Consider the following 72,089-nt stretch of genomic DNA (forward strand, 5'->3'; position numbering starts at 1 on the left):
TGAAACCCCTCTCACCCCTCACCTTACTTTGCTTGGCTGGAACACCCTTATTCAACCTGAATAAAGCTGAAATAACTAAAAAGAAAAATTTTTTTAACCTTAAAACAAAAAGAAGAATCCCTGTTAATTATGAATGGGCATAAGTAGATATTCTTTACAAACCTTTAACATCAAATTTCTGAGTGAGGCTGATTCCTAATACTTCTAGAAAATTCTTTGCCAAATATGAATTCATAAAGAAGTGATAACAGTGTTCTAAAAAATATATTACATTTCTTAAAAACTCTTCAGCATGGCTTTTTAAAATTTCCTTTTCTTTGAAGTGTGTTTACCTTAAAAAGTGGAATAAAGGGCACTGTGTTCAGAAGAAACCTTAGTCCTTTGGTGCTAAACTTCCAAACTACTTTGTGGCCATTGAATACAGCATGGGTTCCTAGACAGAGATAGAGAACTCCTGACTTTAAAAGCTCTGTTATTTACCTTAAAAAGATCTGTCCTCTAGAGGCCAGGCACAGTGGCTCACGCCTGTAATCCCAGCACTTTGGGAGGCCAAGGCAGGCAGATCATTTGAGGTCAGGAGTTCGAGACCAGCCTGGCCAAAATGGTGAAACCCCGTCTCTACAAAAAATACATAAAAAATTAGCCGAGTGTGATGACACACAGCTGTAATCTCAGCTACTCAGGAGGCTGAGGCAGGAGAATCACTCGAACCCAGGAGGCAAAGTTTGCAGTGGGCCAAGATCATGCCACTGCTCTCCAGCCTGGGTGACAGAGTGAGTCTCTGTCTCAAAAAAAAAAAAAAAAAAAAAAAAGAAGATAAATGAAAGAAAGAAAAAAAAAAGAATTCATCCTCTAGAGTGTTTTCATAAGTTTCATAAGTTTAATCAACAGTAAAATGCAGGTCAGCATGGCATGGCAGTCAAAGGTACGTGGGGGCTGAGTGCAGTGGCTCGTGCCTATAATTCCAGCACTTTAGAAGGCTAAGGCAGGAGTGCTCAAGGTCAGGAGTTCAAGGCCAGCCTGGACAACATAGCGAGGCCCCATGTCTACAAAAAAATTATTAAAAAAAAAATTAGCTAGGTGTGGTGGCACACAACTACTCGGGAGGCTGAGGCAACAGGGTATCTTGAGCCCAGAAGTTTGAGGCTACAGTGAGCCAAGATTGCTCTGCACTCCAGCCTGGGCAACACAGCGAGACCCTGTCTCTAAGAAAAAGAAAACAAGAAAAGAAAAAGATACATGGTCTGAAGTCAGACTCCTGGGGTCAAGTTCTGGCTTTGCCAATTCCTGTGTCCTTCAACAAGATAACTTCTTTGTGTCTTGTTTTGATCATTTGTAAAATGAAGTTTTGCTGATACCAAACACATAGAGATATGGAATGATTAAATAACTTACAACACATGTAAAGGGCTTAGAACAGTGCCTAATATGGGCCAAGTATGAATAAACGTCAGCTAGCAGTAATATATAGCTTGGTCATATGGTATATACTTGATAAATAGTGTTAACTCCAAGAAGGAGCTTGTCTGTGGTTAAGCTTAAGGAATTTGAAAGAATACAACAGATAGATGAAACATTGAAAACACCGAGAATGTGAGGATGGGAAGCGTATCTTTAGGTGGCATGTGCTAGCAGTGTTAATCTGCTTTCTGAGCGATAAGCCTGACCCTCCAGAGGAGGGAACTCACATCCCAAACACCAGATTGCCCTCTGCTTTGAGGATTTTGGTTAACCAGAGGATGTTAATTTTGCAAGTCATTTTATAGTTTAACTTTTCCAGATGTCATGCTGTCATGCAGCAACTTTTCTTTTTTTTTTTTTTGAGACAGAGTCTCACTCTCTTGTCCAGGCTGAAGTGCAATGGTGTGATCTCGGCTTACTGCAACCTCCGCTTCCCAGGTTTAAGTGATTCTCCTGCCTCAGCCTCCTGAGTAGCTGGGATTACAGGTGCCCACCACCACGTTCCGCTAATTTTTGTATTTTTAGTAGAGACGGGGTTTTACCATGTTGGCCAGGCTGGTCTTGAATTCCTGGCCTTAAGTGATCTGCCCACCTCAGCCTCCCAAAGTGCTGGGATTACAGGGATGAGCCATTGTGCCCGGCTGCAACATATCTTTTCAATGACGATTCTAAAACACAGATCTTAAGCAGGTCATGGTATCCAGCCAGGTGTGTTCTTAAAAGAGTTCTCATTGCCATGTGTTTAACTTCCCCATATGCTTCTGGAGGCCTTGATAACTCATACCTGACAAACTCATTCCAATCACTCTACATAAAAAGCTTTATTATTAATTAATGGCTATTATTAATATCATAATATTTAAAGTTGCTAAATCGGTATCTAAATCAGCATCAGGGTGTTTTACTTAATCACAAAGACAGCTGGGTGCAGTGATTCACGCCTATAATGTCAGCACTTTGGGAGGCCAAGATGGGTGGATCACTTGAGGTCCGGAGTTCGAGACCAGTCTGACCAACATGGTGAAACCTCATATCTATTTTAAAAAATACAAAATTAGCCAGGTATGGTGGCACAAGCCTGTAATCCCAGCTACTTGGGAGGCTGAGGCAGAAGAATCACTTGAACCCAGGAGGCAGAGGTTTCAGTGAGCTGAGATTGTACCATTGCATTTCAGCCTGGGCAACAAGAGCAAAACTCTGTCTCAAAAAATAATAATTAATCACAAAGACACTTTTCATGGGGACTTTAACACATATTTACATACCCACATTCATAGAGGTATTCACAATAGCCAAAAGGTGGAAGTAACCCAAGTGTCCATCAACAGATGAATGAATAAACAAAATGTGATATATACATACAATGGAATATTATTCAGCCTTACAAAGGAAGGAAATTCTGACATATGCCGAAACACGGATGAATTTTGAAGACATTATGCTAAGTGAAAAAAATCAGTCACAAAAAGAAAAATACTGCATGATTCCACTTGCATGAGGTACCTAGAGCAGTCAAATTCATAGACACAGAAAGTGGAATGGTGGTGACCAGGGGCTGGGGGGAGGGAAGAATGAAGAGTTAGTGTTTAATGGGTACAGAGTTTCAGGTTGGGAAGATAAAAACTTTTTTTTTTATTATTATACTTTAAGTTCTGGGGTACATGTGCAGAACGTGCAGGTTTGTTACATAGGTATACATGTGCCATGGTGGTTTGCTGCACCCATCAACCTGTCATCTACATTAGGTATTTCTCCTAATGCTATCCCTCCCCTGCCCCCACCACCCCGAACAGGCCCCAGAGTGTGATGTTCCCCTCCCTGTGTCCATGTGTTCTCATTGTTCAACTCCCACTTATGAGTGAGAGGGAAGATGAAAACTTTCAAAATATAATAGTGGCAACAATTGCACACAACAATATGAGTGTATTTAATGCCACTGAAGTGTACATTTAAAAATGGCTTAAATGATAATTTTATATTATGTATATTTCACCACAATAAAAAATATATATTACTAAAATCCTGTAACACATACAAAGGAAAGGGAGGAGGAGTAGGTAGTTATCAATGAAGCTGGACTCAGAAACATTTCATCGAGACAGTTCCAAGCAACAGAAACCCTAGGAAATTGGCAAACACACACACACACACACACACACACAAGAAACACAGAAAATAAAGATTCCTCTTTATTTTAGCTACAGAGATCCACTTCAGTATAAAAACAGAGTAAGAGCTAATCATCTCAAAAAGTTAAAGGGAAAAATACTCAAACTCTAGTCTGAAGCTGGACTCAGTTCATCTAGATAATTCCAAGCAAGAGAAACCCTAAGAAACTGACAAAAAAAAAAAAAAAGAAAAAAAAGAAAAAAGAAACCAAAAAACACAGAAAATAAAAAAGAAAGATTCCTTTTTAACTAAACAGACTTCACTTCAGTATAGAAACAGTAAAAGTTAATCATCTCAAAAACTTAAAAAGAAAAATACTCAAACTCTATTCTAAGTCTTGGCCATTCAACACACAAGTTTTATCTGATAACTGATTTTTTCTTTTTTTTTTTTTTGAGACAAAGTCTCATTCATGTCCTCCAGGCTGGAGTGCAATGGCGCAATCTCGGCTCCGCCTGAAACCTCCGCCTCCCAGGTTCAAGCAATTCTCCTGCCGCAGCCTCCCGAGTAGTTGGGATTACAGGTACCTGCCACCATGCCCGGCTAATTTTTGTATTTTTAGTAGAGATGGGGTTTCACCATCTTGGCCAGGCTGGTCTCAAACTCCTGACCTCAGGTGATCCACCCTCCTCGGCCTCCCAAAGTGCTGGGATTACAGGTGTGAGCCACCGCACCCGGCCAATAACTGATATTTTAAGTAGAACAGCAACAGGAATGGAATGTAGCAAAAATTACAGATCTGAAACTACCATCACAAAATGAAACTTGGATCCTTCATAATCTTTACGGTCAAGGCAAAGTCAAATAAATTTCAGTTAGGTTAATCCCATCAAGATCTAATATTGTTATCCTTTTTTAAGTGAAAATACATTTAATTAGATCATAGGAATGAAAAGAAAGTCTGGTTCTTCCACTTCAATATCCGTTTCTTGGATCTTATGGACGTGACATGAATATGGAAAGGACTATTTGCTTCTGGTACTTTATTTTGTCTCTCCCTTTACCCTTCCTTGCCGCCATATTTACTGGAATTTTATAGAATCTTGACACCAAAGATCCTGCAAGGGGAGAAAAGCTCTTCAGAAATAAAGATCAGTGCCGGGCGCAGTGGCTCATGCCTGTAATCCCAGCACTTTGGGAGGCCGAGGGTGGGTGGATCACAAGGTCTAGGAGCTCGAGACCAGCCTGGCCAATATGGTGATACCCCGTCTCTACTAAAAATACAATAATTAGCCGGGCATGGTGGCTCGCACCTGTAGTTCCAGCTACTCGGGAGGCTGAGGCAGAAGAATCGCTTGAACCCAGGAGGTGGAGGTTGCAGTGAGCCGATATGGTGCCAGCCTGGGTGACAGAGCGAGACTCCATCTCAAAAAAAAAAAAAAAAAAAAAAAAAGGAAGCAGGTGGCATATGAATATTTGGTATTGCTGGCAGTGAGTTTGCATATCAACAGAAAACAGAAATTTTCCAATCACACAAATCGTATATTGTAATCGCATGAAAAATAGCTTTTTCAATATCTCTTAGTGAGAAACACTTTTCAAAAGGCCTAAGAATTAGAGAGCCTCAAGGCCAACACACCTCTTCAATAATCCATTGTGTGGTGATTATTCCACAAAATGGTTTGGGAAATACATAAATGTATGTTTATTTTCCTAAAAGGCATATTAAATAGTTTACTCTAACCAATCAGGTTTTAAACCTCTGCTATAAATTAAGAATAAATTCTCGAATTGATTAAATTTTTCCCATTTTGGAAAATGAAATTGGGTATTTATTTCTGCCACATCTGCCATCAGCAAGAAAGGCACGAAATAAAATAAACATTGGCACCAAAAAAGGCTTACTTCTTCCCCATATTTTCTATTGGAAAAATAAGGTTTGTTTTCCAGTAAGATATTTCATTTTTTAAAAAAATCTGCTTCTACTCAAGGCTGGAGTTCTATTTATTTTTAAATGAAGCCCACGAAACCTCCCAAGTGCAACTCAGATTTACATCTGGCTAATCCTGCAAATATGACCAGCCAAATTCATGCTGTTTATTTTATTTTTTTGAGACAGAGTCTCGCTCTGCTGCCCAGGCTGAAGTGCAGTGGCCTGATCTTGGCTCACTGCAACCTCCACCTCTTGGGTTCAAGCGATTCTCTGCCTCAGCCTCCCAAGTAGCTGGAATTACAGGTGCCCACCACCATGCCCAGCTAATTTTTGTATTTTTAGTAGAGACAGGGATTTACCATCTTGGCCAGGCTAATCTCAAACTCCTGACCTCAGGATCCACCCGCCTCAGCCTCCCAAAGTGCTGGGATTACAGGCATGAGCCACCGCGCCCAGCCCATGCTGTTTATTTCTAATGAGTTCTGTGATTTTTGGATAACACATGTGAAAGATAGCAAATTAACTACTGCTAGTCAGCAGCATGCAAGCAAAAACTGTCTTGGGAAGCCAGTGTGAGCAAATCCTGCAAGTCAATTTCTAATCACACTTGCCAGAAACTTGGGGGGGAGATAGGTGATAAACCCTGCCAAGAAAATCAGTAGTAGAACTTGTTTCCCTTTCCTTTTTCCATGGACTATTTCAACACTCAACCAACAAATACAGCCCAACCTTTCCTTTCCATAATTTCAGAGACTGCAAGGAAGGCGCTGGTCTCGTTGATAGTCTTAGAAAAATTAAAAAGCCTCACATTGCAAAATGTAGTATCAGTCTCTCGAGTTCATTTCCTGGAGCTATAGCCATTTACAGGAAAGAGAATGAAGGAGGTGAAAGAGGGTGTCATTTGTATGCTTTAAAAAATGCATATTCTGCCCAAGACACCTACAAGTGAGTAGATAAACCATATTCAAATCCCCTTACCTAGACAAAAAACAGCCAGAAACACTGCAGAAAGAGTCAGCAGTAGCTCAAAACAACAAACAAAAAAAGCTAGAGATGGCAGAAAAAAACTCCCCCAAACCACGTCGCTAATGGCTTAAGAACCAGAGTTTGCAAAGCACTTACTTGTTTGAAGGGTAAGACCCCCGAGTGCATTCTTGCAGGATATTTTCATCTTAGCTTCCCAACTGAATCCCAAACCAAACACAAGTCTTTGCCAGTGGTTTCGGACCATGACTACAATTAGAATCACCTGAAGCACCTTTAAATCTTGCTGTTGCTGGGATGACCGCCCCCCAACCCCACCCACAACCCAATTGAAACCAGAATTTTCTTGTTTCAGGTTTGGCCCCAGGCCAGGGCACCTGTGTCTTTCAAAGCCCTCTGGAGTGATTCGACTGTGCTGCCAGCAGTTGAGGACCACAACTTTATAAGTATGCTTTTTAAAAAAGAAGGTGATTTCCCTATCAAATACACCCAGATCCCTATTTTCACTCTCTCTGTCCTGCTCCAGAAAATCATGATCACCACTTCCATTCCCTGCTCTCCTACACGCTTCCTAATGCAGCAGCAGTCTGTGTGTGCTGCCCTCCACAACTAGAAATGGAAGGTGGCTTAGCACAGACCCTAGAAGGCAATAGAAGGCTGGACTCCATCTTGGTGACCCAAGTATGTAAGCACATCATCTCAGGATATGCTGTGATGTTAAACACAAAGACAAATGCAAAATAGGGTGTGTAAAGAGCATAAAATTTTGGTTTCCTTTAGACCAGTGATTCTCTTAACTCTACCATGCATTGGAATCACCTGGAAGGCTTGTTAAACCACTACACTCCCAGAATGACTGATTCAGTCAGCTGTAGGCTCTAATGACTTCCGTCTCTTGCAAGTTCGCAAGTGATGCTGATTCTGCTGGTCTTAGGACCAAATTTTGAGAACCACTGCTCTAGACTGAACTTCTGGCATCTTCAAACATTTGAAATGCCAAACAAATTTGGTTTTGTTAGTATCTCTCTATATAATTATATTCCAATTATAATTGGAATACTGAACACTAGTTGGATATTTGATATGAAGGACTTAGCTACTGTTTGAGGATGTTTTTTGTTTGGGCTGGCGGGGAGCTCTTGGTAATTTTGTTGTTGTTGTTGCTGTTGTTCTTTGTTTTGTTTTTTGAGACAGGGTCTTGCTCTGTCGTCCAGGCCAGAGTGCAGTGGCATAATCACAACTAACTACGGCCTCAAATTCCTGAGCTCAAGTGATCCTGCCTCAGCCCACCAAGTGGCTGGAACTACAGGCATGTGCCACCATGCCTGGCTAAAAAAAATGTAAATTTTATATGTGTATATATATATATATATATATATATATATATATATATATGTATTTTTTTTTTTTTTTTTTTTTTTGTAGAGATGGAGTTCTCGCTGTGTTGTCCAGGCTGGTTCTCAGATTCCTGGGCTCATGCGATCTTTCCACTTTGGCCTCCTAAAGTGCTGGGATTTCAGTGAGCTACCACATCCAGCCTTAACTACTGTTTTAAGAACAAAAGTGATATTATAGTTATATTTTAAACAAAAATAAGGAGTTCTGGCCCAGCGTGGTGGCTCACACCTGTGATCCCAAGCACTTTGGGAGGCTAAGGCTGGCGGGTCAACTGAGGTCAGGAGTTCAAGACCAGCATGGCCAACATGGCGAAATCCTGACTCTACTAAAAAATACAAAAATTAGCAGGGCCTGGTGGTGCGCACTTGTAATCCCAGCTACTTGGGAGGTTGAGGCCAGAGAATCACTGAAACCTGGGAGGTGGAGGTTGCAGTGAGCTGAGATTGCACCACTGCACTCCAGCCTGGGCAACAGAGCGAGACTCTGTCTTAAAAAAAAAAAAAAGAAAGAAAGAAAGAAATGAAAAGAAAAGAAATTCTTCTTTTTAAGAGATACATATTGGGGAAAAAAAGTTTAAAACATTGGAGACAGAATTGACATTAGCCAAGTGCCCCAGCCTCCCTCCTCAGAGGGTAAGCCTTATCCGGAAGTTAGGGCTTACAACTCCATGCATGTTTTATATCAGTAACAGTGTACATGTATGAATACTTAAAAATAATACCAAAAAAGACAGAAAAATAGCATAGATAAGGAATCAATCAATCAATCAATCCAAAAAAGGAGAAGGAGGAAGGCAGCGGTGGCCATCAAGAAGTCCGGGGCAGCCCAGGGAAGGGCAGGCAGCAGGCTGTAGCCATGAAGGGAATCAGGGTGGTCCTTTACCTGGAAATCTTCCCCATCCAGGAAGTCTCCTACCGGAACATGCTGGGTGTTAACACATCTGTAGTCACCTGAGGGTACGAGGAGAGAAAGGGAAACTGAGTCAAAAGCTGTAAAAGTAAACTGACGGCGAACACAGTAGGGTAAGGTTTCACTACACATTTCTGTGTACTTTGAAGGTTCCTAGAAGATCTGGAAAGTCGAGTGTTTTCTACGCTTAAGACTGTCACTGCCCTTGACTGTTCTAGAGCCACGCCAGGGACTCAGTGCAGAATGCTACGTCGTCCTCACACCTGCAGTAAAGCTGGAAGCATTCAGTGAGGCACGATTTGGGCACCAACTCTGTTACTCCTAAGGCATTGCAAGAGAGTCATTAAGCCTTTCTAGGCTTAGATTTCTGTATCTGGAAAATTTATAGGATTCTCCGGAGTGACTCCCAAAATTAATGGAACATTACTACCCTTGGAAAATTACTAGTCCTTGGATGTAATGAGAAGAAAAGAAAATAAGCTAACGTAAATATATAAGCTAGATGCTATTTATTTTATTTTAATTTATTTTTATTTTATTTTATTTTATTTTTGAGATGGGAGTTTCACTCTTGTTGCCCAGGCTGGAGTGCAATGGCGCTATCTCAGCTCACCACAACCTCCACCTCCCAGGTTCAGGCGACTCTCCTGCCTCACCCTCCTGAGTAGCTGGGATTACAAGCATGTGCCACCACGCCCGGCTAATTTTGTATTTTTAGTAGAGACAGGGTTGCTCCATGTTGGTCAGGCTGGTCTTGAACTCCCGACCTCAGGTGATCCACCCACCTCTGCCTCCCAAAGTGTTAGGATTACAGGCATGAGCCACCGTGCCCAGCCCTAGATGTTTATTTTATATTGTTTACTTCATTTAACCTTTGAAACGATTTTGTAAAGCTAGCATCAACAGCAACAGAAGGCTACAAAGAGACTGGGGCCAAGTGTGTGCAGTAACTTGCCTAAGGTCACAGAGCTAGTAGCAGCAGAGCCACAGATCAAAATCTGGACCTGGCTGACCCCCAAGAGGTTTTTCCCACTATATCATGGGCCCTCTACTGAGTGCCATCCTGTTGCTGGTAGAGTCACACCAAAGCCACAGTAAATTTTAACTCCAGGACTTAAAAAGTACAAGATTCTATCATACATCAAGTTTGTTTTCTGTGTCCAGGCTTATCTTTTAAAGAAATCTGGCATTTGGGCTGGGCACCGTGGCTCACACCTGTAATCCCAGCACTTTGGGAGGCCAAGGTGGGTGGATCACAAGGTCAGGAGTTGAAGAGCCAGCCTCGCCAACACAGTGAAACCCCATCTCTACTAAAAATACAAAAATTAGCTGGGCGTGGAGGCGTGCACCTGTAATTCCAGCTACTTGGGAGGCTGAAGCAGGAGAATCGCTTGAACCCAGGAGGTGGAGTTTGCAGTGAGCCGAGATAGCGCCATTGCACTCCAGCCTGGGTGACAGGGTGAGACTCTGTCTCAAAAAAAAAAAAAAAAGAAAGAAAGAAAGAAAAAAAAGAAATCTGGCATTTTGTGGAAATGTATTTGATGATAAAATAATTGCCCAGAAGAATACCCAACAAAATCAGCTTATAGTATTTCCTTTTACTTAAAAATTTATCTTTCTCTGATATTGCTCTTAAACACACACACACACATACACACACACACACATATACATATATATATATTTTATAGCAGGGGGTTATGTCTTTTTTTTTTTGCAGCAGGGTCCCACCCTGTCACCCAGGCTGGAGGGCAGTGGCATGATCATGGATCACTGCAGCCTGGACCTCAGCAGGTTATGCCTTGATACAAGAAGGACGCTTGCAAGATTTGCTCTCCTTTAAAATTCTTAGAGGCTACACCCGAAAGCACCTGATTCCAAAAGCAAGTATCCTGGCAAGTCATGAAAGATTTGACTATTTCACATAAGAGTGGCTATTTTTTAAAGGAGAAATTTAATTGTCTAGAGGTTAGAAATATACTACACTCCTATTAGGCCAAGGTGATGAAGCAGCTTCAGTAGGTGAAGACATTGCATGAAGCAACTGTCTGGCTCTCTGGGGCTCAAGGTCATTTTTCTCTCCATATAGGGATTCGTCTAATTGGTGAAACACATTCATCCAGTGGGTCAGGTAGCAAGACAACCTATTAGATAGATCAGTGGTCTGATCTAGGACACAGCTGCTGAGCTCTGTGGCTTAAAATAATTCAGCATAATCAACCCCTCCCCCATTAAGTACAATTAATTTTATGAAACGGAGAAAATAAGCATGGATAAATAAAATGGCTGACACACACCATGCACAGCAGAAAATGCCAACTGTGCTCTGTACACCAGTTCCCACTGACCTCAAGGTGCTAATGAGGGAGTTCTGCAAAGACTGCATTAAAAAGCGTCCTACACTTAGCCAGCCCTAACCCCACTCCAAACTTTTCTCCCACACCACAGCAGGAGGGCCTTGCTAATTGGAATCTGCAGAACACGTGGCCTGAAATTTGTTGTGGCAGCACACACCTCCAGTGCATCCTGAACCACACACACACACACACACACACACACAACACTCAGATTTCTTAGTGTTTTTTTTTTTAATCTAAATGTGACAATAAATATAATCTTTAAAATTAAAATACATGTTTGTGTGATTGTGCCAAAAATAAAGCCAGGTGGAGGTGGTTTTTGTAAGCATCCATCTCCCCACAAGACTGGTGGTAATGACCAGAGATGGTAACAACAAAGATGCGTGGTGAAAAGAGACCCTCTAATCACATTAGCTGGTAGTTGTAAGGGAAGATGGTTGCTTTGAATTTCCCTTTATACACAGCAACTTCAAAAAAAAGTCCGTATTTTCTTAGAACATCTTTATGTAGAAAAGCCTGCATGCCTTTGAAACCTCAACACAAAACAAACAAGAGTCTTTACAAGTCCCGTCTGACCACCCAGGGAGAATCAAATAGTATTTTTTTCTCCAGTAGGCCACCCCAGGATACCACAAATAAAAATGAAAAGGAGGAATTCGTCATGTAACGGGGTGTATTTTGCTAGTGTAGTCATTACACTCTTTTAATCTAAATATTATGGTATATTTTTCACTGGCAAAGCCCAAGAAGATGTAATTATTCATTTATTGAACAGAAAATGTTCTGAAATAGCTGAAATTAGGTTAAAATCTAGGAAAGAGCAGAAAGTGAAGAAGAAAGAGTTTTTTCTCAGAATCCCAAGAATTGAGAGGGGTTTTTTAAAGGTGCTCATGTTCAGAATGGTAGGTTGGGAAGCCAGGGCCCTGAATTCCTTAGCATAGAAACCCAGAGATGAAAATGCTCAAGGGCTGAGGCTGCAGGAGACATCTGGGGAGGGGAGTTTCCTCAGCATCATATGGAAGAGCTTAGGAGCATGAAAGGATGTTGGAATCATAAGAAGGTCTTAGAGTCATAAACATCCTGAAATATACTCCTCTGATCATGTCACCACTCTGCACAAAATCTCCATTTGGGCCAAATAAAGACCCGACCCTGTAGCCAGACAATAAAAAGCCTTCTCGAATCCCAAGCTGTCATCCCAGGCTCGGTTTCCACTGCTGCCATTTAAGGGACACTGTGCTCCAGCGCCACCGAAGTCCGTGCTGTTTCTCAGGTACACAGGGCACTTCCACCTTGTTGTGCCTGGGCACTGATGGTCTTCTTCACCTGAAATATCCTGGGCCAAGTGCAGTGGCTCACGCCTGTAATCCCAGCACTTTGGGAGGCTGAGGCAGGAGGATCACTTGAGCTAGGAGTTTGAGACCAGCCTGGACAACATGGCAAAACTCCATCTCTACAAAAAATACAAAAATTAGCTGGGTGTGGTGGTGCACGCCTGTGATCCCAGGTACTCAGGAGGCTGAGGCGGGAGGATAGCTTGAGTCCAGGAGGCGGAGGTTGCAGTGAGCTGAGATCGCAGCACTGCACTCCAGCCTGGGGGACAGAGCAAGACCCTGTCTCAAAAAAAGAGGGGAGGGGAGTGAAGGGGAGGGGAAGGGAGGAATCCTGCAATCCTCATCTCTCTACTGACTCGATTTTTTTTTTTTTTTTTTTTGAGACGGAGTTTCGCTCTTGTTGCCCAGACTGGAGTGCAATGGCACGATCTCGGCTCACAGCAACCTCCGCCTCCCGGGTTCAAGTCATTCTCCTGCCTTAGCCTCTGGAGTAGCTGGGATTACAGGCATGTGCCACCACGCCTGACTAATTTTGTATTTTTAGTAGAGATGGGGTTTCACCATGTTAGTCAGGCTGGTCTCGAACTCCGGACCTCAGGTGATTCGCCTGCCTCAGCCTCCCAAAGTGCTGGGATTACAGGCGTGAGCCACCGCGCCGGGCCTACTGACTCGATTTTTTAAGACAAAAGGATGAAAGGGGGTTGACAGACATCCTCTTGATCACAACTCTGCCACAATACAGCTGGGTGGCTTTGGGCCAGTTACTTAATCTCCTTTCCTGCCTCAGTTTCTTCATCTGCTAAATGGGGATAGTAAAGTGAAGACCATACACTACTGCAAACATTAAATGAAATGAGGATGCTAATCAACTGATGATGTTAATAAATGTCAGTTTGCTCTACTCAAACATAAATGCCACCTTCCTTCTGAAGCCTTCCTTAACATCTGCAGCCAAATTTCTTGAATTTCTTGAAATTCCCATCACACACATTAACCGCAGCTGTGTTTGGTACTTGGTCATTCTCTTCTCACATTTTTGCCATGTTTCTATGTCAGCAAGCCTACCAGACTGTGTGCTTTTGGAGGGCAGAACCCATGTTTAATTCATGTTTGTATTCTTTCCAATTGTCTTGCACAAACTGTAATCAAACAGTAAGAATCTTAGGATTCTAGAATTAACAGGACCCTTTCAATATCCTAGACAAAACTCACCATTCTGTAGATGAAGAAAACTGAGTCCAAGTGAGCTGAAGAAAATAATCACACTACTAGTAAGTAATAGAAATGAGTGGACGGATTGATGGGTGGAGAGGTGGATGGATGGATGGATGGATGGATGGATGGATGGATGGATAAATGGACGAACGGATGAATGAATGGACAGATGGATGCACAGATGCATGGTTGGATGGATGAACAACAGCAACAAAAAATAGGAATAGACCAACCAGCAGTCAGTTACAACATCCAAAACTTAACAGCAATTCAAACCCTAGGGCATAGTGAACTGACTCACCGTATAAAGGCCACCTTACTACACATGCTTTATTCATGTACTAAAAATCTTTCGATGCTATTTAAAAAAAAATTCCTTATAAAATTCAGATCCAGAAAATCCACCATGCAAAAGGATTTCAACCTCCTCAGTGCCAGGATCTCTTCATTAATTTAAAATATAATTGTATTCAAAACTTCGAAACAGCAGCTCACCTTCACCCTAGGTAGCTTATTCATGCCACAGGTGTTACTGAATGGCAATACCATGTGCCAATCACATATTTGTCCCCCCTCCTCGCCCCCCAGGAAGCCCACAGACGGACCATTCCTGTGAAGAGCTCCCGGCTCAATGTCATCTCTTGCTCTTCTCCTCCAGTCTGCCACCTCCATCTGTCCCTACATTTACTCAGTAAAGTGCAGTACAGCATGAGAAATCCCATCACAGAGATAATGAGAGAAATTATGGAAAGGCAGATTGCAAAGCACTTGGCAAACACTTACATTTGGAAGTTTTGGATATAGGAGCACATTTCCCTTTACTCTCTAAGGTTCAGGAAATGTTGCAAACCTCTCAGATGGAGGGAGGCTCCAAGCTAGGACCTGGAGCATAGAAAGAATTTCCCAGAATGTCTTCTTCCTACAGAGCCACATGACTGACAGGGAACAGCGCCAGGACACATTCTATAGCTGTGTGGCACCATGTTCTAAAATGCCCCCTTCTCTCCATACCTCTTAGAACTTTTAAAGTGACTGAAACGGCCGGGCATGGTGGTTCACACCTGAAATCCCAGCACTTTGGGAGGCAGAGGCAGGGGGACCACCTGAGGTCAGGAGTTCGAGACGAGCCTGCCCAACATGGTGAAGCGCCGTCTCTACTAAAAATGCAAAAATTAGCCAGGCGTGGTGGCGGGCGCCTGTAATCCCAGCTACTTGGGAGGCTGAGGCAGGAGAATCGCTTGAACCTCAAAGGCAGAGGTTGCAGTGAACCAAGACCGTGCCATTGCACTCCAACCTGGGCAACAAGAGAAAAACCCCATCTCAAAAAATAAATAAATACATAAAAAAATAAAGTTACTGAAAACGTGATCTGGGTAATAGACCAAACGGCAAATGTAGGCTGTAGGATTGTTGGGACTGGAGATGGCTAGAGATGGACTATGGAAAGCAAGTTCCCAGCAGTTGAAGATAATACATACAAAACAAATCGCCATAGCACTATGCTAATAACTGTCCTATCCCCAGTGAGATTCCACAGACTTTTCATGATCCTCCGTGAGCTTAGAGGGAATACGAGGAGGCCTTCCCCTGTTGCACAGGATCTATCTAGATGACTGTGACGATGGTTCAAGTGTCCCTTCTTCAGAAAGTTGTCCCTGGCCGCCCCCTCTAAAACAGCTCTTGCAGCAACTTCTCTATCTCCATGCTATGCTTTATTTCTTTATAGCATTTATTGTTACCCGACATTAAATTTTATCTTTTTTTATTATTATTATTGCCACTGTCTCTTGCCAAAATGTATGCTTCCTTAGGGCCCTGACGCTGTTTTCTTGACTTCTATAATTCCCAGGACCTGGAACTGTATCTGACATAAAATAGGTGGTAAATGATTATCTATTAAGTAAATAATTGATATCCTCTTCCCAGATCAGAACCCTACTAATATAGACCCATTGTTACTAAGTTACTACAGGCAATGGTTTCTCTACCTCTACCCCAATACAACAATATTAGATTTAAAGTAACACTCAAGGCCAGGCGCGGTGGCTCACACCTGTAATCCTAGCACTTTGGGAGGCTGAGGTGGGTGTATCACCTGAGGTCAGGAGTTCGAGACCGGCCTGGCCAACGTGGCAAAAACACGTCTCTACTAAACATACAAAAAAAAAATTAGCTGGGCAGCCAGGCGCGGGCTCACTCCTGTAATCTTAGTACTTTGGGAGGCCGAGGCAGGTGGATCATGAGGTCAGGAGTTCAAGACCAGCCTGGCCAACATGGTGAAACCCCGTCTCTACTAAAAACTATAAAAAGTAGCCGGGCGTGGTGGTGGACGCTTGTAATCCCAGCTACTCGGGAGGCTGAGGCAAGAGAATCACTAGAACCCTGGGGCCAGAGGTTGCTGTGAGCCGGGACGGCACCACTGCACTCCAGCCTGGATGACAGAGTGAGACTCCGTCTCAAAAACAAATAAAAATAAAAATAAAGTAGGCTGGGTGTGGTGGCTCACGCCTGTAATCCCAGCACTTTGGGAGGCCAAGGCGGGTGGATCACTGGGGGTCAGGAGTTTGAGACCAGCCTGGCCAACATGGTGAAACCCTGTCTCTACTAAAAATACAAAAAATTACCCAGTTATGGTGGCAGGCGCCTGTAATTTCAGCTACTCAGGAGGCTGAGGCAGGAGAATTGCTTGAACCCAGGAGGTGGAGGTTGCAGTGAGCCAAGATCGCGCCATTGCACTCCAGCCTGGTGACAGAGCGAGACTCTGTCTAAAAAATAATAATAAATGTTTAAAAAATTAAAAATTAAAAAATAAAAATAAAGTAACACCCAAGCTGAACCTGGCCCCTCTCTCCACTAATACCTGAAATAACTCAGGAACGAAACTAGAGAAGAAAAGAGGTGTTCTGAATAACTATGGTGGGGCAGCAGGGGTACAGTGGCAGTATCCTGGGCAAGCCGGATTGTGAGCCACGTGAACCACAAAGCAAAGCCAGAGGAGGGACACCATGGACTATGGACACTGAACAAGCTCAGATGCAAAGGGCACAACCCACTGCTGAGAACAAATGGACCCGGGACTGAGGCCTATGGACATGAGGAAGCTTCAAAGAGTGACAGTTTCCACCTGTGGCCCCACTGCCATCCAGAAGGTAGGACAAAGTCAAAATCACCCTGATAAAGATTAGACTGGAGAAAGAGACGAAATTCAGGTTGGAGGCCTTCACTTTAGAAGAAGATGTGCATGGAAAGTGTGTGCTGGTTAATAGACAGAATAAAAACTTCTCACTGAATGGAGCTCTAAGAAGCAAAAAGCAAAAAATGTTTTTACAACAAAGGTAACCAAAAATCACATAATTTTTGCATGAAAAATCTTTTTTAGTCCAGGTACAGTGGCTCATGCCTATAATCCCAGCACTTTGAGAGGCCAAGGTGGGAGGATTGCTAAAGGCCAGGGGTTCAAGACCAGCCTAGGCAACATGGTGAGACCCCATCTTTTTTTTTTTTTTTTTGAGACAGAGTCTCACTCTATTGCCTGGGCTGGAGTGCAGTGTCATGATCTCAGATCATTGCAACCACCGCCTCCCAGGTTTAAGGGATCCTCATGCCTCAGCCTCCCAAGTAGCTGGGATTACAGGCATGTGCCACCATGCGTGGCTAATTTTTATATTTTTTGTAGAGATGGGGATCTGCCCACCTCAGCCTTCCAAAGTGCTGGGATTACAGGCATGAGCCACTGCACCCGGCTGACCCTGTCTCTTTAAAAAAAAAAAAAAAGAAAAAAGAAAGAAAAGAAAAAAAGAAAACTCCTAAAAAAGTATTATCATTTCTTCCTATTATAAATCATCTTTTCTGCAAAAACTAAAATTAGGTTAACTATGAATTTAGCAACATACAGGTTTTACAATCCTAAATTACTGTAACTTTTCGCAGGCACATTTGTGCAGAGTGGAATTTCAGTTTGGCTGCAAAATACTATTTGAAAGAAATACTTCATTTTCTTTGCCACTTCAAGATTCCCTCAACAATATAACTATTGCATACTGGTTCCATTCTCTATCTTTTCCCCCAAACTGAGAAATTTTCTCAACAAAGAGGTCTTAAATAAACACATTTTAAGCAATAACACACTGCAATACTTCTTAAGGTTACATTCATCCTACAGACAAGATGTTCTATTTATTTGCTATCCCACTTTCTGTGTAAGAAAATGCAACAGGTATATTTGAAAATGTGTAACCTTTCCCCCTCTGGACATAAGTAAGCCTCAACTTTACTCATATATGAAAACGCTTTCTGTTTTTGAGATAGAAGCTTGCTATGGTGCCCAGGCTGGACTCAAATTCCCGGGCTCAAGTGATCCTTCTGCCTCTGTCTCCTAAGTAGTTGGGATTACAGGCATGTACTTTCACCTTCCCTAAATGGTCTTCAGCTATGGGAAGGAAATGGGATCTTTACAGCCTAGAAGAGAAACAGGTTCTAAACAAGTAGTTGAGGAAGGAAGAAAGGAAAAGTGGGAGGAAAGGAAGTGGGGAATGAGGGAGGAAGGGAAGGGGAAGGGACTGAAATAAAAGATTAGTCAGAGTAAGCCGGGTGTGGCGGTGCATGCCTGTAATCCCAGCACTTTGGGAGGCAGAGGTTGGTGGATCACGAAGTCGGGCGATCAAGACCATCCTGGCCAACATGTTGAAACCCCATCTCTACTAAAAATACAAAAAAATTAGCTAGGTGTGGTGGCACTTGCCTGTAATCCCAGCTACTCAGCAGGCTGAGGCAGGAGAATTGCTTGAACCAGGGAGTCAGAGGTTGCAGTGAGCGAGATGGCGCCACTGCACTGCAGCCTGGTGACAGAGGGAGACTCCATCTCAAAAAAAATAAATAAATAAACTAGTCAGAGTGGCCGACAGCAAAGTTGAGACAGAATTCCGCCACCATTTCATCATAGAGTACAAATGACCCTTTGCACTGTAATCAGAGTGAACGTCTCAGACACCTTCAAATCATAAACCAGTTTCCTAGCAGAGGGCCATGACACTACTGGAACATAATTTGAGCCATTTTTCCTTTTTCTTAATGAATACAGTAGCATCCCCCAAAATATGTCCTTGATCCCCCCATCTATCCCCTCCCCATGTACGAGTTCTCTTCCTATCTGTCAAGGAAAACAAACTCCTGTGCCTTATGTGCTACTCCCAGTTTCAATCCTTCATTCATCAACAGCAACAAGGACATTTATGAGGGCTCGTCAACATGTGGCCCTACGCTAGACATTGTACAGACTGAAGTTAACAGACTCAGGCTCGCCTTTGAGGAGCTTCCCAAAGAGATTATTGTTTGGTTTTATAAATTTGACCACCAGAAAAACTCAGGGTCCGTGCCCTATTCACAGCAGGTCTGTGGCTTTGGGTACAAAGAGCAGAGCATTTTATAAACCCCTATAAATCAAAGTGAGCCTTCACACACTCAAGCACAGTCTGTCGGTGCAAGCAATAAATGGATTTCTAAACCATGAAACCAACTGTTTTTGAGGAATGTCCTCCTTTCTGCTTTTTCCAATGCATTGGAGTTGTTTTTGCAACCCTGAAATAGCACGGTCTTATTTAGGACACAGACAACCAGAGCTCAATAAATATCTGAACCATGTCTTGCTGACACACATGAAGCAATTATGTCCCAGGATAATTATGCCGTACACATCACTTCATCCAGGAAAATGTCCAGGTGCAAGAAATAGGAAACGAAAAAATAAAAACGAAGCACTATGATTTCTGTCTTTCCAGGGTGCGGGGAAGGGTGTCTTCCTTTCAGTAAATGAATATGTAAAAAGTTAATTTTTCTTCAAAACATGTCTATATCCTCATCTTAAAATACAATAAGCTCTGAATTATTGTAGACCAGAAAATAAAAATATCTGGGGTTTTCTTGTAGGGAAGTTCAAATGGTAGAAGAATATTTGATATTTTCAGTTTTCCTGAAGATCAGAAGGACTTTCAGAATAATGCATTTTTTCCTTCAACAAAGGGCATCTGCAAGGCTTAATCTGCTGAAAAGAATCATTCTGACAGTCTTAATGTATTCTTTTGAGGAAAGCCCTGTTCAGAGAATTCCACAGGAAAAAAAAAAAAATCAGTACCCCAGGAAAGCACCAATCTAAACCATTCTAGCTCCCTGTAAGTAGATGAAACAAAAGTATTTTCAACATATCCTAGATATTAGATTGAGAAGAAAATAGGAGTGATAATCCTTAATATTACATATTTTCACATGTCCTCGATAAGCTATTATTAAAACAAATATTTGAAAGATTTCCCAGTCTTTCAAAGAACATCTCCCAGGAAAGCCACTTTCACAATTCTGCTGTAAGACAAAAATATCCCTAAGGTAGGAAATATTAAATTGCATCAATGTTAAGAACAATAACCCCAATAACAAGAATAATTATAGTATAATATTATTATAACAAGGTACCTTTCATCCAAGACTTAGAATGTTTTGCAAACATTCTCTCATGCTGGGATAATACTGCTAGGGAATTAGAATATAAGGAATTTTAATGACTTGTCTCAGGTCACTGGTCAGCTTGAGTGGTGCACCAAGATGCAGATACCTGATTGTGGTCTGCTGATCTAACAAACTGACCACATCACTTTCGATTAATAATTTGAAGAGTTCTATTTCAGGACAATTTTCAAGGAAACCCATATTAGCTCTTCCATTAAATTCTGATTACGTTCCATCTGTTTCCATTACTCCCTTCTCTACCCACCCATAGCACAGTTAAGAAATAGTATAATTGGGGAAAGCTCCCAAAGTGATCTCCCTGCATGGAATATATCTCTTTCCCTCTCTCCTACATTCCTCTGGCACAAGACAGTAAGCAAAGCTTCCTCAGACATTGGTTTTGTGATATCCTTCCCCAGGGCTGGAAGCAAGATGGTTCCCCACTGCCTATCAGAATATTTAAAGTTCTCGATCACCAATCTCATGCTTGTGTCATTTCCTCCACACATTCCTGGCACACGAACATTTCCTGTTCTCATTGTTCCCCTGGTGTGTCTGTTCATGCTACAGTTGTCTTTTTCTAAAACGCCTCCATAATTTCTACTTGCCTGGGATCCCTAAACACGTACTTGGTGCATCCCAGCCACCCTAGCCACATTGCCAGCTGCAAGGACATCAACTTCTCTTTAACACTTTTAGAAATGAAGAAAGCACTGCTCTGAAAAACAGTGCTCTGTCGAGCATTTTAATCGTGAGAAACCTCTTATTTGAGCTGGATTCTTGTGTGCTCACTTGTACATCTACCCAACAAGCCCCATGCCACATCTTAAATTGATGTAGAACAAATAGACTTGTTCTGTAACAAAATGTCTTTGCAGTGTTTGAAAATAACTATTTTGTTTGTCCTTAATCTTTTCGGCTCTAAGCTCATATGCCAAGGCCCTTCAACTATTCCTCAAGAGACCTGGTTTCTAGACCCTTTGCCTTCCAAAGAAATACCTCTAATTCAGTGCTACTTAACTATTATTCATGTCATGCACACAGAGTAAATAATACCATTTGTACAGCATATCGGGGAAATAAACAAGGGTTTTAGGCAGGCCGGACCAGATTGAGGACTCTAGGTCTGAGCCCTAGCCTACGGTTGTAGGGATTGATGTTTAGCTGTTAAATCATGCCTGATACCCAAATAGGAAGTTCCATGATAACTTTATTAAAATCTGGCACCCAAAAGTGAACACATTCTGCACAGATCATCTTAAACCCAATTTACTTCAGCGAACTTCCCCCCAAAACTAAAGCCAACACTCATTTTTCCTCTTCCTGACTACAAAGCACGTATCTGCTTGAACTGATGACATTTGATTATATATATATTTTTTTCTTCTTCTTCTCCTTCTGCTTCTCCTTCTCCTTCTTCTTCTTTTGAGACGGAGTCTCGCTCTGTCACCCAGGCTGGAGTGCAGTGGCATGATCTTGGCTCACTGCAAGCTCCGCCTCCCGGGTTCACACCATTCTCCTGCTTCAGCCTCCTGAGTAGCTGGGACTACAGGCGCCCGCCACCACGCCCGGCTAATTTTTTTTTGTATTTTTATAGAGACTGGGTTTCACCGTGTTAGCCAGGACGGTCTCGATCTCCTGACCTCGTGATCCGCCCGTCTCCGCCTCCCAAAGTGCTGGGATTACAGGCGTGAGCCACCGCGCCCAGCCCTCGATGATATATATTTTAAGATTTTCCCTTGAGAGGCCGAGGCGGGCGGATCACGAGGTCAGGAGATCAAGACCACAGTGAAACCCCGTTTCTATTAAAAAATACAAAAAAATTAGCCAGGCATGGTGGCGGGTGCCTGTAGTCCCAGCTACTCGGAGAGGCTGAGGCAGGAGAATGGCGTGAACCTGGGAGGCGGAGCTTGCAGTGAGCCGAGATTGCGTCACTGCACTCCAGCCTGGGCAACAGAGCGAGACTCCGTCTCAAAAAAAAAAAAAAAAAAAAAAAAAAAAAAGATTTTCTTAAGTAGTTATCTTAATTCATGTGTGTCAGACTCAGTTTTCTCAAAAATGACTACAACTTAGTTAGGAGCCATGTTTCTTTGCAATTATCATTATGCCTAAAAGAACATAGTGCAGGTTGGGCACATGGTAAAGCCTCACAGAAACATCTGCACAACTGAATTATGCAGCCTCTCTACAGGAAAGCCATGGCTTAGAGGCTATAGTCTAGTTTAAAAGATATAAACCTCACCTGAAGAGGAAGTTTATTGCACTGTCTGTTTATTCACACAGAGTCTAAACAATGACACAGACTTTCAGACTGGAAAACTTAGTACAAATAAATGCTTCCAGACAGGTCTGGATTGGGAAGGAGGGCCATGGAATTCCTTCTGCTATCTGGGTTATTGAGCCCAGACACTCATCACTCAAGTTATAAACACTACTAAATGATGTTGCATAGTTTTATTTAAAGCTATGTTTGATTTCAGATTCGATTTTAACATTTAATAAATTTCCCATCAGTATATGGGAAGACTGGAGAGTATTTTGATTTAAGCGTTATTTCAAAAATGAAACTCAAGCTATGTTAGTTAAAATGGGCTCTAGTTATAATTCAGTCTCACAGTAAGGTCAGGACTCTTGGATTCCCCTAATCCTTCTCCTCTAGGGCTGAAATGCCTGGGAATTCAGTGAATTTACATATTCTTTCCTGACCACAAAGCTGTCACAGGGCCCTAGCCAAACTCTCTCACTCCTCCAGATTCAAGCTGACTTATCTCTGCAACACTCAGCTCAGAATTCACCTGGGAGAGAGTCAGCCTTAAGGGAGCAACTCCACCACTGAAAAAGCAGTGGCACCCTCCTTTCCAGGAGGTGAGATCTTACTCATTTTCCTCCTCTCCCACATCTCTTGGTGCAAGCCGGTAAATGTGAAGCTTTAATAGATTAATGAAAAGTCGGCACTGATCCCTCTGGACTCCATCCATTTTTAAGTGAGCTATGAGAACTTGGACACATTACAGATCCTGGAAGAGTGAAATATGAGGAGAGAAAAGGAAGTTTGACACATGCAGAGAAACTGATCTCTGGGGCGAGGGAGAAGCTAAGAGAGAGGAAATTTTGGGACAGGAGGCATAATACAAACTTAATTGATGGATCATACACTACTGAAGAATAAAGACTGGCTTCTCCATTAAAATTTGAAAGCTGAGCAGCTAATACGAACTTGGGATTTCATGCAAAAACAATCACACAGCTATGGACAGGCTAAACAAGGACTTCAGTGCTACCTTAATTCATCTGACATTCACTCTACCTGCCCTGTCTATGCGAGGTAGTTAAAGAGGGAAAAGCGATTTTACATGGAAAATAAAAGATAAGGTAAAAAAATAATAATTCCACTACAAAACAGACTAAGTTTGTCCTTCTTACCTTTATGAATCCCAAGCAGAAAAAAGTGGTAATTCTGGAGTGACCCTAGGACAAGGACAGAGATGACCTGGGGCAAATTTTCTAAGCAGATCTTCAGGGAAAAAATAAATCCCAACTCTAATTCTATCCCTGAAACTGGCATTTCCATGCAAATCCATTCTGTTCATTAGAAGCCAATATTATTCTGAAGTGCCACAAATCCATGAGTTTGGCCAGTACTGAGGAATCTATTAATTTTAATTCTACAGTAATTCCTTTAAAAGTCTGAAGGGTTGGTGGTACGAGGACAAGAAAAACTAATTGTTTAACCCACATTTATATAGCAACAAATAACTGGTAAACAAAAATCTCCATTCTAGTGTACATTAATATCCATTTTTTAAAAAATCAAATAAGACCATTTGAGAAAAGGAAAATTATGTTAGATTAACATCTGATTCTATGCTGGGCACTTAGTAGGTGTTCAACAAATTATCACTGAATGAAAAACCAATTTCTTTAAAACACCAGAACTTACTAAATAAAAACAATGTATTAAAGATTACCTTCTCATGGGTAAGGAATGCAGGAAAGAAAAATGAAAATGCTATTACTGCTTAAATCTCCCACAAGAGCAGGACCAAAGGAAATGAAAGTCTAAAACAAGTACTAAAAACATTTCGTGAGTCACAATATTTATGCTACATCTCTTTCAAATTAACCAATTCTGTAATCATCCCTGAGAAATGAACATGGCTCAGAAAGATAAAAGAACATTGTTGAGCTCAACCAAAATTATTGTGACACTAAAGTTCTTTTGAGACAGTGTGCAGGTAGATGAAAGTATTATAAGATAATATTACAAGAAATGTTTTTAACAGGGCGGCAGAGTTTTTGAGTGCACACAATTCTCAGATTTTCTCCACTCGGTACCATGACTAGGATAAGCTCTGTCTCCTTGTCTTTCCACAATCTGTTTTTGCTGACTATTGTCTATGGGCACGGTTTATAATTTTTCATTATTTTCTGGAGACTTCCTATTTCACAACCATATCTTTGTGCCAATATCATTTTACATTTACAAATAAAGTCTATTCTAAATGACTTAGCTACAAATCCGTGGTAATGTCTCAGTTTAGGTAAGCAGTTTTTAGCTTTCTCAAGATCCTCTACTTAAGATACATTAAATTTTTATTTTCTAATGGACCCATTTTAATTTTTTTTAAAGAACTGAGAGTCATCTGTATAAGGCTGCACTGTCCTGTCCAATGCTGCCCAACAAAATGAAGCCAAGTGGACTTAAGACAAAATTATCAAACTTCACCTGAAATTTTTAAACAAAAAGAACACTTTCCCATTAAAATAATTCAGGTCAGAGTAATTCTGTATCTCTCTGGAAGGTTTTATTTCTTTGATTATAAAAGTGCCTCACTTTCATAAACTACTAATTAGATAATACACTTTTCATATTTGTCAATGCTTACATTTGATTTCCCAATCAATTCATTTTAACATTTCTCATTCATTTCAACTTTGAGACTGAAAATAAATATACATTATTCTTGTTGCATGAAAAACTATCTTTAGATTACTTTTACAGAATGATGTTTACATAGACTGGAACAGACAAATTTGAAATTTTTGATCCACATAGGTTAAATTTTTTTTTTTTTTTTTTTTTTGAGACGGAGTCTCGCTCTGTCGCCCAGGCTGGAGTGCGGTGGCGCGATCTCGGCTCACTGCAAGCTCTGCCTCCTGGGTTCACGCCATTCTCCTGCCTCAGCCTCTCCTAGTAGCTGGGACTACAGGCGCCTGCCACCACGCCCGGCTAATTTTTTGTATTTTCAGTAGAGACGGGGTTTCACCTTGGTCTCGATCTCCTGACCTCGTGATCCGCCCGCCTCGGCCTCCCAAAGTGCTGGGATTACAAGCGTGAGCCACCGCGCCCGGCCCACATAGGTTAAACTTTTAAAATTTAGTATAAATATACGTGTGTGTGTGTGTGTGTGTATTTTGTTTGTTTGTTTTATGAGACAGAGTCTCGCTCTGTTGCCCAGGCTGGAGTGCAGTGGCACGATCTTGGCTCACTGCAACCTCTGCCTCCTAGTTTCAAGTGATTCTCCTGCCTCAGCCTCCCAAGTAGCTGGGATTACAGACGTGCACCACCACGCCTGGCTAATTTTTTGTATTTTTATTACAGACGGGGTTTCATCATGTTGGCCAGGCTGGTCTCAAACTCCTGACCTCAAGTGATCCACCCGCCTCGGCCTCCCAAAGTGCTGGGATTACAGGCGTGAGCCACCACGCCTGGCCTAAAAATTAGTATAAATATATTAAGGCAGACCAAAATACCAAGGTCTTCTATCAAATGGCAGAAGAAAGCAAGGACTGAATATTCCCTGAAAACAGGACCACATCGTACACCCAACCTTACAGAAGAATGGCTCCCTTCTGCTCACAATAAAACAGCAAGAGCAGAAGATGCCCTAGTGAGCAGGCTTCCTCAGCTCTCCAGGACACCCAAGCACATGCAAGGTGCTTCGAGATGCAGGGTAGGGAGGGAGGTGGCCCCTCTGCGAATACAGAGAGTGGCTACTGAGCAAAAGCTCTGCAATGATTGAATATGCTCAGAGTTGAAGGGCAATGGAACAATCAAAGACAGGTTCCTCCTTAAGGAGAATATCCAGCCCAAGCTGCAGTAGACTTAAGTGCCGCCCATAGAATTCCTTGTCTTATCGCTGTTTGTAGTCCTGTTATTTATCCTTTAGGGGTGATTTTAGCTTCAGATTTTCTATTTGAAAAATGTTGGCTGGGTGCGGTGGCTCAAGCCTGTAATCCCAGCACTTTGGGAGGCCGAGGCAGGCAGATCACGCGGTCAAGAGATTCAGACCAACCTGGCTAATATGGTGAAATCCCGTGTCTACTAAAAATGCAAAAAATTAGCTGGGCGTGGTCGTGCGTGCCTGTAGTCCCAGCTACTTGGGAGACCGAGGCAGGAAGATGGCTCGAACCTGGGAGGCAGAGGTTGCAGTGAGCCGAGTTGGCGCCACTGCACTCCAGCCTGGAGACAGAGCGAGACTCCATCTCAAAAAACAAACACAAAACAAAAAAGAAAAAAAGAAAGAAAAATGTTACATGTCATATGTAATTTGTACACACAAGACCCCTTAAAGGATGGTGGAATTCTTTAAATAAATAGATCGAATACTAAATGCCTTATCTAGCTTCAATTCAATTATGAGAACTGATCAGTTTTGCTGCATTTTTAAAACAGAAACTCTCAGCTTGGGCAACATAGCGAGAACTGATCTCTACAAATTTTTTTTTTTTTTAGAAATTGGCCAGGCTTGGTGGCTCTCACCTGTAATCCCAACACTTTGGGAGGCTGAGATGGGAGAATCACTTGAGCCCAGGAGTTCAAAATTACAGTGAGTTATGATCATGCCACTGCACTCCAGCCTGAGCAACAGAGCAAGAGCTTGTCTCTAATGAAGTTATTAATAATTAATTTAAATAAAAGGAAACTCCTTGAAGATATGACGACATATCAATTCTGGTTTCATCAAATACGAATGCTGCCATTCATAACAACAACAAAGATTGAGATGTTTTGGCTTGGAAGGATGATTATAGTGTATGGACATGTGGAGGGGGAAAAGGCACGTGACAGAATACTCTAAAGCACAGTATACTATGATCCCATTTTGTTAAAGTAAACAAATACATGTGTTTATTAATGTAAGAAGGGAGGTATGAAAAGACACACAACAGTCTATTGCCAGTGATGTCACAGAGAAGTGACATGGCACAAATCATACCAACCCCATTATCTGCCAAATAAAATCCAAGCTAGCTAATAGAAGGTAACTAATTAATAATGGTTGCATTTGTTTATGTAATGCTTTATTTTCACAATTGAACCCTACACCCAGGGATATTTATTCACCACCATATGCGCTATACCTTTTCCTCCCTGAACGTATAGCCACCCATACATACACAACCACGATGCCTTACTGGTAAATAGGTATATAACTCTTATGGGATGAATGAATGAATGAATGAATGAATGATGAACTGCTTCATAAATTGAATAACTGGTTCATAAATTGAATAACTGGTTCTGGTGTGAACAATGTAAAGTTTTGGTTCTGGTCAGTAGCAGGAGAAAAAAATTACTGCAAATTGCATTGCAAGCTTTCAAAAACAAGCTTAACCTGCTTAGCAGGTGTGACAGTCTCCTTCTTGACAACTGACAAAAGAATCTTCCCCATTTTTTACTTAGTCTACTGATTAAAATGACAAAAATAGAATAGCTGTTTCTTTTTCCTTTTTTTTCCCCTTTCTGGCCCTGTGACACTATAATTCTTGGGCAACTTTCCCGTACGAACTAATTTTCAAAACTCATGAGAAGAATTTATTCACTAGCATATTCACAAAAGAACCAACAAGAATTTAGTCATATTTCTTTCTAGGAATTTTAAATGGTCCTGGCCCCCCAGAAATTCAAAATTCACAGTTTTACGTCATTTCTTTCTTTTTTTAGGGGGAGGGACAGGATCTGGCTCTGTCACCCAGGCTGGAGTGCAGTGGTATCATCTCAGCTCACTGTTAACCTCTGCCTCCTGGGATCAAAGCAATCCTTCTAGCTATTTGAGACCTCCCAGACAGCTGGGACTACAGGTGTGCACCACCACACCCAGCAAATTTTTTTTTTTTTTTGGACATACAGGGTTTCACCATGTTACCCAGGCTGGGATTACAGGCATGAGCCACCACGCCTGGCCTCTTATGTCATTTCTATTGCAGGCCCTAAAGTAATTTTGAGGAGAAAAAGAAAATCTCTGAGGTGGGGTTACAAGGGAAATGGACAACCTTTATTTCTCCTGTCATCTATCAGATTTGCATGTCTAACACGATAAATTGTCACAAAAGTAGAAAAAGCGTTTCTTTTCAATAAAAGTGTTGACTAGAACAAATAAAATGCTTACAGGGTCTCAAAAATGCATATTATTGCTGTGCGAGGTGGCTGAGGTAGGCAGATCACCTGAGGTCAGGAGTGCAAGACCAGCCTGGCCAACATGGTGAAACCCCTCTCCACTAAATGTACAAAAATTAGCTGGCGTGATGGTGGACACCTGTAATCCCAGCTACTCTGGAGGCTGAGGCAGGCGAATCATTTGAACCAGGAAGGCGGATGTTGCTGTGAGCCAAGATGGTGCCACTGCACTCCAGCCTGGGCAACAGAGTGAGCCTCCGTCTCAAAAAAAAAGAAAAAAAAATTTCACATTATTCCTATTTTTGCTCTCTTAGTAGGCAACAATTTTGAGACACTTATTCTTCATTATCGGAACAATAACCACCCGTCTGAAAAGCTAATATGTAATCCTTTGCCAATATTTAGTGAATAAATTATGCTGGATCATTTTACACTAGAATTATACCAACATCATTGATCATTCCTTCTTTACTTCCTTCTCTAATTAAACACACACACACACATATATATATAATAATTTTACTTCAAAAAAAAAATCTTGGGCCAGGCACAGTGGCTCACAACTGTAATCCCAGCACTTTGGGAGGCTAAGGTGGGTAGATCACTTGAGCTCAGGAGTTCAAGACCAGCCTGGCCAACATGGGGAAACCCTGTCTCTACTAAAAATACAAAAATTAGGCTGGGCAAGATGGCTCGTGCCTGAATCCCAGCACTTTGGGAGGCCAAAGCGGGCAGATCATCTGAGGTCAGAAGTTCGAGACCAGCCTGGCCAACATGGCAAAACCCCGTCTCTACTAAAAATACAAAAATCAGCCAGGCATGGGCATGCATCTATAGTCCCAGCTACTTGGGAGGCTGAGGCAGGAGAATCTCTTGAACCACCGCGCGAGGCGGAGGTTACAGTGAGCCGAGATCCTGCCATTGCACTCCAGCCTGGTAAACAGAGCAAGACTCCATCTTAAAAAAAAAAAAAAAAGCCAGTGGTGGTGGCACCTGCAGTCCCAGCAGGTGGGAGACTGAAGCACGAGAATTGCTTGAATCTGGGAGGCAGAGGTTGCAGTGAGCCCAGATCATGCCACTGCACTCCAGCCTGGGTGACAGAGTGGGACTCTGTCTTGGAAAAAAAGAAAAAAGAAAAAAATCTTACTTCTAATGTTTGCCTATCTTCTGGGAAGTATTTTATTTACAACAAGTCTTTTCTTATACGAAACTGCAGCATTCTGCCAGAATTCACTGTTTTAATGCTACCTCACTTCTAGCTATTCTGATTCCTACCCATCATTCCAGGATGAACCTAAGCTATACCTTACTCCCTAAAAGTGCCTCCTCACCCTGAGCACCCCTTTTGAAGAATTCCTGTCGAATTAACTGTTACTTATTATTTTGGCCCTGAATCCTAAACTTTTTTATTCTTAACTCTAATACTTCAAATATCAAAGAGTTGTCTCCCCATTCGACTCCGGGTTCCATAGTTCCTGGATGAAGCAATTATGACTTGCTTTTTTCTTTTCTCTCCTTACCACACATACCAGGCATTCAGCCAAAACATCCTGAATGAATGAATGACAGAAAAAAATGATGGCACACCACGCCATTTGAAAATGAGATCTGGCCCAGGCTGGAATGCAGTGGCGCGATCTAGGCTCACTGCAAGCTCCGCCTCCCGGGTTCACGCCATTCTCGCCGCCCAGCCCCCAGAGTAGCTGGGACTACAGGCGCCCGCCACCATGCCCGGCTAATTTTGCTTTTGTACTTTTAGTAGAGACGGGATTTCACCGTGTTAGACAGGATGGTCTCCATCTCCTAACCTCGTGATCCGCCCGCCTTGGCCTCCAAAAGTGCTGGGATTACAGGCGTGAGCCACCGAGCCCGGCCAAATCTTTTTAAATAAATGTTTTTACTCCCCAGAAAGTAACTATGTGAGGTAATGCACATGTTAATTAGCTTGATTTTCATTGGCTAGTGTCACAAAGGGAAAAAAAAAAAGTAAAAAGTGAATTTTAAAAAATTTAATAAAAAAAGAGTGAGGTCAACAATTGCATTCTGGGAGATACAGCGGGAAGGATAAAGATATGATATAAATGTAAGTGTGGCAAGAGATGTCACTGAGATAGACATATTCCTATCATGAATATGTGTGTATAACATAAAAATAAGGATTAATTTAGCTCCATGCAACCTCCTTTTAAGTAGGCTCCTTTAGATTCCCAAACTGAAACTCCTAAAGGCTAAACGTGACTTTTCTTTGTGCATTTGCTATAAGGTCGCAAATCACCCACACCTGACCATCAGAGTTTTCTAAAAAAGCAAAACCAAAACAACTCCATACTAGTGCAGTTTGCATGCCTTATTACCATAGTGACGAATGTATACACATTTTTGTCAAAGATGTAATATTTGATAAACTGATAATAACAGAAGGTTTCATGCACATAAAGATAATAAACTTCGCATGTGCTTATAAAGTTACTTGTATATTGAGATGTATTTCCAGTCACTGGAGGTGTATTCACATTTTCTCAACAAACTGTTGTGTTGTGTTGTGTTCAGCAGGTAGTGTGTGGCAGTGTGGCAAGGCTAAAGCCACAATTTCCTATCTAGTCCACGATCCCAAGCTATGCCCAGCATACAAATGAGACTGTTGTTTTCTTAATCTTGAAAGTGTGGAGTTGTTTACAAAGACACCCAGCTCATCAACTTGCTGATTCTTGTTTTAGCAGGGACTAGACTTTTTCTTCTGGATTTGAAAACCGAGGTACAAAACAATCAAGGTTTTCCAAAACCAATTATAGTGTTTGTGCCAAAAGAGAAAATTTGGACTAGAATAAAATATTTTAAAGTACCTACATTTTTAGAGTTCTCTAAAAATAATTTTTAAAAAGATTATTTGCTTAATTAGTCTATTATCTGATTCTGCATAACTCAACCATAGCTGATGATGTCAAAAACTAGAAGGACCGGGCGTGGTGGCTCATACCTATAAGCCCAGCTCTTTGCGAGGCCAAGACAGGAGGATCCCTTGACCCTGGGAGCTCAAGACCAGCCTAGGCAACATAGCAAGATATTGTCCTTACTAGAAATCAAAAAAAATTAGCTGGGTGTGGGGGTGAGTGCCTGTAGTCCCAGCTACTCAGGAGACGGAGGCAAGAAGATTGCTTGAACCAGGGAATTTGAGGCTACAGTGAGCTATGAGCGCACCATTGCATCCAGCCTGGGCAACAGAGTAATAAGACCCTGTCTAAAAAAAAAAAAAAAAAAAGTTAGCAGGGAAGTGGTTTAAAACCACCTCTGTTCTTAATTATGTTTAAAATAAATTTTAGTATGAGGACTTAGTGTGCTCTCAGAGCTATGGTCTAAGAACCTCTAATTCCTAATTGACATAATAGCTTATAATTGTATTTTCATAGTGTTTGGTAAAAACAGTCAGCTTGTTTATTTTTAAAAAGGCTCATAGGCCGGGAGCAGTAGCTCACACTAGTAATCCCAGCACTTTCGGAGGCCGAGGCAAGCGGATCACCTGAGGTTGGGAGTTCGAGACCAGCCTGACCAACATGGAGAAACCCTGTCTCTACTAAAAATACAAAATTAGCCAGGTGTGGTTGCACATGCCTGTAACCCCAGCTACTCAGGAGGCTGAGGCAAGAGAATCTCTTCAACCAGGGAAGCAGAGGTTGCGGAGGAAGCCGAGATCACAGCATTGCACTCTAGCCTGGCCATCTCAAAAAAAAAAAAAAAAAAGACTCATTAATATAAAATTTATGATTAAAGAATCAACCGATATCTATTTGGAACACATTTTTTTCTCTCTGAAAAAATCACTCACCCTCATGTATGGATACCACGATGGTGATTTTTTAAAGCACTGATGCATTTGAAAATTTCTCCAAAAGAAATAAACTGTCTTTGTGGTAACATATTCCTTCTTAGATAAATGTGTCATAGCTATATCACTGGGGTATACTAGATTCCATAGCTCTTCATTATAAAATAAAAAAAAAGGTGTCTTATACACTCTATATTGTACAAAATCTAAAACTCGCATAACAGACAAATGAGAGCCATCTTGAAAAGTAAAATAAATTACTTTTGCAGAGAAAGAAGAATTATAGAACACAGTTATGCTGAAAACAATAGCTATGGGCAGAAAAAGTAACAAGACATACAGCAGCTCATTAAAAATTCAGAGGATATTGAAAAAGGCAAATTTAATTTGCCCACCTTCACCAAATAAGGCTGAAGGACATTTGACAAATACAACACATAAACCGTGTACTATGAAATTCAAATATTTACAAGTTCTATCACCCTCAGTCCTTGCTTCTTACCAGAAGCAAAGGGTGGAATGAAATCCATTTACTAAAAGCTTACCTCGACAGGAATTAAAAGGAATATAGGACCGGGCATGGTGGCTCATGCCTGTAATCCCAGCACTTTGGGAGGCTGAGGTGGGTGGATCGCCTGAGATCAGGAGTTCGAGACTAGCCTGGCCAACATGGCAAAACCCCATCTCTATTAAAAATACAAAAATTAGCTGGGCGTGGTGGTGGGCACCTGGAGTCCCAGCTACTCGGGAGGCTGACGCAGGAGAATTCCTTGAATCCAGGAGGCAGAGGTTGCAGTGAGCTGAGATTGCACCACTGCACTCCAGCCTGGGCAACAAGAGCAAAACTCCATCCAAAAAAAAAAGAAAAAAGAAAAAAAGGAATATGGATAAGTAGGGGAAACAAACTTGGGTTAATTTGGCATCAGACGTGCTAAACACCAGTTTTGAGTTCAGATATGCCAAGAGTGAAGTCTACTACCTTGATGTTTACCTTGCCAAATTCCTGAAGGGTTTGAGCTGGCTAAACAGCTCCATGCCCATCATAAAACCACGTGTATTAAGAATTATTAGCCAGGCGCGGTGGCTCACGCCTGTAATCCCAGCACTTTGGGAGGCTGAGGCGGGCGGATTACGAGGTCAGGAGACTGAAACCATCCTGGCTAACACGGTGAAACCCCGTCTCTACTGAAAAAAAAAAAGAATACAAAAAAATTAGCCGGGTGTGGTGGTGGGCACCTGTAGTCCCAGCTACTCGGGAGGCTGAGGCAGGAGAACAGCATGAACCCAGGAGAAGGAGCTTGCCGTGAGCCGAGATTGCGCCATTACACTCCAGCCTGGGCAACAGAGTGAGACTCTGTCTTCAAAAAAAAAAAAAAAAAAAAAAAAAAGAAGAATTGCCGGGCGCGGTCGCTCACGCCTGTAATCCCAGCACTTTGCGAGGCCAAGGCAAGTGGATCACGAGATCAGGAGATCGAGACCATCCTGGCTAACAAGGTGAAACCCCATCTCTACTAAAAATACAAAAAAATTAGCTGGGCGTGGTGGCGGGCGCCTGTAGTCCCAGCTACTCAGGAGGCTGAGGCAGGAGAATAGCTTGAACCCAGGAGGCGGAGCTTGCAGTGAGCCAAGATTGTGCCACTGCACTCCAGCCTGGGCAACACAGCGAGACTCCATCCCAAAAAAAAAAAAAATTATCAAGGACCAGGCCCGGCCCAGTGGCTCATGCCTGTAATTCCGGCACTTTGGGAGGCTGAGGTGGGTGGATCACCTGAGCTCAGGAGTTCAAGACCAGCCTGGTCAACATGGTGAAACCCTGTCTCTACTAAAAATACAAAAAAATTAGCCGGGTGTGGTGGCATGCACCTGTAATCCCAGCTACTCAGGAGGCTCACGCAGGAGAATCACCTGGGAGGCGGAGGTTGCAGTGAGCCGAGATTGCACCATTGCACTCCAGCCTGGGTGACAAGAGCAAGACTCAAAAAAAAAAATTTTAAAAGGACCCTTTGTTTCCTGATAGGCATTGCTTCCTGATAGGCATTGCTAATCATCAACTAAGAAAACTCAGACCGGGATCATTTAAGTAACTTTTATTCCTTTACACATTGCCTCTTCCCGCTTCCCTACCCCTCAGCACCCCCACCACGCCAACACAATACAATGCAGACTCTCTCTCATGGTATCGCCCATTCATAGTCCATCTTCATTCACAATGGTCACAGGAGGAAGGAATGGTTACAGCACCAGAAGATGAAAGCTTGGTGTCACTCAACACATACAGGGGCTACTGTGTCTCGGACACCAAAAAAGAGCAAAGAAGTAAAAAGCAACACCTCCACTTAGGCAGTGTGGCAGGGAAAATGAAAAAAATGCCGCAACATTTACGGAGAAATATATCAAGAATCACTCACTGAGCACAAGTAGAGTGAGTAGACACGCTCAGGAAACAGAGGACAAAGCAGAGGTCAGGATCAAGTGTCTCTGATGATCAGGGAAGGACTCCCTGGCCAGGGTTTCTTGGGAAAGCAAGGAAGGGCAATGACAGGGTGAGGAAATCTTGTGCAAGGGCAGAACTGGAAAAAACGAAATTTTCTGTGGCATACTTTAAACAGTTCGTGTGACCAGGACACTGCTGTGGGTCCTCAAAGCTTCACGGGTGGCCCCAAAACCGACTTTCAGTAGCACTAACATCATCATCATCTGTGTCCCCAATGCACACAGAATCAAATCCTCACCCCCACTCCAGCCGACAAGGCCCTAGTGACCAGGCCTGCACTTGCCTCCAAAGCTCTCCATTTCTGGCAGCCACAGTGGTCTCTTTCGGTTTCCTCACGTCAAACTCATTCTGTCTGTCTTGGGGCCTTCGCCCTGCCTGTAGTCCCGCCTCAAATGCCCTTCCCCTGATCTTCACAGGACAGGCTCCTCCTTGTAATCCAGATCTCAGTTTAGATGAAACCTCTTCAGAGACACCTCAGCTGACCTCCCAATCTGTAGCACCCCCCTGGGCACCTTCCCATTGCCCTATTTGAATTCTGTGTATTGCAATATCTCATATTTTTCTTATTATGTTTTATTATTGACATGAATACAGTCAAACCTTACTGTTTACAGATTCTGTATTTGCAAATTCACCTAACTTGCAGAAATTTACAAGTAACCCCAAAATCAGTATGCATGGTGCTTTCCTGCTTTCACGAACATGCACAGAGCAGTGAAAGTTCCAAGTTGCCCAACACACATTCCCAGCTGACGCTGAACAAGGTGACACGCTGCCTTCTTGTTTCAGCTTCAATCATGTAAACAAGGGTCATTTTTAATGCCATGTTCTTTGCAATTTTATGCTTTTTGTTAGTGATTTCACTGTTTGCAATGCCCCCCAAATGGAGGGCTGAAATGCTATTAATATCTAGTGTTCCTAAGCGCAAGAAGTCTGTGAGTGCCTTGCAGAGGAAAGGCACGTGTTTGGTAAGCTTCATTTAGGCATGAGTTGTAGCACTATTAGCCATGAGTTTAATGTTAATGAACCAATAATACATATTAAATTGACACATATATTAAATATATATATCAAATCTAAATGCAAATATATTTTTAAATACAAATAAAACATATATTAAATAAAATACATGCTAAATAAAACATATAAAATAAGCATATGTGTTGATTGATTAAAATGTTGCAGCCAGAGGCTCTCAGGAACCTAACCCTGTATTTTCCCTAGGAGCAATGGTTCAGTATTTGCTAATTCAGTGTTCACAGCAACTTTACAGAACATTAACTCTCTCAGATCATGAGACTCAGTGTATTTATTTTTATTTATTTTTTTTTTGAGACGGAGTCTCGCCCTGTCACCCAGGCTGGAGTTCAGTGGCATGATCTCAGCTCACTGCAACCTCTGCCTCCCGGGTTCAAGCAACTCTCCTGCCCCAGCCTTCTGAGTAGCTGGGATTACAGGTGGGTGCCACCACACCTGGCTAATTTTTGTATTTTTAGTAGAGATGGGGTTTCACCATGTTGGCCAGGCTGGTCTCGAACTCCTGACCTCGGGATCCGCCGGCTTCGGCCTCCCAAAGTGCTGGGAATACAGGCATGAACGACCACGCCCAGCCTGGTGTATTTATTTTTAATATCTGCATTTTTAGAGCTCTCCAAAGAAAGACATCTTACTGAATTTGCCTGTTTTGCTCCCGCTAAACCAGACCACAGCTGATGGTGACAAAAGTAGCAGACAAATAGTTAAAAGCTCGACTTTTGTCCTTAATTCAGTTTCAGATAAATTTTTGCATGCAGATGAAGTGGGTTTACACAGCTATGGCATAATTTATTATTCCCTGAGAGCAAGGACTACACCTGTCTTGCACAGAGATATGGCTCAAGCATGCCTACAAACAATGTCTAGCACCAAGTGAGTTCCCACTAAAATCTCATATATGAATGAAATACTCCATGCCAAACAAAATCCTATTTCTTATACTTATTTCCCCTGAAAAACGATATACCAAGTCTAAGGTACCAAATTCTTCCTTCCATTTAGCTTGGGTGGATACAAAATTTGAGGCCATGACATTATGAATGCGTCCAGAATTGGTGGGTTCTTGGTCTCACTGACTTCACAGTGAGTGTTACAGTTCTTAAAGGCAGCGTGTCCAGAGTTTGTTCCTCCTGATGTTTGCAGGTGTTTGGAGTTTCTTTCTTCTGGTGGGGTTCGTGGTCTTGCGGGCTCAGGAGTGAAGCTGCGGACCTTCGTAGTGAGTATTAGAGCTCTTAAAGCGGTGGGTCTGGAGTTGTTGGTTCCTCCTGGTGGGTTCGTGGTCTCCCTGGCTTTAGGAGTGAAGCTGCAGATCTTCGTGGTGAGTGCTACAGCTCATAAACGCAGTGTGGATCGAAAGACTGAGCAGCAACAAGATTTATTGCAAAGAGCAAAAGAACAAAGTTTCCACAATATAGAAGGGGACCCCAGGGGGTTGCTATTGCTGGCTGGGGCAGCCGGCTTTTATTTTCTTATCTGGCCCCACCCACATCCTGCTGATTGGTAGAGCCCAGTGGTCTGTTTTGACAGGGCGCTGATTGGTGCGTTTACAATCCCTGAGCTAGACACAAAGGTTCTCCAAGTCCCCACCAGAGTAGCTGATACAGAGTGTGGATTGGTGCACTCACAAACCCTGAGCTAGACAGAGGGTGCTGACTGGTGTGTTTACAAACCTTGAGCTAGATACAGAGTGCCAATTGGTGTATTTACAATCCCTGAGCTAGACACAAAGGTTCTCCACCTCCCCACCAGAGTAGCTAGATACAGAGTGTCGATTGGTGCATTCACAAACCCTGAGCTAGACACAGGGTGCTGATTGGTGTATTTACAATCCCTGAGCTAGACATAAAGGTTCTCCAAGTCCCCACCAGACTCAGGAGCCCTGCTGGCTTCACCCAGTGGATCCCACACTGGGGCTGCAGGTGGAGCTGCCTGCCAGTCCCGTGCCGTGCGCCCACACTCCTCGACCCTTGGGTGGTCAATGGGACTGGGTGCCGTGGAGCAGGAGGCGGCGCTCGTCAGGGAGGCTCTGCTGGGGGACCCAGCACACCCTCTGCCGCAGCTGGCCCAGGTGCTAAGCCCCTCACTGCCCGGGGCCGGCAGCGCCGGCCAGCCGCTCCGAGTGCTGGGCCCGCCAAGCCCAAGCCCACCCGGAACTCCAGCTGGCCCGCAAGCACCGCGTGCAGCGCCGATTCCCGCCTGCACCTCTCCCTCCACACCTCCTCGCCCGCGCCTCTCCCTCCACACCTCCTCGCAAGCTGAGAGAGCCGGCTCCGGCCTTGGCCAGCCCAGAAAGGGGCTCCCACAGTGCAGCGGCGGGCTGAAGGGCTCCTCAAGTGCTGCCAAAGTGGGAACCCAGGCAGAGGAGGCGCCCAGAGCGAGTGAGGGCTGTGAGAACTGCCAGCACACTGTCACATCTCATAAAGACAAGGTCACAGAGTTCAAAAACAGAGATCTGGGTTTGAATTCTCTGAACTGCTACACGTGTGAGCTTGGAGACTACACTTTACCTCTCAGAATCTCATTTTTCTTGTGTAAAAGTTGGATAATACCACCTCCAGCAGATGATTGTGATACATCAATGTGATAATGTATATACAATTTCTAATACTTTGCTTCACCCCTAACAGGCACTGAATAAAGACCATTCCTTCAAGCCTACGTGGAATCATGAGTCACACAGAGTAGCATCGCCAGAGGAAACAAAGTCCTCACTTGGTATGGCAGAAACAGGAAGAAGGTTAGGTAGTCTCTGGCAGGCTGGCCAGTTTTGATCTTTACAACTTGGTTGATGATCCCCTCAGCCCTACCTTCAAAAGCGATTCCTGTCCTCAGGGGTTGGTAACTGCCTTCCCTTTACCCAAAAAACAAGAAAAAAATGGTGAAAATCCACAGCCTCCTTTGTTTTTATTTGCATTTTCTTTTGTTTAATTGTAGCAAAATATACATAACATAAAAATTTACCATTTTGGCCGGGCATGGTGGCTCATGTCTGTAATCCCAGCACTTTGGGAGGCCGGGTGGATCGCGAGGTCAGGAGTTCAAGACTAGCCTGACAAACATAGTGAAACCCTGTCAATACTAAAAATACAAGAATTAGCTAGACGTACTGGAACACAACTGTAATCCCAGCTACTTAGGAGGCTGAGGTAGGAGAATCACTTGAACCCAGGAGGCAGAGGTTGCAGTGATCCAAGATCACGCCACTGCATTCCAGCCTGGACAACAGAGTGAGACTCCGAGACTTCGAGACTCTGTCTCAAAAAAAAGAAAAAAATACCATTTTAACCATTTTTTATAAATATCTTCTTTCTTAAACGCAGTCTCTGACAGGGGCTGCATGAAGACATGCATGAGATTTGGCCTTGAGAATATTGTAAGATTGCATATAATGCTCCTAAGCTTAGATGCATGACCCCCAACCAATTTTCCACTACTTTCTACTGAATGCCTCACTTGAGAAACAGACATCCTCCTGAAACTTCGCCTGCCATTCTCATTCTTGAAACTTTACTATTACATTTTGTGGGTGAATCTCTATTTTATATAATCTACCAAAATTTCCTAGCTGGCATGATGAAATGAGTTTTTAAAATTTCTTCCTGCCTATATATTTTTCTGTAGTGAGGAAGTTGGATGATGTCTAACACCCATTTGAGGTCTCACATATTATAATTCTGTTATTAAAATCACAGAAACGATTATACACCACGCTATCTACACACAGGGTAAAATGTTGCTTCAGTTAGCACAGACCAAAAATGGCATGCTTATAGTATCACACATTCCCAAACAAAGCATATCAAGCTTTGTATAACTGCCACTGAAATAGCTGCAAGAAAAACAAACACCATTTCAGTGACCTCACACAACCTCATTCTATAAACATTACAAAAACTCCTTTTACACTGATCTGTTTAAGGCAGCAAGACTTAAGGGTTGACTGATAAAGCTTTCATGTGAGTTCAATTACTTTTTTAAAAAAACCAAGTGAGTTTTGCAGAACTTATTGGCAGATTAATGTAGGAGAGCTGAGCAGCAAGCTTGCCTTCGTCGGAGGAATGAAGTGAGCCGTGGCTTTGGGTCTCTCGCATGGGACTTCTGACCTGAGAAGAATGTGATCATAGGCCCAGTGAGCTACCACAGATGTTCCCCTATCGCCTTGATATACTGACTCATCACTTGTCTCACTTAGTCCTCAAAGGTAGGTATCATGTTCAAGAATTTGAGACTTTCTAACATACTTGTCCAGTTCTGTGGCATTTCAAGAACCACCTTATTAGCAAACAAAGCCACCCACTGAATGTGTTCAGAATTACAAACGCACACTCCTATGCTTTTCCTACATGAGTGATATCCAAACCCATTCCATCAGAAACACTTTATTCCAGTTATCTACTACACAGCTGGCAATTCCAGTACAGGAAGGAATCCTCTCCTTGTCCACATGATAAAACACTGCTAACATGTAAATGTATTGGAGTTCTGCTTCTGTGTATGAAGTATTAAATGCAACAGGAGGAGGAGGAGTGTGTGGGAGAAGGAAAAGAGGAGAAAAGAAATAATAAAATAGGCTAGGCATGGTGGCTTATACCTGTAATCCCAGCACTTTGGGAGGCCAAAGCGGGTGGATCATCAGAGGTCAGGAGTTCGAGACCAGCCTGGCCAACATGGCGAAACCCTGTCTCTACTAAAAATACAAAAAAAATTCTCAAAATGAAAATAAATAATAAAATAATGGATTTCAAACCCAGCCATCTGGATAATTGCATTAAATGCAAATGATCCAAACATTATAGTTAAAAAGACTGCTAAAAAAACTTACAAGTAGCGTCACATTTAATTGTGAAAGACTAAGTGCTGTGCTGGGCGTGGTGGCTCATGCCTGTAATCCCAACACTTTGGGAGGCAGAGGCGTGTGGATCACCTGAGGTCAGGAGTTCAAGACCACCCTGACTAACATGGTGAAACCCCATCTCTACTAAAAATACAAAAATGAGCTGGGCATAGTGGCGGGCACCTATAATCCTAGCTACTCGGGAGGCTGAGGCAGGAGAATCACTTGAAGCCAGGAGGCAGAGGTTGCAGTGAGCCGAGATCACACCATTGCACTCCAGCCTGGGCGACAGAGCGAGACTCCGTCTCAAAAAAAGAGAAAACAAAAAAAACTCAGTGCTTTGACTTCAATATTTGTTCATTAAAAATGACTCATAAAGAATGGGAGCTGAAAAGCCGCAAACTTGGAGAGAATGTCTAAAGGACACATAAAATGCTACTACTTAGAATTTATAAAGAGCTCCTACAAAAAAGCAAATTACAGCCAGACACAATGGCACATGCCTGTAGTCTCAGCTACTAAGAAGGCTAAGGCAGGAGGATCACTTGAGGCCAAGAACAGACCATCCTGGGCAACACAGTGAGACCTCATCTCAGAAAAAAAAGCCGGGCGGGTGGCTCCAGCACTTTGGGAGGCCGAGGCGGGAGGATCACGAGGTCAGGAGATCGAGACCATTCTGGCTAACATGGTGAAACCCCGTCACTACTAAAAATACAAAAAAAATTAGCCAGGCTTGGTGGCAGGCGCCTGTAGTCTCAGCTACTAGGGAGGCTGAGGCACGAGAATGGTGTGAACCCAGGAGGCGGGGCTTGCAGCGAGCCGAGATCGCGACACTGCACTCCAGCCTGAGCGACTGAGCAAGACTGCGTCTCAAAAATAAAATAAAATAAAATACAGACCATAGAAGAAGTGACAAATGCAATATTCATTTGCATACAAATGGCCAATAATATATGTAAAGATGTACAATCTCATTAAGTATCCAGAAATACAAATTAAAATCTTATGTAAGAAATTATGCTAAACACAATACCAAAGGTAAGTTTGCAAGGATGTTGAATGATAGGAATATTTTACTCATTACTCATGAATGTTTGTCCCAACCACCTTGAAAAACAAGCCAGCACCAACTCAGAAAGTGGAATATATGCATGCCTGTAATCCAGTTATTCTCCTTGGGAATATATCCCAGAAAAACTGTGTACCAGTTGTTCTGTGTACCAGGATACAAGAATGTCCACAGCAGTATTATTTGCAATGATCCAAACTGCAGACTACTTGACCTGGTTTAGCTCCTCTCAGAAGCAGACCCTAAGATAAAAATTAAGTTTATTTAGAGAAAAAAATAAACAAAAGAAACTGGTAGGGATATGGGGGAGTAATACAGGGAAGAAAAGGCAGCCAATAAAGGGTGTGCCATTAAACCAACTACTGTGTGAGTCACTGGGGCATCCTCTCATAGAGAAACTAGGGGAACTGCAATTATCCAAGGGAGCTGCGGTATTTACACCCCAACTCCCCAAAGTCATTGGTTGAGACCTGCCCCCAGGGGCACTCCTGGCTTTCTGTGATGTGCAAGGCTTTCTGTAGTAGGGATGGAGAGGAGACCCCTTAGGCACAGATGCAGATAATGCATCTGGAGGTTGATGAGTGCATCACGAAAGAGCTAAAAGACATGGGTGAGGAATTGACAGAATCTGCTACAAAACAAAACCCACAAGTCCACTGAAAGGAAGTGGATAAACTGAGGTACATTCATACACAGTAGTACTATACAGCAATGAAAATAAATGTATAAACTTGCACACATCACAAAACATATAACGTTAAATTTTAAAAAGGCAATAGAAGAAACACAGTACAGTTTCATGTATTTGAAGTTTTAAAACATGCAAAATAAAGCAATTATTAGTTAGGGACACATATATGGCAAAATCATGAAGGAACACAAGAAAATGGAAAACAAAAACGTCAGGATGCTGACTTACGTAAAATATGCTAAGAGACTAAACGTGTTTGAAATTATCAAAATTAGGCCGGGCGCGGTGGCTCATGCCTGTAATCCCAGCACTTTGGGAGGCCGAGACGGGCGGATCACGAGGTCAGGAGATCGAGACCATCCTGGCTAAAACAGTGAAACCCCGTCTCTACTAAAAAAATAGAAAAAATTAGCCGGGCATGGTGGCGGGCACTTATAGTCCCAGCTATTCTGGAGGCTGAGGCAGGAGAATGGCGTGAACCCGGGAGGCGGAGCTTGCAGTGAGCCGAGATCGCGCCACTGCACTCCAGCCTGGGTGACAGAGCGAGACTCCGTCTCAAAAAAAAAAAAAAAAAAAAAGAAATTATCAAAATTACATTTTATTTTGGAGAAATTAATTTTAATTGAAAATGGAAAAGTTGTATCTGAGGTACAGGTGAGGAGGAATAATTGAAAGATAAAACAGAATTGAGACTGTTCTATGCTGGCTGGCAGATGCATGGGTCAGCATTTTATTGCTGTCTATTTCAGAAATGTATGTACACTTTTTATGCATAAAATATTTCAAAAAAGTAAAAGATTGAAATAAAAGATATCAAAACATTCACATAATTTCTCTGAGTGGAAGAATAATGGATTTTCTTTTCTTCTTTTTACTTTTCTGTATTTTCTGCAATAAATGTACATTCCTTTTATATTAATAAAACAATTTGAAATTAGTCATTTCCTCATAAACCCCCCTTATCTCCCAATTCTAGTTCTACCACCTTACACACATGGCCAATCTAGAAAAAGAGGGAAATCAAACAGTTACTTGATTCCCTGTTGTGGTTATTAACTTATACAGAGATCCCTGGTTTGCTAATTCAGCTGCAAATTTACATTTGCCCACAGGCATTGAAGCCAAAAAAAAAAAGTAGGCCAATTCTAAAATAAATCATCCAGTGGGCAATTAAATACTTGATAAAAATTGAAGGGAAGAAAGAATCAGAACTCTATAGGTTAAATCCTATTATAACCAATTTCATATGACAGTTTCTATTCTCTCATGAGGGATTTTAAGTGGAATTCAGGTTATGCCAAACATTGCTTGAAAAGATTAAAGTATTTAAGGAATATTAAGAGACACAATGTGTTAATAACAATCACAATCACAATTTTTATTTTGAAAGACAAATTATACCTGAAAAGGGGGAACAGACTGCATGGTCTACATCACTATTGACTATAAGAAGACTGAAGCTCCAAGATGCTTGAAATAACCAACTTGTGTATTCATCAAATGCCTTGTATATTTTGTCAAACCATTAAAAACTAAAATCATTACTGCTGCTCTCAGAGGTTACGTCTATCACACAACTGGTTCCACTATTTGAATATAAATTTATAATCAATATCAGTCATCCTATCAATGCTAGAACAGAATAAACGTTCTTTACGGGTTGCAAAAACTTATTACTATAGTCACTACTAGAAAGCGGGTGAATTTGTGATGCCCTACGATGTATTTGTCCATTCTATTAGCAGCATCATGTTTTGATGATGTACCAGTTAATATGTCTTCCTCTGGGACTCCAAAATCATTAAGGTTTATGTATTCATAATCTGAGAGGCCTAAGTGAATAGGCTTGAGGGCCCCAGGAGCACTTAAAAGCTAGTTGGGAAGAAAAGTGCCTGCCCAAATAGCTTTTGCAGAGCAACAGACCGTGAATCTCCTTTGTGAGCTCAGATAAGCTTGGACTGAAGAGGACGCTCATAAACTCCTGCTTACCCAAATTGCAATATCTGCCTCTGTGAGTCTCTAGCCCTGACCCCTGACAGCCCCTTCCATTTAACCTGTTCTTTCAGTGTGACTGTGTATAACAAAGGTTGTGCAGGAATGCCGCATGCCCTACAATATTTATTTCAATCCAAAATTATCTTAACAACCAAGCTTGGGGGCTGCAGGTTTTGTACCACAGTGTCTGAAACAGAAGAGAAAAAAGAAGAGGCCCGCAAATTTTGAGGTATAACAGTGTGTACCTCGTAACTATAGTTTACAAGAGCAGCAAACGTATTATACTAAGAACCTTAATTTAGAAAAATCCAGTAGCCCACAAAGCCTGAAAGATTAAAAAAAAAAAATTGGAGTCAATCACAAAAATAACCAATGCATTTTTTTTCTAAAAAAAAAAATACTAAACCGCTGAACCATGTATTGTTTTCTGTTTAATAAAAGAAAAATATTTTCTGGTTTTCTAATATGAAAAGCCAACTTCAAAGGAGCTTTATAAGTACCATAAGGTAGTATTGTCACCCAGGCAATTTCAAAAGGTCTTTCAAACCACCCTCAGATAACTAATCTGTTACTTGGCAACTCTTATGGGAAAACATCTTTAAAGAGTCCATAAACAATCATTATCTTTAAACAGCATCCCAAAAACTAAAATCCCTGGATAACATAGATTTTTCATTTTTACCTCTCAGACTCTACCTCACAACTCCTTCTCTAATTTAAAAATAATAATAATTAAAAGCTAATGAGAAGTCCTACAACAGATTCTGTAAAAATGCACCTTGCAAAAATGGGTATCAAATAAAATCTTTGAATTGAGAGAAAAGACAGAGAGGCAATAAAAGGATACAAGTTTAAATGAGGAAAAATCTTTACATCATTTACTTTTCCTTTTAATTAAACTTGAATTCCAAATGATGCTGAGTTTATTAACAAGATAATTCTTTATAAGTCACTACTGAGCAGGTTCCATAAGAATTTTATGGTCTGTCAATATCAAATGGTAAAGAGTAATCTAAGAATTTAGTGAGTCAATAAAATAAAAGGCATTCACAGTACACCCACACGTAACCTGAGAACTCCCTTGAGGACTAGGGGGGTGGTTTCAAGTGACTTTCAACATCACCAATTAAAGCAAAAGCGTCGGCATTAAATATGCCATTTGCACCTCAATCCATTTCATCTCCCTCTCCAACCAACAGACAGCTCCCTGACTACAGTTGCGCAAGTGCCCACTATGTATCTTGAGAGATGAAATTAGAATTTTTATGGCTGGAAAATATTTACAGATCACATAAATACTTATACAGATCAGAGAAGTGAAATAAATTTTGAATCACCAAAATGTACTACTTACTGGGGTGCTCTGTTTACCCCAACTAAGCTCTATTTACTACAGTGCTATTTTTTAAGGCCTTCTGGAGTTCCAGGCTCAGACCTTTACTAAAACACAATGTAAGGATTCCAGATTTCCAGTGTCCTAAAATCAGTGTCCTCTTTAGGTTAAGTGTAAATGAGTGAGTATGTGTGGGTGGGGAGAAAAGCGTTGAGAAGATGTTGAAGAGGAGACAGAATATCTTGAAAGGAAATTCCTCTTAACGTAACATGAGATTTTTGGAAATTCAGGACAGTTCAGGGTAACATGAAGTATCACTTAAGTAAGGTGCATGAAGACACTTATGTTAGAATTCTCTATATTCTTGAGTAAAATATAAGATGGCAGAAATCTAACAGTCTGAGAATTATAATCCAATTTTCAGCATTGCAATGCTGGGTCATGTTTTACTTTTTCTAGCAGTATCTTATTTTAATTCAATATTTACAAGAAAGGAAAGTTAAGTAGCATAACTCAAAATTCTGATGTTATACGGGAAAACATTTCTGTCAAATAGGAAAATAACCCTGCACATGGCTGTTTCTCCTCTGAAATTACATTGATATCGACCTCTTCTCTTCTATAGAGGAACTTTACCACCACGGAAGGCCAGGACTATGTTCAGTGAATACGTGAATAATTCCCACCGCATTAGCTTTAATGCAACTGCCACAACCATTTACACTAACACCCTTTTACACAATTGCTATGACTTTTGCTAAAAACTCAGCTGTTACATCTACATTTTTTACAAGATAATAATATATCTGGTAAAGCCACCAAGGGCCGTGGCAGAAACACCAAATGTAGAGGGCCTTGAGGGTTGAATAAGCCCATTGTCTGTTTTCAAACAAGAGGGCTGTATTCATGTTGAAACCAGAGTATAGAAAGTAGATTAGAACAAAGCCTTAAAATCAGAAACAAATCAAAAGTAGCTGAAAACCCACTCACATGTTTTAAACTACAATTTCTATGCTTGGCATTGTTTTATATATTTCCATTACAAAATAAACGTGGAGATGATAGAAATTTATGAGGGCAGCACTTTGATAGAAGAGGTACTTTTTTTCTTTTTTCAATTTATCTTCAATATTTAAAATGCCTTTTGGGAGAGAAGAATATCCTTACCATTTTAAAAACATGAAGTGAACTGGAGATTTGTCAACTTATTAAGGACTTGATTGTATGCTTCAGTCAAAGATATGTTACACTAGAGAAATAATATTATTTTATACTTATGTCTCTCTGTACAGTTTATTAATAAGCAGTTTCATGTAAATTACCTTAATCCTTATAACAACCCTGTGAGGTAAGTATGGTTGGTCCCTAAGTGGATTAAAACCCTGCATCTCAGTAGAAGGTATTTGTCATGTTTTCCCCCTGGTTAGCACCTTTTGAACACCCTTGATGTAGCTGGGTAATTTTCAGCTAATAAGTCCCACTTTCCAATTAAAGAACTCAGAAAACTTCGTTCTCCAGTCTCCTTTGAAGCTAGGGTGACTTCAGTACCACCAATTAGATTCACCCTCGAACAACTTGGATTCACATGCGGGCAACTTGCAGGAGGAAGCAACATACCGGTATGGATTTGACTTGGTTTTACAGTTATGGATGGCAATCGTGGTATCCAGCTTAGGGGGCCAGTGATGGTTGCAAGGCTGCCTTCTCAGAGCAGGCAGATTTCCTGGCAGCATTGGAAACCACAGCATCCGGTCAGGTGCGATGGCTCATGCCGGTAATGCTAGCACTTTGGGAGGCTGAGGAGGGCGGATCACTTGAGGTCAGGAGTTCGAGACTAGCCTGGCCAACATGGTGAAACCCTGCCTCTACTAAAAACACAAAAAATTGGCTGGGCGCAGTGGTCACACCTGTAATCCCAGCACTTTGGGAGGCCGAGGCGGGTGGATCACAAGGTCAGGAGATCCAGACCATCCTAGCTAAGACGGTGAAACCCCATCTCTACTAAAAATACAAAAAATTAGGCCGGGAGCAGTGGCTCACGCTTGTAATCCCAGCACTTTGGAAGGCCGAGGCGGGCAGATCACGAGGTCAGGAGATCGAGACCCCGGTGAAACCCCGTCTCTACTAAAAATACAAAAAATTAGCCGGGCGTGGTGGCGGGCGCCTGTAGTCCCAGCTACTGGGAGAGGCTGAGGCAGGAGAATGGCGTGAACCCAGGAAGCAGAGCTTGCAGTGAGCCGAGATCGCGCCACTGCACTCCAGCCTGGGTGACAGAGCGAGACTCCGTCTCAAAAAAAGAAATAAATAAATAAATAAAAATACAAAAAATTAGCCGGACGTGGTGGCAGGCACCTGTAGTCCCAGCTACTCGGGAGGCTGAGGCAGGAGAATGGCGTGAACCTGAGAGGAGGAGCTTGCAGTGAGCCGAGATCATGCCACTGCACTCCAGCCTGGGTGACAGAGCGAGACTCCGTCTCAAAAAAAAAAAAAAAAAAATTTAGCTGGGTGTGGTGGTAGGCACCTGTAATCCCAAACTCCAGAGGCTGAGGCAGGAGAATCACTTGAACCTGGGAGGCAGAGGTTGCAGTGAGCCGAGATAGCACCTCTGTACTCCAGCCTAGGTGACAGAGCAAGACTCCATCTCAAAAAAAAAAAAAAAAAAAGAAAAAAGAAAAAGAAAGAAACCACAGCATTCAGAGCTCAAGGGGGCAGCACAGGTGGTGACAGTTTCCTCTTTAGGCCAGTTCTTTGCCATGGTTTTGGAAACTGTTTCCGAAACTTTTAGCTATGTGTGTAGTTCTTCAGCCCTCCCAAGGCGACCACAAGCTTCTCAATATCCTCTCAATAAATTCCATTTCTGCTTAACGAGTCCGTTTCTGTGGCTTACAATTAGGGACCCTGATTCAAACATTTACTGAGGTTGTCGCACAATATTCATTCTCTTTGGGAAGTCTTCTCTGGCCAAGCAACCTTTAGCCTAAGTCCACAGGGATGCATAAGACTCAACCAAGCCAAGGTTGAGGTGTTGAGGTGGGGAAAGGGGAATGGTATTGTAGGCAGAGGGCCAGGCAGTGCAAAGGCCCTATGGTAGAAAAGATGAACCACCAGTCTTGAGCATAGTGAATGGCATGGGGGAGAACTTAATGAAATGAGGCAAACAGGGTGGGCAGAGGCCAGTGTACAAGGGGATGGTCACACATGTTCCTCTAGGCCTGCATGTCAGAAAAGAAAATTTCTTTATTAAGCCAAAATAACAGTAGACACAAGCAACACACATTTGAAATTTTATCCTGAGAAGCTTCAGAGTAAGAAAGACGAATACCCCAACGGCTAGGTAGGGTTCCAAACACGTAAAGATAGTGATAATGTTGATAATGTTTCCCCTACATGGTTTGTTTTTTTTTTTTTTTTTTGAGACAGGGTCTCACTGTATTGCTCAGGCTGGAGTACAGTGCTGGGATCTCAGCTCACTGCAACCTCTACCTCCTGGGCTCAAGCAATCCTCCCACCTCAGCCTCCCTAGTAGCTGGGACTACAGGCGCACACCACCACACCTGGCTAATTTTATATCCTTTCTTACACACACAGAAACATTCCCATGTTCTTCAAGTATTCAGGTAATAGCCCAGCCGTAAAAGCCTATCAAACAGCACAATGGATCTGGACTGAGGAAACCTGTGCCTCAGCACTTAAGCAAAACTTACTAAATCCATAATCTTAGAAAAATTACATGCATTATCTGGGCAGGTTGCCCAAATCAATAAGATACGGAAGTATCTGCTGCCCTCCATACCTCATAGAATTTTAAGGCTCACCTGAGCCAAGAGATGTGCAAGCTGTATATATTAGGTATTATTAGTAAGGAGTAATTCTGATGACAATAACAGCTATTAGGAAATGTCACTGGGCATGGTGGCTCACGCCTGTAATCCCAGCACTTTGGGAGGCCAAGGCAGGAGGATCCATTGATCCCGGGAGTTCAAGACCAGCCTGGGCAACATAGAGAGACCCTGTCTCCACAAAAAATAAAAACTAAAAAATTAGCCAGGCGTGGTGATACACGTCTGTGGTGTTAGCTACCCAGAGGCTGAGGCGGGAGGATCGCTTGAGCCCAGGAGGCAGAGGTTGCAATGAGCCATGACCGTGCCACTGCAGTCCAGCCTGGGTGACAAGGCAAGGCCTTGTCTCAAAAAAAAATTAAAAAATTAAAAAATCTGACCAAATGCAAAGTACTTTGGGATGGTTTATCTTTTCAGTTCTAAACTATTTAGCGGAAATTTCTATGTGGAATTTTTGGCTGCCATGGTTTTGACCTCAAACAAACTCACAATCTAGAAGACATAAACAAGTATATTGCAGCATTATAAACGGTAACGGATAAGCCACCATTTTCAGAACAACACATACTTTGTCTTACTCATCTTTGTATCTCTAGTATCTAGGTGGCAGTACCTTAAAGATAGTAAGCAAGATATTGTCTTTGCCTGCATCTAGTTATTTCCCAATTTGAATGTTAAAGATAATTAAACAAATTACAAAGTGAATTCTTAGAAACCAATCTAGTTGCCGGGTGTGGTGGCTCACTCCTGTAATCCCAGGAGGGATGCCGAGGCGGGTGGATCACGAGATCAGGAGTTCAAGATCAGCCTGGCCAACATGGTGAAACGCCATCTCTACTAAAAACTACAAAAAGTAGCTGGGCCTGGTGGCATGCGCCCGTGGTTCCGGCTACTCAGGAGGCTGAGGCAGAAGAATTGCTTGAACCAGGGAGGTGGAGGTTGCAGTGAGCCATGATCGTGTCATTGCACTCCAGCCTGGACGACAGGGTGAGGCTCTGTCTCAAAAAAAAAAAAAAAAAAAAAAGAAAGAAAGAAACCAATCTAGTTTGGCCAACTATGCAGCCAAATCCATGACAACCAAGTTTGAAAGGTCTCATTTAATCTTCAGCATATTTCACCACAGAACAGTATAGATGGTGGATTTATTATAAAAATATTTGGCCCCTAGCCAGGCAGAGTGGCTCATGCCTGTAATCCCAGCACTTTGGGAGACGGAGGTGGACGGATCACGAAGTCAGGTGATCGTGACCATCCTGGCTAAGACGGTAAAACCCCATCTCTACTAAAAATACAAAAAATTAGCCTGGCGTGGTGGCATGCGCCTGTAATCCCAGCTACTCCAGAGGCTGAGGCAGGTGAATTACTTGAACCTGGGAGGCGGAGGTTGCAGTGAGACGAGATCGCGCCACTGCACTTCAGCCTGGGCTACAGAGTGAGACTCCATCTCAAAAAATAAATATAAAAAATATATATATTTGGCCGGGCTCAGTGGCTCACACCTGTAATTCCAGCACTTTGGGAAGCTGAGGCAGGCGGCGGATCACCTGCGGTCAGGAGTTTGAGACCAGCCTGGCCAACATGGTGAAACCTCGTCTCTACTAAAAATACAAAAATTAGCCGGGCGTGGTCGCGTGCGCCTGTAATTCCAGCTACTCGGTAGGCTGAGGCAGGAGAATCGCTTGAACCTGGGAGGCGGAGGAGATCTCGGTGAGCCGAGATCGCACCATTGCACTCCAGCCTGGGTGGGCAACAAGAGTGAAACTCCGTCTCAAAAAAAAAAAAGAAAAGAAAAGAAAAAAAAGAAGAAGAAACTGCTTATTTTGCCCTCTGTGTCTTCATTAATAGACGTGGACTACATTACAAACCCCAACAGCAACAACCCAGATTCACCAGCCTTAGAAGGAAACATCAGAGATATGCCTAAGCCATCCCTACTGCGCATGAAAACCCATTGCATTCATTAAAAAAAAGTAGCAACTTACATGGCATTCCACAGCCCACCTCAGAAGTACATCCCAATGTTTCACAACTCTCACAGTCAGACTGTGAGGAAAGCAATTTTGAGTGGAAGTGAGAGGTGGGCATGGGTTTCCAGATAGCAAAAGAGTCTGTAAGTTAAAAGAGAATGTTCAGTCACAGCTTGAAAGTGGAAGTAAAAGGGACCATTAAGAAATGACAGGAAAACTAAGACTTACTGTCAAGAAAGAGAAGCAATTCCAAGAACTGTTTAATCCATTAAACTGATGCCCAACTATCCAAGTATATTCAGAACTTAATTTGATCGTGCCCTGATCTGCCTTTACATTTTAATTAAGATTAGCTGAGCATGTAAATTAGTTTTGAGCATAATATCCTAGGGTGAACAAAACTAAAAAGAACGGAAATAAGTCCATCCGAGAAGGAAATGCGGGAAAAGGCAATCCTTGGGGATCCTTTGATCCTCAAGGTGAGGGCACCAGACAGATGACGAAGGTGGTAGCATTAAGAACTCAGCTGGAAGCACTTTTCCATTTAGGTTCTTCCTTGGAAGGGTGCCCATTCATGACAAAGACAAGGAAATGCAGTAAGTGTGAGTAGAACTTAATATAAACATGAGCTCTTTCTCAATTCTAAACTGCAGGCCTCCTAAATCCACATCCTGGTATCACGCCTTTAAAAAATGAAAAACCTAGCGATACAGTCTTAGCTCATACTTAACTTGTTATCTAAGATATTCCTGTGTTATATTTTTGCCTTACATAAAGCCTGTCATTCAACACTTTATAATCTTTTAATTCATTTTCTTCTCCGTTTACTCTGTCCTTCACTTTTCCTTGTATATTGTATTTATGTAAATGTATGTATGTATAAAATTACCATATGTATATACATACAGTCTAAAACTAAATCTTATTCTACTGATCTAAAGTTAACTAAAAGGATTAAGTAACAGATCTGCAAACTACTGAACTGAAATTTTTTTATGACTTCTGTGTCTAAACTTTCACAATTACAATTGTTTTCAAACTTTAAATATCCTTAATTTTCCAGGATTTCTTCCAAAATCATTGTTTCCTGCCATCAATATACTTTTAAGTTTCATAAAACATCCATGTATACACAGGCTTTTTTATCTGCTCATCAACATCATCCATAGGCCATTTGTTTCTAAAGATAACTTCAGTTAAAATTTATCTTATTCATCAGTTTAGGTGGCAGAACTCAGACATGACGCTCAGAGCCCAAGCTCTGCAATCTGCACAGAAATGATTTTATACCCATACAATTGCTTCCTGCCAGAGGACTACGGGAGTGCAGCCTTGGGAATTTAAATGACCGATTTACCCAGGGAAAGAAAGCTTATTTTTAGTAAGTGGGAAAAAAAAATGTTGATTTAATTTATTTTACTGCCTGTGAATCTCCTTTGGAAAGGAGAAGCAGAGTTTGATTAATTAGATTAGCAAATGCAGTAAGTTGTTTATTCACTTGGGTGAATCAATGTTTCCCTGAATTTAGTTTAGCTTTATTTTATGCTTTCAAACCCATCCAGTAGGTAAGATGGTGAAAGCCAAAAGCCTTTCTCTCCCACAGCTCCTTGGAATATCTTTTCACATGTTAATTTGATCTTTTTGTGATTGGAGGCAGACGTATTTCACAGCGCCTCCCTCTCCCCTCCCCACTCCACCCCATCATATGGGTAACACACATATAGATGATAGAAAATTATAGATGATAGAAAATTGACTACAGGGCTCTATTTCCATTTTTTATGCCTCCTAGTTTTTAGTATTTTTCCTTTCCTGCTGACTTTCATTGTAAATTATATTTCTACCCAGTATTAAAATTCAAAAGGAAATAAAGAGCTTTCTCTGCCGTTAATGACAGCGTATTTTAAGATGATTAGGAAAGAATTATTAGAACAAATTGCTTTATTTAAAAAAAAAACAGTTGCTTAATTTCTCAAATGTTTGCTAGTTTTTCTTTCTTCATTCTCTTAATGACCTGTCTTTCTAAGGAAGTTCCCTTCATGTGACTTGCTACACAAAATCATTCCTGATTCATTTGTTACTGAGATTTACCGGAGTACAGCTGTTCAAACAAAGTACTTGCCTACGAAAGCCTGGGAAGACTGGGAGTGATAATCAAATTAAAATTCCAGCTCTACGTTCTTTTATCGGAGTGCAGACAATTGTGATATATTTAAAATGTATTAAAATAAAAAGGGCAGAGCTCTGCAGCATCATAGACTACATTTTTCCATTAATGACCTGGATGACACATTAAGAAGGAGAAAAACTTATTAATTCAGCAGGAAATCAAATGTACATTTCTAGGAGAGATTTTTTTTCTCAACTTAAAAGAAAAAAATTGAAGATCCAAGCGAATGGGGACTTCAGATTTTTAGCAGTTGGGGACCACTAGAGATTATTTGACTCAAAGTGATAGGCATAACATATAAGTGCTGGTGGCCTGGACACAAGAGACTGGGATGACTTCTCATACACATTAGACACCACTGATTTTCAACTAAAGGTAGAACTGGAAGTGCTTTTATTCAAAGGCTGCAAAAATCACCTTCTCCAAGGAAGTTTAACATCTCTAGTTTTCTGAAAATGAAAAAAGATTATAGGATCACAGTCTCCCGTGAGCTAATGAGGCATATGCAACCAGCCTTGAAATTTGAAAGGAGAGAGAGAAAAATCAAAATTGGAGTGCATTCACCCTTCTGAATGTATTTCTTTCCTCCCTCCAAAGCATCTGTATCCTGGCTGAGCTAGCGGACAATTTAAAGGTTTCTTAGATCAGTTTTAATATATTTTTTTAATTACACTGAAAATAATACCCACCCCCAGAGACAAGTATTGTGTTTGCACAAGGAACAGCGTCCCCTTCTTACCAGTTCCCCAAGACCCCCACCTCCATTCAGTCACCAAGTCCAATCTGAAATCCACCTCCTAAAAAGCTCTGGACTCCAGCCACTTTCCGCATTCCTACAGCCACTCCCCTAATTAGGGCTACTATTATCTCCCCACCGGATTCCTGCGGAAACTTCCTAACTGGTCTACCTGTCTTCCAGTTTGCCTCACCCCATCCATTCTTCACACACCAGCTACAGAGATCGTTCTAGGAAAGTCAGTCTCCTATTGGCATTAGGATAAATTCCAAACACCTTTACGGAGCTCAAAGTATGTTCAGGATCTGTGCAATGCTCCAGCCCCATTTCGGTACTTCCACCTCACACTCACACTATAGCTAAGCTAAACTGCTTTTATTCCCTCCCAGCACCTCCCACCCCCGACCACCACATGCACACAGTGGGCTTCGGCACATGACCTTGTGAATGCCCGTGATGCCTCCCATCCCAATCCTAACCCATCCTCCCGCTTTTCCATCCTTTGACCCACTCTTGTTCTTCATCAAGTCCCTGCTTACATATGACATTCTCCCAGAAGCCTTTCCTCTAAGTCTGGGTTAGACAACCCCTGCTCACTCTCCCAAAGCACCTTATATTTACTCGTTCAAATGATTTATCATGCTACACTGCAATGCTATTATTATTTGTCAATATCCCCCTAGCATGGAAACTCCATGAAGACAAGGATAGGGCCTGCAGTGTTCGGCATCAAACTCCCAATGCCAGTGCCTAACATCATGCCTGGTACTTTGTAGGTGTCCAGAATAAATCTCTATTGAATGAATAAAATTAATTAATTAATGACGAAGTTTTCACTCAAACAGACTCTGAAGTCTCTGTGGCAAGTGTTTTTCTGGAAATGAGCTGGAAAGAGGGTCTCCTTTTTTAAGGTTTCCTAAAATTTAACCTAGCACATAGAAGGTATTTGATAAATATTTGTTATTTATCCTGTTTGTTACTGAATTGAGAAACAAACAGGATTAACAATGCTACCAGGTATATAAAAATGTAAAGTTTTTTTTTTTTTTTATTAAAACTGCTTGTCAGACATTGAATAGGGGGCCAGAGCATGTAAATCCAGTTATACGGGTTATACAAGTGCTGGGTCTGAGTAGTCCTTACCCCACCGAGTGCTAGGTGACCTGGATTCAGCATTTTAATTGTTTGCTGTTGCTCCTATTTTATTTACACTACAAGCCACTACTCTTCTGAGGTCAGCCCCACATAGAAAAGAGATTGCACCATTAGTTTTACTCAGATTTCCAAGTCAAAATACGATAACAAGAAAAACTTCAAGTTCACCCTGATTTCTCTTCATTCTAAGCAAATAGATAAACCAATATCCAAGAGAATCTTGCCACTTTGTACAATGATCCTGTGCACATCTGGCAGTCGGCCCGGCCCACACTGGACTTTGTGTGTTTAGGCTTCCTTTATAATTTGAAGAGCAAAGGTGATGACACAGCTCCTGTGACCAATTCCAGTCCCTGTTTACTATTTGCCCAAGGCTCCTGCCTCAGCTAGATCTGAGATCTGGATTGAGATATTTACTATAAAACAAACCAGTAGTCAGAACCTGCTTTCACTCTTAAAAACACCCAGTACCTACAAAAAAAAACAAAAAAAAAACTACTCTATGGAAGGTTAAGAGCCCCTACAGAGTCTCCACCCAGCCCTTGTCCATCCTCATCTCCAGTTGTTCCCTGGCCCTTGTATCTCATGCTCCAGGCACACTACTCAGGGATCTCCACATCTTCCTCTGTGCTCTGCACAGTCTCTTTTCTATGCTTGGAATGTCACCACTCCAGTCTCATTGGCACTCATTGCCTAGCACTCTCTACTGATACTTCTTTTCTTTTTTTTTTTTTTTTTTGAGGCAATGTCTTACTCTGTTGCCTAGGCGGGAGTGCAGTGCTCACTGTAACCTGGACCTCCCGGGATCAGGCAATCCTTCTGCCTCAACCTCCCAAGTAGTTGGAACTACAGGCACATGCCACCATGTCCAGCTAATTTTTAATTTTTTTAATATTTATTTATTTATTTATTTTGTAGAGAACGGGGTCTCACTGTATTTCAGAGGCTGGTATTGAACTCCTGGACTCTCAACTCATACTTAAGGCCCCTCTCCCTGCACTCAAGCCAGATCAATCTGTTCCTCCTTTGTCCCTCCCTTCCTTACCTCTCTCTCACTTAACACATTAGAGATTGTAACTACTTCTCATGCATCTATCTCCCCTAACAAGTTAACTACTTACAAGCAAAAAACACACTTTTTTCTTGTTTATTTCCTCATAAAAATCATAAAATCACACCTCGCACATGTTAATCAATGAATGGTTATTTAATGAATGACCCTACCTTATCTCTGCCCACAACTGAGACGACACATTAAAATTACCAGAATCTGACTATAATTCCATTCGTCATAGTTCTACACATCATTGAAACCAAAAATGCAAGTACTACAATTTACTTGCTGTGTAGACTAAGGGTAAATTACAAAACCGACTGTCCTAATGACAAGGAAATCGTTCAGCCTCTGACAGCATAACTTTGAACTGTTGTTCCAACTTGATCAGTATTAGCGACAATCCAAAGAGAATTTTTAGAGGTTTTCAGTGGCACCTCCTACCTGGCCTTTTTAACATTTGCTCAGCAACCATTTGTTAAGCACCAGCAATATATGTGTGGCTTTCCTTGGTAGGCAAGGACTACCAAATTGTATTAGAAAAGATCCCTGACCTTAAATGAAGGTCCCTTTCAGTCTAGTAAAGGAACAAAAGCAATTCTTTAATGGAGGTCATGTGAGTGGTAGAAACAGAGCATTACTGGGATTCACAAGAGGATGAAGGCAGGTGGTCTTTCACTATATACTGCTAGTAGGATGGTAAATGGTTCCTTTTAGGCCAAGATTTGCACCATTTGTTTAGCTGCAGGTCTCTTAGTAACAATGCAGGAGCTAGGGAGTTAAGATGCCTCTACCTTAAAGGAGAAAGGAGGGCAGAGAGGCTTCTCAACTCTTCGGGCTTTCCCCACCACGTTAGGTGGTTTACCACTGACGTGCCTTGCAAGGGAAAGTTTAAATCTAACAAGCTTCGGCCGGGCGCAGTGGATCACACCTGTAATCCCAGCACTCTGGGAGGCTGAGGCGGGTAGATCATGAGGTCGGGAGTTTAAGACCAGCCTGGCCAAGATGGTGAAACCCCATCTCTACTAAAAATACAAAAATTAGCCAGGTGTGGTGGTGGGCGCCTGTAATCCCAGCTACTCAGGTGGCTGAGGCAGAGAATTGCTTGAATCTGGGAGGCGGAGGTTGCAGTGAGCCAAGATCACACCACTGCATTCCAGCCTGGCGACAGCGAGATTCCATCTCAAAAAAAAAAAAAAAAATCTAACAAGCTTCAAGATGAAGCTCTGGCCCAGAACTCATCTCCTCCCAGAGGGTCTCTAATGAGGACTGGCCTCTTCCACTCTCACAGCCAATTACTGACTCCCAGGTATGAGCTCCCAGATCATACACTACTAGGACATGGTCCCTGCCTTTAAGGTCTAGTGTAACTGTAAATATTTACCACCGTTTGTCTTCATTGCATTTGTTATTGTATGTTCCAAGTTTTTAAAAAACCACTAAAGCCATTAATTTTGCTTTCTAATATTTCTCTAGCCCCATTTCCCTCCAATCCAAAATCTCCATAATACCCTCAAACTCAAGTTGTCTCTCTCCCTTATACAGGGTATGGCCCGTGGTTTGCAAAAGATTTATTTTCTCTTACACTTGAAATCTAGAAATTTCCTACTAAGTCATACAACTTCAAACATCCACCTTTCTCTGGAGACTACACAAATAATCACTACCGAAAGCCAAGTATATCCAAAATGGCTTGTGATATTTCAGAACAAAGGATTCATAAGCAGGAGTTCAAGGATGAATCCACCATTTGGAATTGTATGAAAAAAATCTAATGTGCAAGTGAATATATGGGTATTTTTTTTCCTTTGGGGGTAACATTCTATTGCTTTCAAGAAATTTTCAGAAGAGGCTATGAGACAGACAGACAGACACACACACACACACACAAACACATAGACCTAAATGAAATCCTAATGTTAGTGAAACATGTTTGTACACAAATGTGACACAATTTCTATTTGTCCAATAAAACCTGTTAAATATTTCAAAATCTTTTACCACATCTTTTAACTTAAAATGTAATTAAAAGGTCTACCTTGCCAGACCAGTGCAAGAAACACAATGACCATAGGAGAAGTAGCAAAGAAAGAGAAAAAAACACCTGCAAATATTTTATGCTTGGAAAACTTGAATCATGAAGAAGATGAGAAAAAAAAGTAGGTCATTGTAACTTGACATTCAGAAATAAGCAGCAACATTTTATTCTCAATGACCTGTAAGTCACCCTCCAGCTCTGAATTTCATCACTACCTTACAAAAGGTTCCTGAACTACCCCAGCATGGCATCTGCTATATAATCTTCTAAAACTAACACTGGGAAACAATTTTTTTTTTTTTTTTTTGAGACAGAGTCTTACTCTGCTGCCCAGGCTGGAGTGCAGTGGCATGATCTCAGCTCATTGCAACCTCCGCCTCCCTGGTTCAAGTGATTCTCCTGCCTCAGCCTCCCAAGTAGCTGGGATTAAAGGCACCCACCACTACGCCCAGCTAATTTTTGTATTTTTAGTAGAGACAAGGTTTCACCATGTTGAACAGGCTGATCTCAAACTCCTGACCTCAAATGATCCACCCGCCTCGGCTGCCCAAAGTGCTGAGATTACAGGTGTGAGCCACCGCGGCCAGCCGGGAAACAATTTTAAGAACATAATAACTATACTTAATTCTAAAAATTAATAAGGAGAATGTATGCTTAATAATAATGTGGTGTGAGAGTCTGTGGAAAGAGGTACTTGGGTTTGTTTTAAATTAATTAAAGACATAAGGCTACCACAGACCTTTACCTACAATGTAATTTATATGGTAGCTGGGCGCGGTGGCTCACGCCTATACTCCCAAATCTTTGGGAGGCCGAGGAGGGCAGATCACCTGAGGTCAGGAGTTCGAGACCAGCCTGACCAACACGGAGAAACTCCGTCTCTACTAGAAATACAAAATTAGCTGGGCATGGTGACGCATGCCTGTAATCCCAGCTACTCGGGAGGCTGAGGCAGGATAATCACTTGAACCCGGAAGGCAGAGGTTGTGGTGAGCCGAGATAGCACCACTGCACTCCAGCCTGGGCAACAAGAGTGAAACTCTGTCTCAAAAAAATAAATAAATAAAATAAAATAAAATTTTATATGGTATAGGTTGTCTCAAAAGAGGAATTTGTATGTGGAGAGCCCATTTTAAATGCGTCCTGCATTTTTATCTGATACTGTAGCCACTGGGGATTTATTTGCTTTCCTTGCTAGTTACCTGACATCCTTTCTGCATGAATCGAGATAGAAAAGTATCTCTTCTGGTTCTGTTATTTGCTGCTGTAGTTTCCATCTGTAGTGCTAAGATCCATCCCTTATTTTATCTTGGACACCAAGCAAGCTTCTTTTCTTCACACTCTAGTCTCTTCTCAACAGCTTCACAAGGGAATCTCTGGGTTGCTTCAAACGCATCTAACACTTCTTTCCAATTATTTATGTTGGTGACAAACTCTTTCTCACCAACTGTCTAGGGTCACTCAGAGGTACTTGATTTGAAAAAGCATTCAGTTTCCTATCCAATATTTTGGTACCTCTCCAGCTCCCCACTTCAGCTCTGCCGATGTTAGCACAATGTTGAGCAGAACTTGCCTCTTCCATTTAATCTGAGATTGGCTATAACATCCATATGCTGAGTTGCTTCCACATTGGTTCTCATATCTGAAGATTGTTAATATCAGCAACAATCCTTTAAAAAAAAACCCCGTTGCTTTTTAAAAACCCTGAGCACTTACATCACAGAAAGGACCCAAACCCAGATCTGCCACTTATTATCAGTGAGACATTTGAGCAGGTCTCTTAACCTCCTCTCTGAACTTCTTTTTCCTGTCTGTAAAATGGGGAGAATACCACCTTCCTCACTACGTTGCGAGCATTAAATAGGTCCGTGCATGTGAAAGGTTTAGCACAGACACTGGCTGCCCCAAAGCCAGCGCTCATAAGTGTTAGGTACTTATTTATTCTGAGAGCAAAGTCTTAATTATCTGTGGATAGAGAGGTGAACATTAGCATGAAATTGTGCATTTTTTTTTTAGGGGAATGGAAACAATTTGCATTTTAAGAGCAAGCAAGCATTTTTGTTTAAAAATATCAAGGGTATATTGTTACAAGCTCCTGCTCTGCAGGGACACTGAACTCCTTCTAAGTTCTTTCCTTTTCCCAATTTTGTTTTTTCCTCCTCTCTGTGAATGAAAACAGCACATAGAGAAATGCTTTGTAAATGCTATAGCAAGACGACCATTTATAAGGACTCTAGAGAAAGTCCTAGGGCAAACTGGTTGCTACATCTAACCCCTTGAACAGGCTGACAAAAGATTTAAATTGTACCAGCCATGTGAGAAACACACATGTGGTTTTAAAATATTTGAATTCCATGGTACAGTTCTTGGTAAAACCCACGCAGACCAAGAAAGCTGACACATTCAATAGAAGACATGGGCCTCCGTTGTGTCTGTGACCCCTCCAGGTATTTTAAGCACCAGAATCAAAGTACAGAAATAAAAACAAACAAAAGCCCAATATCTGTCCATGCCTGGTCTTACAAAAAAAATTTGTTTTTTTAAAAAATAAGTCTCTTACGGGATGATTGTGGACTTATTTAGTCCATTCAGCAGGATTTTTTACTAAGCTACAATGCAAAAGATTTATTTTGTCATTGTCCAACACAAACAATTGAGGAAACTCAGCCTAGTGCAAAATCCCCAGGAGAAACAATCTGCAATTTAATTAGTGAATAATTGAAGCAATTTAAATACAATTCCAGGCATTTTTTAAAGTAATATTTGAATAGACAGCTGCTGCATCTACTAAGTGTTTAGGCAAAACACCATAATCCCTGATCTGATGAGATGCCCAAGGTTATGAACAGGACTGTCTGTTGTCAGGGCAAGACCCAGAATTTAAAACAAAACTCCAGAAATCCTCCCTCAATGCCTGCTCCATCCCCACAAAATAAAGAGATCGCTAGCTAAATAGCCAGCCAGCCAGCTAGCTAGGTAGATGGATAGATAAAGAAAACGTTAGTCACAGCCTTTTGAAGCACAGTAGAATGGAGACAGAAAAGGATTTAAAGTCCACAGCACTAAGCTGGAGTCTTGATTTGTTCATTACCCTTTTTCTGTTACTACTTCAAATTCCTCATTTATAAAATGGGAATATGAATGCCTATCTCACATGAGTTTTGAATCTTCGATGAGAATATAAGAAAACACTATATAAATGTTACTTGAAGATGTTGCAATGTTAAAGAAACAGAGAATATAAATTGAATTAGAGATATGTCACTACTGCACCTTCTACCATAAGAATTTTATTGTTTCAGCCTTTTTTTTTTTTTTTTTTTTTTTTTTTGATGGAGTCTCACTCTGTAGCCCAGGCTGGAGTGCAGTGATGCGATCTCGGCTCACTGCAACCTCCGCCTCCCAAGTTCAAGCGATTCTCCTGCCTCAGCCTGCCGAGCAGCTGGGACCTGGGACTACAGGCGCGTGCCACCACGCCCAGCTAATTTCTGTATTTTTAGTAGAGACGGGGTTTCACCATATTGGCCAGGCTGCTCTTGAACTCTTGACCTCATGATCCATCTGCCTCAGTCTCCCAAAGAGCTGGGATTACAGGCGTGACCCACCATGCCCGGCCTGTTTCAGCTTTAAAGATTTATTTGTACATACAAAATATTTTGCCATGCCCAGTTGCAGTCTTGCAAGATGAAAAGCGTTCTGGAGATAAATGGTGGTGATGGTTGCAAGATGAAGTGAATATACTTAACACCACTGAACTGTATGCTTAAAAATGGTTCAAATGGTAAATTTTATGTTATGTGTATTTTATCACAAATTTAAAAAATTATTTAAAAGCCTTTTACAGTGATAAAATCCCCTGGTAGCAGGAAAGAAATCCTCTTCCTTTAATATTTAACTTGGTCAACTGAAAAAGTGAAGAACAAGGGGCTGAGGATCCTAGATGTGCCACAGAGTATGAGCACACTGCAAAGGCATGTACAAATTCTAGGACCTCGGCCAAACTTCCCAAAAGGACTTTTTTGTTAACCTTTGTTAATTGCAAACAAAACCGATTTCAAAATAGACGTGCCCACACGTTGGTTGCCAAGCCCTCAAACACCCATGCTTTGCACACTTTAAGGGACAGGAATGGCATTTGTGCTATGAGTACTAATGAATACAAATACTTGAAATGATTCGATAGTTTACATCTGAAAACGTTTCACAGACTCTCAGTACATACTGCAACAAGTGCATTAAACATAAGAAGAGCCCCCAAAGAAGACCAAGAATCCACATTAGAACTCATATCCTTCAAGGAGGGTGGATATTCCTGTTCTTGGTGCAGTTAGAGAGTTGTCATATGAATCTACCTATGATTACAAGTCCAGACACAGAAGCAGCTACAGGCAGCAGAAGGGAGACATGGTTAAGCATCACTGAAAAGGAGCTCCCAGCAGTCTCAGCTCTGTTATCACCCGCTAGGTTACCTTGAGCAAATCACCAAAACCTTCTAGGCCCCTGTCTACCCATCTAGCTCTCAGTGACTCTTTGCTCTATTCTAAGCTTGGCCAGGGAAGTCTAATAACAATATATTAACCCTATGCATTACAAAGTGCAGCTGTAAGAAAAAGAAAGAATATTTGAAAAAGAAAAAGATAAAAAAAAAAAGGGGGGTGGGTGCCATGGCTCACATCTGTAATCCCAGCACTTTGGGAGGCTGAAGTGGGTGAATCACTTGAGGTCAGGAGTTCAAGACCAGCCTGGCCAACATGGTAAACCCCATCTCTACCAAAAATACCAAAGTTAGCCGGGTATATAGTGGTGCACACCTGTAGCCCCAGCTACTTAGGAGGCTGAGGCAGAAGAATCGCTTGAACCCAAAAGGTAGAGGTTGCAGTGAGCTGAGGTTGCACTCCAGCCTGGATGACAGAGTGAGACTGCATCTCAAAAAAAAGAAAAAAAAAAAACACTAAACTAAATACCATGATAACAGGGAGATGAGAAGAGAACAATCTAAATAACCAAGGCTGAACGCCAACAGCACAAACAAATACCAGGAAAAAGCACCTGCAATAAAGACACACAGCATAGGTGCCATTAGCGAAATGCTAAGGCAATGGAAGCTCAGCTTCTGACCCCAGCATAGGACACAACACCCCCACGCCCGTGCTATCTTGGAAGTCAGTGGAAACCTCAGCATCCACAGGAACCTGGGCCAGAACTGCAGCCCAGCCCTGAAAATTCTGCAAACTGTATCTATGGTTGGAACAGAGATTACAATGGTACTAGTTCAGGGCAATCAAGTGAGGGAAGACAGTATAACTTAGTGAAGGTCTAAATTACAAAATGGGGCCGGGCACAGTGGCACATGCCTGTAATCCCAGAACGTTGGGAGGCTGAGGTGGACGGATCATCTGAGGTCAGGAGTTCGAGACCAGCCTGACCAACATGGAGAAACCCCATCTCCACTAAAAATACAAAAATTAGCCAGGCATGGTGGCGCATGCCTGTAATCCCAGGTACTCGGGAGGCTGAGGTAGGAGAATCCCTTGAACCCAGGAGGCGGAGGTTGCGGTGAGCCTAGATCGCGCCACTGCACTCCAGCCTAGGCAACAAGAGTGAAACTCTGCCTCAAAAATTAAATAAATAAATAAATTACAAAATGGTTTATCATCACACATTTCTTGGTACATACTCTATGTTTTAAACTAAGGTATTAATAATGTTGTAAAATAATTATTTTCATGTAGTCCAAAGTGGGATATTTAATATTAATAGTACATAAAAGGACGATCAAATCCTCTGCAATAAAATAATTGATACACTTAAAAGTTGATGTCAAACTAAAAGACCCTTCAACTACTTATTAGATACTTCCTAATTTTATATTTCCTTCACGTGAAATTTCAAACTCTAAGACACTAGGAAAGTTGCTATTTTTAATTGGCTAGCATTCTCTACCAGTGAATAAATGATCACAAGTTGCAAATCTGTAAAATCATCACTTATTAAAATATTCTAAATTGGAGGTGAAATGGTACCATAGTACAGTGCCTGAGACTGTTCTCTCCCGGGTTCCTGTAAAATACCCATCAAAACAAAGCAATAGAGGGGGAAAGCTGATCATGGAGAGCAAAGAGAGGAAGGAGCCATGATCATAACCTGGAGACATGTTCTACCCTTGCACTGATTGTGGTGAGATTCAGCAACACTATTTTGTAATCACCTTCTGAGTTCCTTCATGAGGGATGGAAGTGAGAGGACTTTGTTAACCTTCGCTGATGGCACCTAAGCAAGGAACTACGTCACCCTGAAAAAATGACAACCCGCCAGGTCAGTGAACCAAATTTACATCCCTCAGCTCTCCTTTTCCCATGCCTAACAGTAATATTAGAAACCACTCAGCAGACTGCTTGCAAAGCCCCAGCATCCACCTCTAGCAAGGAGAACCACACGAGATAGAAAAACAGTTGATGAAGGCAAAAAAAAAAAAAGAGCAATCCCATTTTAAACTAAAACATTATGCTGAGACATGGACAGCAGAGGCAGAAAACGAGGCCCAGTCAAAAGCCCTTCTTGAATATTTTTTTTAAAGACAAGGTCTCATTAGTATTGCCCAGGCTGGAGGGCAGTGGCGATTATATTCACGCTGTAGCCTCAAACTCCTGGGCTCAAGCAATTCTCCCACCTCAGCCTCTCTAGTAGCTGGGAGTAAAGGCAGGCACCACTACACAAGACTGATTATTCTTTTATGTTAGTAGGCCTCAAGACTATTTGCCTTGGTCCCCAATTTTTTTTTCTTTGTTTTTTTTTTTTTTTTTGAGACGGAGTCTCGCTCTGTCACCCAGGCTGGAGTGCAGTAGCGCGATCTCGGTTCACTGCAAGCTCCGCCTCCCGGGGTTCACGCCATTCTCCTGCCTCAGCCTCCTGAGTAGCTGGGACTACAGGCGCCCGCCACCACGCCCAGCTAATTTTTTTGTATTTTTTTTAGTAGAGACGGGGTTTCACCGTGTTAGCCAGGATGATCTCGATCTCCTGACCTCGTGATCCGCCCGCCTCGGCCTCCCAAAGTGCTGGCATTACAGGCGTGAGCCACGGCACCCGGCCTGTTTTTTGTTGTTGTTGTTTGTTTTGTTTTGTTTTTTTGATAAAGAGTCTTGCTGGGTGTGGTGGCTTACGCCTGTAATCCCAACACTTGGGAGGCCGAGGCACGCGGATCACGAGGTCAAGAGATCGAGACAGGAGTCTCACTCTGTCACCCAGGCTGGAGTGCAGTGGCCTGATCTCAGCTCACTGCAACCTCAGCCTCCCGGGTTCAAGCGATTCTCCTGCCTCAGCTTCTCGAGTCTCTGGGATTACAGACGTCCACCACCACACCCAGGTAATTTTTTTGTATTTTTAGTAGAGACGGTTTCACCACACTGACCAGGCTGGTCTCGAACTCCTGACCTCAGGTGATCCTCCCACCTCAGCCTCCCAAAGTGTTGGGATTACAGGCGTGAGCCACTGCGCCCAGTCACGTCCCCAATTTCGAAAGCTGCAAGCCTGTTGCAAATAACTTTACCTCACCCTCATGCCTAACCTGAAGTCCAGACATGAATGAACATCCAGGCATTGCTTAGAAGAGTGAATGCGTTCCACACACAAAAAGATAAATGGCACTTAGTAAATGCATTGCCAGGCATCATAAATTGGGTTCATTACAATGTACACCAAGCTGCCCCGTAATTTCAGAAAAGAAAGGTGACCCTGCCAGTGTCCAGGGGACCTATGAGGCACCTGGGGGACCTCAACATCAAGCCAGGATAGATGCCTGAGATCCAAGTGTAACAGGAGACAAGATGAGGTCTGAAGCAAGATGTGACAGGAGAAAAGAAACCTTTCATTGCCATCATCCCTCCCCTAGACTCCAAGTCCTGGGGCAGGTACCTCAGAGAAGTTTCCATCTGGCAAAGGCTGCTGAGAGAAAGGAGTATAGGTGATTATTAGAATTTAGACTTAGGGTTGGGTGAGGTGGCTCACGCCTATAATCCCAGCACTCTGGGAGGCAGAGACGGGTGGATCACCTGAGGTCAGGAGCTGGAGACCAGCCTGGCTAACATGGTGAAACTCTGTCTCTACTAAAAAACAATTAGCCGGGTGTGGTGGTGTGCGCCTGTAATCCCAGCTACTCAGGAGGCCGAGGCAGAAGAATCGCTTGAACCCAAGAGGTGGAGGTTGCAGTGAGTCTGGGCGACAGAGCGATACTCCATCTCAAAATAAATACATAAATAAGTAAAATAAAAAGTAAAAAAAATTTAGACCTAGCTAATCTTGGCTTTAAGATCTCTAAAATCCTAATAGTACATTTCAAACCACAGTGAGGTGGATATCCTTTGGCAATGGACCATCTCTTTGTAGAAACTGAATACTACTTTGTAGAGACAATTTCTTCATCCTAGGAAGACTGGCCGAATAGGCAGTTTAATTATGCAAAGAGCTTATGAAATAAAGATTGTTACAAGACCACAGCTGTAAAGCTAGGCAAAATTACATCTCTGCAGACTCTGTTAACTCTGGAGAAATGCTTCTTGTCCAAGAATGGATTTGGACCATATGGTTTCTACAAACCACTCTGGGGAGATACCTGCATTTCAGCCCTTATTTGTGGATCAGAAGCAGAGACAAACGTATGGAGAGAAGATGTGAAAACCCATCTATATTTGCTGATGGAGGAGGGACTCTAAGTGAAGCCCTACCTGGAGGAAACCCCTGATGCTCTACATGACTAATCCACACTTGAACCAATGTTCGGTTGCTGGACCTACTTAAGTGGTTCTTAATCTTCTGGGGAGATGTTAGACCACTTTAATAATCTGATGAGGGAGATGGATGTGCTCCCGAGAAAAAGGCATGTGACCAGAAATCTGCACACAGCTTCACAGGTTTCATGGATCACTCAAAGCCTGTGTACTTTGAGAATGTGTACTCAAAGCTAAAAACTTACGGACGGTGGTATTACATAGGGGTCTCGCTAGGGCTATGAATTAAGCTAACAACACTCCTAAACTGTGAAATTTTCTTTGTTTAGGAAATGAGTATTCTTTCCATTAGTCATCCTGAAAAGAGGTAGATCCTGAAAGGAAAAAAAGGCCTTAGACTGAAGGAGAAACTCTCCTTTTTTTCTCTGAGACAAGTGAGACTTTAGCCTAGATTCTCAGGAGTCTAGACATGGTGGAGAATACTGACTTTCACCTGCTTTTCATGGAAAGCAGGCAGAGCCTGGGAGCAGATCAATCCAAAATTAAAGCTATGCAGATGGCCTGGGCCTATAAATTCCGAAAATAATCATCTCACATCTGGTCGTAAGTTACTCTGTATGCTATAATTCTCTCCTGTTACCCTATACCTTTAATAAAGCTATGTTAAATGCTATAACTTACCCTGGCATAGTGAGACCCAGTCTTTGCAAAAAAATGAAAAAAAAAATAGCCTGGCGTGACGGAGTGCACCTGTAGTTCCAGCTACTAGGGAGGCTGAGACAGGAGGGTGGCTTGCGCCCAGGAGGAAGAGGCTACAGTGAGCTATGATCACACCACTGCCCCTCAGCCTGGGTGACAGAGCTAGACTGTGTCTCAAAAAACACCAAAATTATAGCCTTATCTTAGAAATCGTTGAGGAACTATGAGAAGGGTCTGTGTCCAAACTTGGACTACAGTGATAAACGGAACAGTAGCCCCTTTGTGTGTGTGTGCGTGTGTGTGTGTGTGTGTGTGTATTTTGTTTTTGTTGTTTGTTTGTTTTTTGAGATGCAGTCTCGCTCTGTCACCAGGCCGGAGTGCAGTGGCACAATCTTGGCTCACTGCAACCTCCGCCTCCCAGGTTCAAGTGATTCTCCTGCCTCAACTTCCCGAGTAGCTGGGACTACAGGCTACTAGTGCCACCAGGCCCAGCTAATTTTTTTGTATCTTTAGTAGAGACGAGGTTTCACCATGTTGGTCAGGTTGGTCTTGATCTCCTGACCTTGTGATCCACCCACCTCAGCCTCCCAAAGTGCTGAGATTACAGGTGTGAGCCACCGTGCCTGGCCAGAGCAGACCCTTTTGAAGCCAACACAGTAATGGTGGCTGTAAACCCTGAGACTGTGAGCAGCAATGGCCCTGAGAGTTGAAAGCGGGCAATGGCAGATGGGCAGGAAACAGCCTGACAGACATCAAAGCCAGTCCGTTCTAACATCCTTCCCCAAAAGGAAGGAGATAAAGAACTACAAAGAAGGCTGAGGGTCTGCTGGCCCCAGGGCAGGGCTATCAGCCGGTGGATCTCAGGCTGACCTATGAATGTGATTCCACCTTATACCCAAAAGAGGCCATTGGAATATCACAAAATGATAGATCATATTAAATGAAAAAAGATCATATTGAAAAGTAAATAGAAAACCAAAAAATATTCGAATACATTAATGAATAACAGAGCAGGATTTTGTGGGGGAAAGAATACGCAGTCTTAATTTTTAAAACATAGAAAACCCAAATAAAATTAAAAATAACTTTGTGTTTAACACTTTATTAAATAAATGAAGATGATCTAATATATAATTTCATGGTAAAATCTTAGTGAAACTGATGGTTTTCTGTATAGGTTTCAATTCCCAAAAGTAAACCAATATCATAGAAGACATTATGAATGTATAAAGGAATTTACACCAACAAAAAGATTCAGTGTCTGTTTGGCATTATTGGCCATTTGTTTTAATTAATTTAACCGGTAATTTTAATTAATTTAGCCAGTAATTTAAAATTACTGGTTTCAAGGACCAAATCTAGGAAGGTTAAGAGATTTGGGGCCGGTCACGGTGGCTCAAGCCTGTAATCCCAGCACTTTGGAAGGCCAAAGCAGGCGGATCACTCGAGGTCACAAGTTCAAGACCAGCCTGGCCAACATGGTGAAACCCCGTCTCTACTAAAAATACAAAAATTAGCCAGGTGTGGTGGCAGGTGCCTGTAATCCCAGCTACTTGGGAGGCTGAGGCAGGAGAACTGCTTGAACCCGGGAGGCGGAGGTTGCAGTGAGCTGAGATCAAGCCACTGCACTCCAGCCTGGGGGACAGGAGCAAAACTCTACCTCAAAAAAAAAAAAAAAAAAAAGAGATTAAGGTCACACGTCACACACTCAGTGCATTACTGAGACAGAATTCTGTTTTATTTGTCTACTTTCCTCAGTTAGAAATATGAAGGCTAAGACTGTGCTTTTGTTCCTCTAAGTTGCCTGGTAACCATCATTATAACTTAAACTGAGATTATGGGATGGAACCCTAAAAAAAAAAAGAACAACAAATTTCTAAACATATCAGCCCTAATGTCTACATTTCTTAACCTCTAATGAGTCTACCTCTTTCTGTTAGTGTAGCTGAGATATATGGAGTAACTGAACCACGCCTAGGCATTATTACACAGGAGGTACACTTGCATTTCTACTGCATTCTATCCTACTTTATGTAAGTCTGAGACGGGTATTTAGTCCCAAAGTCTTTGATAAAATGTTTTGCCATTCAATATTTGAAATGTACAATACACCACTGCATCATGTATTGATTTTATTTCAGATGCAGTTTCTCCAATGCCTTAAGAATAGTAAAGTCTATATTACATGTCATTCTCTTAAAGATCATTTTTTTGGAGAGGAAAAAGTAGTCAAAAGTGTGATGGATTTTCTTCTTCTGATGGATATGGGGAAACTCACCAGTGTAACAACTGCTTTGATAGATCTATATAGCTGAAGCATTCTCGAGTGAAAGAAATAATAATGGGACATCACCTCTTGCCACATTGTAGTTTTAACAAGGTTTGGATTGGCAGAGACTAGGCTGAAAAACCAGCCCCGTGAGTGATAACCTGATTTCTGCCTCTTTTTAGTGACTTAAACTTTACTTCCCATAAATATTATACATGCTACACAATTCTCAAAGAAAGAATTACAGAATTTAAAGCTAGAAAGAAACTTTGATGCATCTCTTGATTTTACAGATTAGAAAACTGAGGTCCAAGAAACTAACCACTTACTTTGTCTACTAAATTTATCCGGTCCATAAGAGTTATATAGTAGTGGTTGTAAAAATGCCTAGAACTTTCCATTTCCTCCATGCCATCTGCATTTGACCAAAAAAGAGAAAAGACTGGTAAAATGATCCACAAATCATTCTGCTTCAAAGTATAGGAGCACACATACCACAGGCAAGACATATAACCTAGGTTCACATTCATAATAATTTAGAGCCAAATTCAGAAATATATCAGATCCAAATCCTTAAAGAAATCTTTATGGGTTTCTGAGGAGGCTGACACTATGATACGAATTATTTATCCACTCTCACCAGCTGGATATCAAAAACGGGCACTGTAGGCAGAAAGAAAGGTGACAGAAAAGGGGGAAGGCACATGTCTGTCTACTCTGAACCCTCTCACAACACTGTGAGAGGCCAACAAGCTTATCTCTAAGCATTTGTTCTTGGACCCAACAATAGCCTCCTGGCCTCACAGAGAAATACTCTACCCTTCTTAGTGAAACCCCCACTTGATTCGAAAAGAAAAGATTATTACCTAGCTGGCATTTTAAAAGGGAATGATGCCAGGTGCGGTGGCTCACGCCTGCAATCCCAGCACTTTCGGAGGCCGAGGCGGGTGGATCACCTGAGGTCAGGAGTTCGAGACCCACCTGGCCAACACGTTGAAACCCCGTCTTTACTAAAAATACAAAAAGTTAGCCAGGCATTGTGGCAGGCTCCTGTAAGCGCAGCTACTTGGGAGGCTGAGGCAGGAGAATCACTTAAACCCAGGAGGCAGAGGTTGCAGTGAGCCGAGATCGTGCCATTGCACTCCAGCCTGGGCAACAAGAGCGAAACTCTATCTCAAAATAAAAAAAAAAAAAAAGGAATGCTACTGTAGCTTTATTTTTTTTTTTTTTTCAACTCTGGATATTATACAATTATACAATTGCAGTATACAATTGCGAACCTGGATATCACACAATTGCAAACCTCAGTGTCTTCACTGATAGACGCTGGAGGAAGATAAGGAGGAGCCCTCCCCGCCACCCCGCTCCGCCCCGCCCCGCCCCGCCCCGGAATCTCCCACCTGCCTGTGCACTGGGAGGATAGGGTGGAGCCTCAGGAAGTTCGGGCCGTTTGCAGGGGGAAGGAGACCAGCCTCTCCTGTTCCTGGGTGGGGACCTGAGATTCAATCTGTGAGATGAGGGCCTGTTAACCGGAACTCCTCTCGCTCTGCTGAGAGTTTTTTT

The sequence above is a fragment of the Symphalangus syndactylus genome, chromosome 23, assembly GCF_028878055.3.
Source record: "Symphalangus syndactylus isolate Jambi chromosome 23, NHGRI_mSymSyn1-v2.1_pri, whole genome shotgun sequence".
Classification (NCBI taxonomy): domain Eukaryota; kingdom Metazoa; phylum Chordata; class Mammalia; order Primates; family Hylobatidae; genus Symphalangus; species Symphalangus syndactylus.